Source organism: Dermacentor albipictus, chromosome 3 (genome assembly GCF_038994185.2).
Source record: "Dermacentor albipictus isolate Rhodes 1998 colony chromosome 3, USDA_Dalb.pri_finalv2, whole genome shotgun sequence".
In the NCBI taxonomy this organism is placed as follows: Eukaryota; Metazoa; Arthropoda; class Arachnida; order Ixodida; family Ixodidae; genus Dermacentor; species Dermacentor albipictus.
The window spans coordinates 163,438,487-163,510,575 of record NC_091823.1 but is presented as its reverse complement, the minus strand read 5'-3'; the positions used below and the strand labels follow the sequence as shown (position 1 = coordinate 163,510,575).

The 72,089-nt window shown below is 46.2% G+C and overlaps 1 long non-coding RNA gene across 1 annotated transcript; it reads right to left on the bottom strand.

Annotated features, from left to right (window-relative positions):
* Positions 1–58,674: 58,674 nt before the first annotated feature.
* Positions 58,675–70,854, bottom strand: LOC139057020 (uncharacterized). The gene is made up of 3 exons (XR_011512519.1): positions 70,757–70,854; positions 65,175–65,253; positions 58,675–58,757 (listed from the first exon to the last, which is right to left on the bottom strand). It is a non-coding gene; the product is annotated as an uncharacterized lncRNA (long non-coding RNA).
* Positions 70,855–72,089: the final 1,235 nt, after the last annotated feature.

Here is a 72,089-nt window from a genome sequence, read left to right as displayed (position 1 = left end):
CGTAGGCCCACGGCCGGCGCATTTGCCGTAGAGTTTTTCCCTTTTCTGCTCAGCCTCGCACGCCGCTCACGGTTAGCCTGTTTTGAGGAAATAAATAATATTGTTACGCTCTTAGGTGCATAGTGGGTTCACGAATGTGACGCTCTTAGGTGCATAGTGGGTTCACGCCTCAACAAAAGGCGTTACTTTGAAGCCGGGTAGAGTTCGAAGCGATGGCCTTGGTCAGCTGAGCGCCTGTCGAGATTCAGCCAGCCAGCCACACGTCGTCTTCTTCGTTCACCACTCTTCGGTGCCTCCGCATACTGTTTGTTGAGGCGTGAACCCACTATGCACCTAAGAGCGTCACATTCGTGAACCCACTATGCACCTAAGAGCGTAACATCCACTCTGTTGCGCCCACAAAAGGCGTTACTTTGAAGCCGGGTAGAGTTCGAAGCGATGGCCTTGGTCAGCTGAGCGCCTGTCGAGATTCAGCCAGCCAGCCACACGTCGTCTTCTTCGTTCACCACTCTTCGGTGCCTCCGCATACTGTTTGTTGAGGCGTGAACCCACTATGCACCTAAGAGCGTCACATTCGTGAACCCACTATGCACCTAAGAGCGTAACATCCACTCTGTTGCGCCCACAAAAGGCGTTACTTTGAAGCCGGGTAGAGTTCGAAGCGATGGCCTTGGTCAGCTGAGCGCCTGTCGAGATTCAGCCAGCCAGCCACACGTCGTCTTCTTCGTTCACCACTCTTCGGTGCCTCCGCATACTGTTTGTTGAGGCGTGAACCCACTATGCACCTAAGAGCGTCACATTCGTGAACCCACTATGCACCTAAGAGCGTAACATTTCCCTCCGCGCAGACGAAGCCCGCCGGGCAAGTCATACAGGCTGTCGAGAAATAAAGGGTTTTAAACGGGCGACATGCGAAAGTTCAGTCTTTGCTGACCGTCGGCCATTTGATGTGAGACGTGCTATGCGGTAGGTTAATTCGCTGATGCGCTCCGTAATAACATAGGGTCCAACATAGTGGGCCAGCAGTTTTTCACATAGTCCACGCTTCCTGGTTGGTTTCCAGAGCAACACTAATTCACCAGGGTCATATATCACGTGTCGGCGTCGGCGGTCGCAGCGTGCCTTCGAGCGGTCTTGTGAAACAAGAGTGCGTAAAGAAGCGAGTCGACGGGCTTCTTCAGCAAGACAGACTGTCTCTGATATACAAAGATTATCGTGGCTGGAAAACGGGAAGATAGTGTCTAGTGTATAACGAGGCGGACGAGCGTAAAGAAGAAAGAAGGGACTGTAGCCCGTAACTTCATGCTTTGAGGTGTTAAATGCGTACGTAATGAACGGTAGCACGCTGTCCCAGTTCTTATGATCTGACTCGACATACATGGACAGCATGTTAGTAAGAGTTCTGTTCGTGCGTTCCGTAAGGCCATTTGTTTGGGGATGATACGGGGTGGAATGTCGAAACCTTGAAGCACATAGACGAAGCATCTCTTCGACCACGTCTGCAGTGAACTGTCGCCCACGATCGCTGATGATGACTCTGGGAGGTCCATGTCGGAGGATGACAAAACGCAGCAGAAAAATACACACTTCGGTTGCAGTAGCCGATGGTATTGCAGCTGTTTCACAGTAGCGTGTCAAGTGATCGGCACACACGATAATCCAGCGATTCCCATCGGATGAACGCGGGAAAGGACCGAGGAGGTCGATGCCAACTTGCTCAAAGGGAGTGCTGGGGGGTGGCACTGGATGGAGTTGACCAGGAGGAGCGCTCGTCGGACGCTTATAACGTTGACACTCGCTGCAGCTGGCCACATACTGGGCGGTCGTCTGGCGCATTTTAGGCCAGTAGAACCTTTCTTGAAGGCGGTAGAGAGTTCGCGCAGAGCCCAAATGTCCAGATGTTGGATCGTCATGCATAGCGCGCAAGACGGAGACACGGAGACTCTCCGGGACCACCAGAAGATATCGTGGGCCTGTAGTAGAATAGTTCTTTTTGTAAAGAACCCCATCACGAACACAGAAACGAGTGGATGGTGCTGACTGCCTTGCAGTAATGAGCAGTGGTTCTAAAGTTCTGTCTTTTTGTTGCTCGACCTTGAATGTATTTATATCAGGAAATCCCGGCTCCAGTGATGCAATATAGCAGTCGAAGTTGTCCGCGTCGCAGTCCGTCGTTGGAAGCGGCATGCGCGAGAGGCAGTCAGCGTCGGCGTGTCGGCGGCCGCTTTTATAAGAAACGGTAAAGTTATATTCCTGTAAACGGAGTGTCCAACGCGCAAGCCGGCCCGATGGATCACGGAGATTAACCAGCCAGCAGAGAGAATGATGGTCTGTCACCGCAGTGAAGGGGCGCCCGTACAGGTACGGCCGGAAGCGCTGTACTGCGAAAATAACTGCAAGACATTCTTGCTCTGTAACGGTGTAGTTACGCTCGGACTTACTTAAAGAACGACTCGCATAGGCAACGACGTGTTCTTTGGTGTCGACGCGTTGAATAAGGACAGCGCCGATGCCAATACCGCTAGCGTCCGTATGAACTTCTGTGGGAGCCGCATGGTCGAAGTGTCGGAGAATGGGGTGAGACGTCAGACGAGACTTCAGCTCACGAAAACTAGCTTCACATTCAGGAGTCCATTCAAAGGGAACGCCCTTTTGGAGGAGGCATGTCAGCGGATACGCGATGTTGGCAAATCCACGAATAAACCGGCGGAAGTACGAGCAAAGCCCTAGGAAACTGCGTAGCTCTTTTACATGGCGAGGTTGCTTGAAGGCTTCCACCGTAGCAGTCTTCGCTGGATCAGGTCGTATACCGTCCTTATCCACTAGGTGTCCCAGAACGAGTGTTTGGCGCTCTCCAAAATGGCACTTCTTCGAGTTGAGGACCAAACCCGCTTTGTCCAAGCAGTCTAGCACAAGATCGAGACGTGCGTTGTGCTCACTAAACGTGCGCCCGAAAATCACTACATCATCTAGATAGCACATGCATACTTCCCACTTCAAACCACGCAGGATGTTGTCCATGAAGCGCTCGAAAGTTGCAGGCGCATTACAGAGCCCGAACGGCATCACATTAAATTCAAAAAGTCCATCTGGTGTTACAAATGCCGTTTTCTCCTTGTCTGCCTTGTGCATAGGAATCATCACCTTTCGTCCTAGGAGGCTTTTAAACGCCAGACTCATCACTGAAACGGTTGCTCCCGTGTCCACTAAGGCCATGGATGAAACCCCGTCAATTAATACAAACACCTTGTTCTTAAACACACAAATGGTTGGAGGTATCTCTGTCGACAGCGAAGATTGTCCAGCGACCTCACCTCCAACGGCCGCGCTGGCTAGTTTTCCGGAGGTGGCGACGGGTATCGACGCCGCGGAGAGGGCGATCGGCTTACACGAGGAGCGGGTGGTGGTGTCAAGCTGCGATCGGATGCTAGAGAACGGTTCCGCAGCGGCTCCGGGTGCTGGTAAGGCAAGCTTCCTTAGTATGTGTGCGAGGGCGAGTATGTTTCGCCCAGAGGAGTGCGGTACCGCCTAGACATCGTCGATCGGTCGAACCTCGGTGGTTGGCGGCGATTGCAGTACCTGGCAATGTGACCTAAGTCGCCACAGCTATAGCACACAGGTAAACGACGATCGATGAACTGCCCTTCGAAGCGCTCAGCCGTGGGGGGTCGTGTAGCAGAGCGAAGCGGCTGAGCCTGCTGCACAGGAGGAACGGTCGGTCTGCGTGCAAACCTGCTGGGGCGAGGGTGTTCTGCAGGTCGGTGTTCGGGCGTAAATGTGTCCTCACGTGGCCATGGAGCACCTCTGCGGTTGACGTCAGTGACACATACCGCCGGTTGCCAGGAAGCGCAGGGTGCGGCAGGCGCCATGTGTTGCGGGTAATAAGTGTCAGGTTGTCGCATGACGTCGCGCGCAAGTTCCCGGTGCCGCAGCAGTTCTTCACGCACGATCTGCCGCATAGTAGACGAAATATCGGCAGACGGGCTCTCATCGACGCTGGCAATGGTTGTCACATTCGCCAGGCGTCCAAACTTTGGCACAATGCGACGTGTTTTCAACGTCTCAAACGTACGGCAATGACGCACGACATCTGAGACGGAATCAACGTGTTCCCGACTTATGAGGAAATTGTATACATCTTCTGCAATTCCTTTGAGGAGATGTCCGACTCGGTCTTCCTCGGACATCGGCGGATTTATGATTTTGCACAGCTTGAGGATTTCCTCTATGTCTATCGTGCATGTTTCTCCAGGAGCTTGAGCTCTTTGAGCAAGTGTTCTCTCGGCGCGTTTCTGTTTGGCGTGGGTGTCGCCAAAACACTTCTTAATTTCCTCGACAAAGTGCTCCCACTTTGTTAGGGAGTCTTCGTGGTTTTCATACCACATCAGCGCTGTCTCACTCAGAAAGAGAGCGACATATTCAAGCTGAGTGACAGAATCCCAACGGTTGTAGCGGCTCACCCTTGCGTAGTGCATCAGCCACTCGTCGACGTCTTCGCCCACTTTCCCCGCGAACGAGCGTGGTTCCATGTAGTGCCGCAAAGGTCCAACTGGCGCTGACCTTTGAGAAGGTGAAACTGAAGCTCGCATTTGTCCACCTCCGTCCTGAGCCATAGGGAACGTCGTTGGCAAGAGACCGGCAAGACGACGGCTCCGGCGAAGTTCTGGATGTTGCGACTCCGTGGTACGTCCTGTCATGCCCCGCACCTCCACCACTCTGTTGTGCCCACAAAAGGCGTTACTTTGAAGCCGGGTAGAGTTCGAAGCGATGGCCTTGGTCGGTCGGTCGGTCGGTCGGTCGGTCGGTCGGTCGGTCGGTCGGTCGGTCGGTCGGTCGGTCGGTCGGTCGGTCGGTCGGTCGGTCGGTCGGTCGGTCGGTCGGTCGGTCGGTCGGTCGGTCGGTCGGTCGGTCGGTCGGTCGGTCGGTCGGTCGGTCGGTCGGTCGGTCGGTCGGTCGGTCGGTCGGTCGGTCGGTCGGTCGGTCGGTCGGTCGGTCGGTCGGTCGGTCGGTCGGTCGGTCGGTCGGTCGGTCGGTCGGTCGGTCGGTCGGTCGGTCGGTCGGTCGGTCGGTCGGTCGGTCGGTCGGTCGGTCGGTCGGTCGGTCGGTCGGTCGGTCGGTCGGTCGGTCGGTCGGTCGGTCGGTCGGTCGGTCGGTCGGTCGGTCGGTCGGTCGGTCGGTCGGTCGGTCGGTCGGTCGGTCGGTCGGTCGGTCGGTCGGTCGGTCGGTCGGTCGGTCGGTCGGTCGGTCGGTCGGTCGGTCGGTCGGTCGGTCGGTCGGTCGGTCGGTCGGTCGGTCGGTCGGTCGGTCGGTCGGTCGGTCGGTCGGTCGGTCGGTCGGTCGGTCGGTCGGTCGGTCGGTCGGTCGGTCGGTCGGTCAGTCAGTCAGTCAGTCAGTCAGTCAGTCAGTCAGTCAGTCAGTCAGTCAGTCAGTCAGTCAGTCAGTCAGTCAGTCAGTCAGTCAGTCAGTCAGTCAGTCAGTCAGTCAGTCAGTCAGTCAGTCAGTTTTTATTTGCAGGAAAATCACATCATCCTGCGAGTGGCAGAGACTAAAGGCATGATTGCCTGACGAGGTCTCTGCCCCCGAGGTCTCTGACCTCAGCTGAGCGCCTGTCGAGATTCAGCCGTTGTTGTTGTTGTTGTTGTCCTTAGTGGCCGTGGCACATACCCACAGTGGGGGATTGGCCAAGAATCGGGCGGTTTAATTAGGTGCCTAAAAATAATAATGATAACAAGGGAGTTAACAATTTGGGCGTGTGAGTTTAAAAGTAAACGTTTTGTGTTTGGAGAAAAAAGGAAATAATCAGATCAAAACCGGGTATAAGATAATTATATAATAACAATAATAATCAATAAAAGATAACAAATAAATAAAAAAAAGCTATGGTTGGGAGGGAGAACGATAAATCTAACATGGAAATCGATTGGTTTCAATGAGGTAATTTTGGATCGCCAAGCAAACATTTCTGTTGCTGAACCCAACAATGGAGGCTCCAAAAGACAGGATCACAGGCACTGATAAAGTTAAACCAATAGAGCGAAGCGGGATTTCAAGCAGTCGTTTTCTTATAATAGAAAAACGTCTGCAAGACAACAAGAAATGGTCGATTGTCTCCGCTTCGCCACAGAATGAGCATAATGGTGAGGGGACCAGACCAGACCTGTGGAGGTAGAAGTTCAATGCAGGTATACGGCAGCGCAGCTTCGTGATAGACACTTCAATTTTCCGTGTTCGGCAAAAATCTCTGTTCCAAGGGTGCAGGAGATGTCCGTAATCCGCAGAGTTAGTAATTGCGGAGCCTGACACTGACTGTATAATGATACTCCTGCGAAATCTAGCTGCAATAACATAAGCAGTCAAAGGGCAGCAAGGAAGAATCGGGCCACTTATCGATGCCTTGGCTAGAGAGTCTGCAATTTCATTAATGATTAGTCCTTTATGGCCAGGCACCCAAATCAAACGCACGCTTCTCAAGTAAGCAGGTACCAATGATTGAAATGTCCTCATCACGCGAGAATCACTAGAAGCAGTAAGGGATGAGCACAGTGATAAAAAATCAGTGACTATCACGACTGACGTAATTGATGGTCCTAATTTGCGTAATGCCAGCACCACAGCCATGAATTCGGCTAAAAAAATCGGTATGAAATCTGGCAGTCGAAGAGAAAATGTCCAATCGAGAATCGGGGAAAAAATTCCTACACCTGACTTTTCTTCACATTGTGAAGCATCTGTAGCAATTACAACGTTTGTTTGAAGGTTTTTCAGACGATCTTGCAATATACCGTCTAGAATATGGTGTGGAAGTAATTTTGCGTTATTAGGAAAGATGTCATCAAATTGAATATCCGTGGCAACAGCTCTGTCGGTAATAGGAAGAACATCGCATATGCGCACGCCCAAAGAGTCAAGTAATTTTTGGACAAATATAATTTGCGGATTATGTAGTCGCGGCCAGATGACACCGAAAAACAAAGCAGGTTGTGAAATAAAGATTATTTGGGGATGACGCAGTGGTGATTCGTAAATCCTTAAGAACGTCTGCACCGTCAAAAGCCGGAACCTGCACGGAAGTGACGGAACACGGGATTCTAGATAAAGAATAGAATTTGCAACAAATTTAGGAAGACCTAAACACAGACGTAATGCTTCTCTTTCTAAGAGGATTAGAGGACGGGACATGTAGGCTGGAGCTCCAGAGAAGAGCACGCAACCAAATTCTAGTACAGGACGAACGTACATACGGTATATCATTAGGAGTGTATCTCTTCTCAATCCTATTCGACGACTGCTCAGCCTACGCAATATGCCAATTGCACGGGTACCTTTCCCAGTCAAATGATCTATGTGTGAGCGCCAGTTGAGAGAGGCATTATAAATAATTCCGAGGTATTTAACAGATTCCACCTGTGGTATGTCTTGAAGGTGGTAAGACAATGAAATGTGCACTATGTCACGTATCGGAAATACGAGAACAGCACATTTGCTGGCATTGAGGGTGAAGTCACTAGTATCTAACCACCTCTCCAGATCATAAAGGTAAGTTTGCAGCCGTTGGTATAGCGTGTGGATGTCGTTTGCAGATGCAAAAAACGCAATATCGTCTGCATAAACATAAGTAGTTATTTCTTGATGACAATGTAATGTGCTCATGAGAATATTAAAAAGTACCGGGGAAAGAACTGAGCCTTGCGGTACGCCTCTCGTTTGTTTGTGTCTAGAAGAAGAAACGCCGCTTGCGTAGCAATAGAATTCTCTTTCACCTAAGAATGACCGAATCCACGCTACTATATACCCAGGAACACCACAGGAAGTTAACCGATTGATCAATATTGTGTGCTCCACAGTGTCGTATGCTTTAGCGATATCGAGCGTCACTAAGGCAGCGTATTGCCTATGACGTCGAGCGACTTGTATTCGGCTTTCTAAGTCGACGTGGGCATGCCAGATGGAGCAGCCGGCCCTGAAACCAATCTGACAGGGACTAAGAAGGGAATTATCATTAACAAATTTCATGATGCGACGGTGAAGGAGCCTCTCAATGAATTTTACTACGTTTGATGTAAGCGCAATGGGCCTAATGTTCTCTAATACATACCTTCCTTCTTGTTTCTTAAGCATCAATATTACCTTGGCAAGCTTCCAGTGCAACGGAATCCATGCATATTTAATTGAATAATTCACCAGGTCTAAAAGAACGCTAGGCGATTCCTGTAACAATATTTTTAACATTGCATTTGTGACGCCATCAGGGCCAGGGGCTGAATTCGGTAAACATAGTGAAGTCTCATTTAGTTCATCATTTAGTTCAGCTAAGGAAATTGGAGTAAAGTCATCCCAAGGACCTAATGTAGAATGAATAGCCGGAAGCCTGGCCGTAAATCCATTTTCTAAGCCTTCGGCAATCCCTTCTAGGGAGGCGCTCAGTTCCTGCGGGGTCAAAACAATTGAATCTAATGTTAAGGGTGTTGGTAGCACCTTTCTAGCTCGAAGGAATGAAAATAAAGCACGCTTATTTTTTGAATTAGATAGATAATCGTAATGTCTAATATCGTATTCCTCTTTGGCTCGATTAACAGTACGCTTAAATACACCAGAATAAAACTGATCATTTTTCCAATTGGTCGGGCACTGATTATGCAGAAGCGTTTTCCAAGCGGCCTTTCTTTTTCTATAGTCCCACGTACACTCATTATTCCACCAACGACAAGCGGTGCCTTGAGCCGAAGGGATGACAAATTCAGCTTGCTTCCGGGAATCCTCTAGAATTGAGTAAATGGTTGAAGCGATTTCCTTATCATTGGCATTGGCAAGTTTCGAAACGGCAGAACGCAAGAAAGTCTTAAATTTCGTATGGTCCATAAATGTGCATGCCTTGTAATCTAAAGATGTTATTTCACAATTGATTTCAAATGACACAGGAAGATGATCGCTGTTGGTTGCTGATTCAACCGCTACCCACGACAATACCTTAATGCCAGCGCTACAAAATGTCAAATCTAACACTGAACGGAAGGGTCCTCTAACAAACGTTACTTGTCCTGTGTTCTGACATGAAAGGTGACTATCAATAGACCACTCCCAAAGTCGCTTACCACACAAATCTGTTTTTTGTCCCCACGACACGTGATGTGAATTAAAATCCCCTACAAACAAAATTTCTTTTCTACATGCAGCCACAGCCCTATCAAGTTGACGCGTACATTGCACACCGATGGGGAAATAAGCATTTATAATTGAAAATGGATGGTATCCTGGGAGACATAAATCTATGGCCAAAATTTCACAGTCGCAGTCCATGATTTGAAAAGAAATTTTTGCCTTGTGACAAATTTTACTGGAAACAAGTATCATTAATCCTCCACCTCGCGAGTCTCTATCTAATCGGAAGGACCGAAAACCTTTTAAATGAAAATTTTTCTCTGGTGAAAGCCACGTTTCTTGAAGAAGTAAGATATCTGGATTGAATTGAATAGATAGGCAAGATAAATCTGTTGAAGCTGAAAATATAGAACGACAGTTCCACTGCAGCACTTTCAACTGTCCAATGGTGTTGAACGCACAGCAGCGGCAACTGCCGCCTTTAGAATACTTTCTGTAAGCACAGGAGTTGGTTGACTCTTTTTCGATTTTGGTTTCATAGTTTTTGAAATTGGGGACCCCATACGTTTGGGAGCTCGAGTGTCAAGTTCCATGTCTGTGACAATAACAGTGTCTGAATAAGAGGGCTCATCCTCGCGTGTTTGGACTAGCGCAGTAGTGTCTGTGGAATATTCTTCAACTGTGGAAGGCGTCTCTACCGCATTGCTAGGCGTTCGAGGTGTGGCGTTAGATACTGGGCACTGCATTGGTGTCCTAGTTGGCTGCATTATTTGCATCATGTGACTGGAAATGATTTGCGCTAAGCAGTCAGAGAGACTGGATATCAATTTATCCATCGCTTTAGCCATTGCTTTTTCCACAGCAGAGTCAATTGCTTCTGAGAGGTTAAGATCCATGCTCGGAGTGTTGCGCGCTGTAACACCAGAGTATCCGAAGGCCCTGTCTTTGATAACTGAAATTGCATCTCTTCGGGAGCAACGACGGCGGTCGATTATTTCAAGAATTTGTATTTCTTGAGCGCGAGCTGAGCAGTTCGAATAGTCTGCTGGGTGTTCTCCCCCACAGAGGCAGCACTTTTGAGATTGAGTAGAGCATTCACTTGAAGAATGGCCATCCCCACAGGTGCGGCAACGCAAGCTAGACTTACATCCTCCTGCACTGTGCCCGAATCTCCAACAATTCTTACACTGGATTGGACGTGACGCAAGCGGCTCTACACGGAACACAAGAGGCCACACCTTTATTTCAGATGGACATGATGTGCCCACAAACGTTGCAATAACAGATTCTGTCGGAACCCTCTCGTTATTGGCCAGTCGATTGCAACGGTAGATGGCAATGACGCCTGCTGCGGATAGCTTGTCCAGGGTTTCAGTAGGACTTAATCGGGAGTCTACGCCCCGTACAAGACCCTTGGTGCACGCAAGGTGAGGCGGAATAAAAGCACTCACCGGGGTGGAAGCGAATGAAGTGCATTTCAAGAGGTCTTCTACACAGGTCTGGTCGGGTGAACGACACACTATACCTCCCCGTCCGAACGCTCGTACATCAGTGATGGTCTGGAAGTGGTTAGACGTGGCCTTGAGTGCCTTCTGTACAGCCTGAGGATTCGTGATCCTGATGGAGCCTCCATTGGTAGGCACAAGCGCCACAGGAATGGTGCTGACGCCACTGCGAAAAAATAATTCTATGGGCAATTCATTAGGTGGCAGGGATGCTGACCAGGCGGATCGCGCCTGGCCAGGAGAACTGGTCGACATCAGCTCAAGACGGCTGACGCAAGGAATGCCAATCAACCAGGAACTAAAATACGCTTATTGAGGCACCTTAAACCACCCGATACTCAGCCAAAACACCACTGCAGGTCAACGAAACGGTCGCTCTGTCGAGGCAAGCAGGAACCAGGGACAACCAGGCCCCCGTTTGACGCCAAGAACCCAGAACGAGAGCCAGCCGCACGTCGTCTTCTTCGTTCACCACTCTTCGGTGCCTCCGCATACTGTTTGTTGAGGCGTGAACCCACTATGCACCTAAGAGCGTCACATTCGTGAACCCACTATGCACCTAAGAGCGTAACAATATTATAATAATAATGTTAGTAGATATCATAGTTTCTTCACTGTAATCTATAGGAATCATGCATATTACTTAAGCTAGTCATGCATTTAACCTGTATTAGATGAACATTGTTACGACATGCTTATGGGAGTCATTTCAAACTGGATTGCTCAGCCAGAGAAAGTAGAAATGAATGTCTCAAAGTTTCTTCCAGTTTGGTATTCCTAATCAGATTATATTGGCGAAATTTTATGCCTGCTTGCATTATCTGCAATTGAATATTTAGAGTGGGAAAAGCTGATTCCTTTTCTTGCTGTCGAAAACCTACTTCAATGTCGATAACAAGCAATAATTATTCATTTCGAAAGTGTTAAGCAATGACTATATCTCTAAGCTTGTCAATGCATTTTTGTTCCACGAACACAAATAAGTTTTCTTTCTCCCTCTCATTCAAAGCCATGAAATGAAATTGTTCACTTTCATAAGTATCAGGATGCAAACATTCTGGAGTTTGTCCTGAGCATTTTTCTGCATCCTATGGTGTGCCCGTTTGTATCAAGTTCTGGTGTTGCAATCGCAGTGATCTACCTATATTTTATATTGCGGCAAACGAATTTATTGAACTTTGTTTTCAAATCTACAATGTGGTCATGCAGTAACGACCACATTAATAAGCAAAAGAAGACTGCAGATTCAGCGTACGTGTTGGAATCTATACGAAGTGAAGTTTTTGTCAAGTGGTGAATTAAATACTGCGACATATACAATTTGTCCTATTTTGAACAATCCTACATGTCATCTTTTGCAAGGTTTGCTTATGCACCACATAGGTTACAACCTTAATGTCATGTAATCTTTATGCACTACGCTGTTCACAAACTATACGAAATGCAAACGGCAGTTAATGTAGATGGACACTGTGAGACATAAACACAGTGACGTTTGTTGAGCAACAGATGGTGCGAGGTGTATGCAGATGAATGAATGACATGTGCCTATGTACTTGTTTATTTACATACCTCGCAGGCTGCAAGGTTGGAGGGTTAGGAGATGGTGAATAACAACGTAGTTACAAAAGGAAGAAGGGCGGAACGTTTAAAAAAAACAAGTAACACCAATACAGTGCACCAACTTACCCAATGTGTTTTACTAGAACAACACTATACAATACTTAACAAACAATAACAGAACAACTTACTGCCCATGCGCTCTGTACAGATGGTAAACCAGCGAAGCTGAAATGTGCGGGCTTGGTGTTCATCACCATGGTTTAATTCCGATGGTTTATTCGTCTTCCTATATTATTGGTTATGTCAGTGTTCTTTGATGAGGTTACGCACAAGTAAGGCTTGGGTTTATCGCATTGTTTATTTGGAAAGCCACAGAACACACTTTGCAAGATCACCATCGTGGAAAGTGCAATGAGTGGTTCATTGTGTTAATCCACCGGGTCCATCAAAGTATTTCTTAGTTATGTTACGCATTTGTGTTTTATAATGCGTTAATCATAATATTTAGGACTCGGTTATGCAATGTAGTTACCAAGTGACACACCGGGGCTGCAAATTTTATTTAATTAAATTCAGGGACACATTTTTGAACCTATTGCCAAGTCGGAGAGAGACTGCTGCATGCGCGCTCTGCAGCGAGAGAGAAACGACCTGACTGTTGGTGTAACCAATGGCCCACCACACCTTTACTGGAAGATAGTTATGTCATCATGGTTTTGTCTTAACCTCGGTCCTTATCCCGCTCTGTGTCCCTCCCCTGCAATAATACGTGGATAAATGTATATGTTTTAAATGCATAAGCATCTCTATGTCTATCCAACAAGAAATTCTCCGTCCATGATACAAGAAGAATGCAATGGCTCACACCCCCCTAAACAATGGCACATACCCCTGCTCTGCGGTTTTCGTGATCAGACCACGAGTGTTTCGCCTAGGCATATACAGCTTCACTGTAAAAAGAATGAACACCTTCCTGCTAGAGACAAAGACGGCCATGAGGCGTACTAACACATGAAAGTTTATTAAACATGCCACGTAAATGTTGGTTGACATGCAATAAATGGAAGTTACACAAAAAGCAGAAGCAAAAACTGATGTGTGTCTATACAGATCCCAACAGGAAACGCATACATCTCTGAAAGTGTAACAGAGACAGAATATTCTGACACAATGTTGCCGACACGAGATTCTCCCAGTGTCGTTGCATCTACACCTTCCATAATTTCTCCAGGCAGCCAATCTTGACAGAATGCTAGCTTCTTTTTCTAAAATACACTCTCGACATCTGAGCGTGCTTGTAGAGGAAGAAGCTAGCATTCTGTGCAGATCGGCTGCCTATAGAAATTACGGAAGCTGTAGTTCTAGAAATGCTGTGAGAATATTGTCAGCATAGCCTCCGTTAGAAATGGATGCATTTCCTGTCAGGAAACAGATTAATTTTTGCTTCTCCTTTTTGTGTGTTCGATTTATTGCTTATCAGCCAGCAGTTACTCGGTGTGTACATTAAACTTTTAGTTGTTAGGTTATCTCGGTTTTCTTGTTCCTCCTATGTGTTTGCCGTTTGCGGCCAGGCTATTCTTTATTTTTTTTTTTGGACTGCTACAAGTCACTTTTGAGGCGCTTATGATGCTTTGTGTACCTCATAAAATCTTTCATTTGGCCAATGTAGCAAGAATGTATAATATGAAGCAGTAAGAACAAAGTACGCTAACTTCTAACTAAAAGATTTATTGTGAAAATGCAGTGATTTATAAAGGTTACCGGAAAGTAGTACAGCAATAAAACCTGATAAAACTAGTGCTTGATGAAACGAAACAAAAAATGGAAAATGGAAAAAATACATATAGATATACAAGTCCAGCAAACAAAAACATTGTGATCACCAAGTGCGCATGTGGCTACCTTCCAAGAAACTCGTTTTTTTTTTCCAATGCCATGGAACTGGTAGAGTGTGCCTGCATAAGCAAGCTGTCAATCTGTCTATTGCAATAAGAACAGTGTTTCTTGAAAGTTGCGGGCATGCAGGACTGGCAATTGTAATGATTTTTTCCTGCATTTGGAATTTTCTGTACTTTCTTTCTGCAGCACTTTTATTTATGTTTGGCCGCATCAAGTACCGATTTTTAGCTAGCCTTCGAAGTTGCCTTTTTTTTCTGCTAATTTGTATAAGTCGCCACATTTTTACAATGAACCTTAGTGTAAAGTTAGCTCTTGTCCATCTCTAGTGTAATACTGCTTCATGCTATGCACCCTTCCAGCATTTATGTGCGTGCGTGCGCGCGCGCGCGTGTGTGTGTGTGTGTGTGTGTGTGTGTGTGTGTGTGTGTGTGTGTGTGTGTGTGTGTGTGTGTGTGTGTGTGTGTGTGTGTGTGTGTGCGTGCGTGCGTGCGTGCATGTGCGCGCGCGTGTGCACTCGTGGATCTGGATGTGAAATCAGGCCCTCGCGTAGACGTACCATTCTTCTCCTGTGCAGCCTCATAAATTCGTTAACTAAAGTGCGACAGAAATACGGTGGACAAGAACGAAGTGAACACACAGAGCGCTTCGTTCTTGTCCGTTGTCTGTCTGTTGCGCTTTAGTTAACAATGAATACGCACCAACTTGTCCAGTTTTCAGTTCTTATGTCGGGCTTATAAGCCCGCTTGTTTCCTCAAATATCTGCCTGGCTGTATATCCTGTAATTAAATTTTTGGCCATGTGCTTGCAGGTCGCGTGTCAAACTCCTGATTTCCCCGGCGATCTCGTGTGATGTGCAGGCCGAGACAGCTTCTGGTGAATCCATGTAGGTGTGCAGGGTGTAATCTGCACTATAAGTGCTGCTTTATAAATAATATGGGCGAAACCACACAATGGCCAAACACTCCTTTCCGATAACGCTGCAATTGGTCTCCGCCTTGGTTAACGTGCGACTCGCGTATGCGACGACGTATTCTGGGTGGCCAGGTTGACGCTGTGCCAACACAGCGCCAAGGCCTACACCGCTTGCATCGGTATGGATTTCGGTTGGCGCTTATGGGTCAAAATGGCAAAGAATGGGTGGCGTCGTGAGAAGGCGGCGCAAGGTTGTGAAGGCGTCGTCACACTCTGGAGACCATGATGAGATATCTCGGCCGCCACCAAGGATCTGTGTGAGAGGCAATATAACTGACGCAAAGTTTCGAACGAATCGCCGGAAGTAAGAGCAGAGGCCGATAAAACTGCGTAGCTCTGTCATAGTAGCAGGTTTTGGGAACGCAGTAACAGCACGTAGCTTCTCGGGATCCGAGCGAATGCCCTCCTTTGACACGACATGGCCTAAAATTGTTAGCTGACGAACAGCAAATCGACACTTCTTCAAGTTAAGTTGCAACCCGGCGTTGGTCAAGCAAGTGAGTACGTGCTGGAGGCGGAGCAGGTGGGTTGGGAAATTAGGGGCGAACACCACAATGTCGTCAAGATAGCAAAGACATATTTTCCATTTGAGGCCACGTAGCACATTATCCATCATTCTTTCGAACGTAGCATGCGCGTTGCAAAGTCCGAAAGGCATGACGGTGAATTCATACAAGCCGTCTGTTGTAACAAAGGCAGTTTTCGGGCGATCGGGCTCTGCCATGGGAACCTGCCAGTAGTCTGACCGCAAATCCAGCGAAGAAAAGAACTCGGCTCCCTGCAAACAGTCCAGAGCATCATCGATGCGTGGTAATGGATAGACGTCCTTCAGCATGATCTTGTTCAACCGTCGAAAGTCAACACAGAAGCGGATGGAACCGTCTTTCTTTGTGACGAGGACCACGGGAGAGGCCCATGGGCTCTGGGAAGGTTGAATGACGCCTCGACGGAGCATGTCATCGACCTGGTCTGCAATGACGCGACGTTCCGTAGCGGACACGCGATATGGTCTTTGTCGCAGGGGTGAGTGAGTGCCAGTGTCGATGTAATGTTTGACTGTCGATGCACGGCCAAGGGAGATTTGCGCAACGTCGAAAAAAAGGCGGAAGCGCTGAAGGACTGCGACAAGTTTAGATCGCTGCGAAGGCGTCAGATCTTGGGCGATGAATGGGCTGAACACACCAGTCGATGTTGTGTCTGGTACGGAGAGGGCACTCAGTTCATGGGCGGCAGCAGAAGACACTTCGTCGAGGACGCAGACAATTCGTGTGGAATCGACCGACTCGACGTAACCCAGGCGTTCGCGGCGGAGCAGTGATAGCGGCGATGAAAGGTGATTGTAAATGGGCATCGTGCTCACACCGGCGGCAAGGTCAAGAGCTGCAAAGGGAAAAGGAAGCGCTTTTCGGGTAACAAAGTGATGAGATGGCATGAAGAAGACCGTCCCATCGGATATGGTACTACAGAAGACTGGTACGAATGCTGACGAGCACGGGGGGATACAGGTGTTTTGTGTCACGACAATTTTAGGGGCAGGATGAGCATCGAACGAGGCCAGGTCACCAAGGTGGAAAAATTCAATCTCAGCCTAAGCACAATTGATGATGGCATTGTGGCGTGAGAGAAAATCCCATCCTAGAATAACGGCATGGGAGCACGATGAAAGAACTATGAATTCAATGGTGTACGAACCGTCCTGTTCGATCACACGGGCAGCACAAGCAGCGGTAGGGCGAATGGGTTGAGCACTCGCCGTTCGGAGCGACAATCCAGACAGAGACGTCATCACTTTACGAAGCGAACGGCAAAACCTGGCATCCATAACTGAAATAGCGGCACCGGTATCGACTAAGGCAACTGTAGCGACATCTTCGATAAACACATCAATGACACTGGCAGGTAAAGGCGGAGGACTTCGGCATGTCGACACTTGCGCAGTTCTTGCCTCAGGAACTGCGTCGTCTAGTTTTCCTCTTCGTTAGAGACGGGTCGTAGACGCATAGGGGAAAGCGATCGACGACGTGGGGAGGGTGACCGGAGGCGTTCGAAGCGAGGACGGCGATCAGTCTGGGAGCGAGCTGGTGATGGGTCGAAAGGTCCGTAAGGCGCATTTGAATCAGGTGGCACATAGGGCGCTCGGCGATCGTCATCGAACGCCTGCGAGCGGCGGTGGCAGAACCTTGCGACATGACCGGGACATCTACATGCGAAGCATATAGGGTGATTGTCCGGCGTACGCCACGGGTTAGCGACGGCAGTGGTGGTCCGGGGGGCGGGAGGGGGAGGGCGGTGCACAGGCTCCTGGAAGCGACGCACGGGCACACTGCGAGGGTCCATTGCAGCAACCGTAGCAGAAGTGACTGGTGTAGTCACGACATCCTGCTGGTGAACAGCCGGCAGCGCTTCCGCGACCTCTTCATGGATCACGTTACGGATATGAGACGGCAAAGTGCTGGCAGACTCCTGAGTGACGGACACCAGAGATAGCTGTCGTGCGACTTCTTCGCGGATGAAATCCTTGATTTGCGTTATCAGGGAGGCTTGCTCTGGGCCGGTGGTAAGGCTGCAGAGGGATGCCGCATTTGGTGTGGGATGTCGCCTTGTCAGAGCTCGCTGCTTACGCAATTCATCATAGCTCTGGCGCAAGCTGATGACGTCGCCAAAAGTGCGCGGGTCCTTGGCCAGAAGCATTTGGAACGCGTCACAATCGATTCCCTTCATGACGTGCTTGATCTTTTCCGCTTCCGTCATGGCAGCGTTCACGCGCCTGCAGAAATCGAGAACGTCTTCTATGTAGCTGGTGAATGTCTCGCCCGTGTCCTGTGCGCGTGTACGCAAACGCTGCTCGGCTCGGAGTTTCCTGACGGCGGGTCGGTCAAATACTTTTGTAATGGACGTCTTGAGCACCGACCACGTTCGGATATCCCTTTCATAATTTCTGAACCAGAGACTGGCCACGCCCGCGATGTAGAATGAGACTTAAGCCAGCTTGTCCGAGTCATTCCATTTGTTGTGAACGCTCACCCGTTCGTAGGACGACAGCCACTCTTCAACGTCGCTGTCGTCGGCTCCGCTGAAGATGGGAGGCTCCCGTTGGCGAACGGTGCCAGCGCAAGGGACGGGTGGTGATGGAAGAGTCTGCTGGTCGGCGTCCGGCATGGCAGAGGGTAGCGTCCGAGAACGGAGTTCCAGGACGGTAGAGTGGAACATTACCCCGCACGGCTCCACCACTTATAAAGGAGGCTTATTCGGGTTCGCAGCGACCGCCGGTTCTACGATGCACCGAGCACAGTCCCCGAGCTCGAGCTTCTGCTGCGCGCTTGACGCTGCCGATGCTGCTGACTGCGCGCACGTTCGTCATCTTCCTTAGGATATTTTTTCTCAATGGCTCAAACACCGTGGTTTTTAATTCTGACTTGGGTGCTTGGCTGACTTGAGTGCACTAACACTAACATGCCTTTACCACTAGCGCGCACTAACATGCATGCCTTTAAGGTTTCTGTTGCGACGATAAGTCACCCTTGGCACTACGGGGAATGCTTTTCTCAGGCGCTTGTTACTTGATGATATTTGGTGGTATTTCCGTAGGACGCCCGTGATGCTGGAGAGTGTAATTAGAATAAGGGCTATAAGGGCTGGTGGTGTGGTGTAGTACAGTATCTAGCGGGGCGAGGTCTGGTGTAGGCTGTTTCTTAGGTAATTCCGACTGCCTCGCCAGGACTGACGCGACTTCATGAGCTCTATCGACAGAAACTTGTTGATAATTTCTTCCTGCTAGCGTTGCTTTAAGGTCATTTAGATGGTGAATACAACCGTAAACAACCGGATACAAACTTCGCGGCATAGTCTTCATATTCGTTTTGTTTGTCCGACAAAATGCCTCGCTTTCAGCGTTGCGGGTGATAGCTGTTTTGCAGCGTAGCAGATTGTTGTCTAAATATTGACTCGTAATCCCATGAAGAAGGCAGCAAAACTGTGATTGACGAAAGTAGCGGTTCATTCGGTGAACCTGTGTCCTCACAAACAGGCTACACACACAAAAAAACAAGAATAGCGGCGAACACAGCCGGCGATCGTCGAAAATCTGATCTGCCGATCAAGCGCGTCGGCTTTTATAAACGAGCCATCGAAAGTTCCCGAATAATCGGGGGCGCCCGCGCGTCTTCCAGAAAGTTCTACACAAGTCGCGCCGCACAAGTAATCAGATTACAGAAGCTTCGGTGACAACAGAACCAACGACAACATTGGAGAAACTTACAATACATGCGGCCGCGTACCGCGCTCAGCGATAACATTTGTGAGCCAGTGAAAAGTGCTCATCCAAAACCGATAGACAAGTCCACGTGCCAATGCCTCCCTCTCAAAAAGCATCGCACCAATTCCGCAAACAGGAGAGCGAAACAAAATGTGACACTTATTAAACAAAAGCAACAAAACAATAAAGAAACAAAATCCGAAGTAACACAGTGCAAAAAAAATGAAATTCAAAATTTCAGCTATGCAAAGTGCGAAAGTTCGTTACCGCTGGTAGAACGGCTTAAATCGCACGACATGGATTATTTCAGGTCGTGAGCGGCGCCGCTGTGATTGTGAACTGCTGTCTGGGACGACTTCATAGTCGAGTGCGCCAATGCGTTAGATTGTCTCGTACGACCTTAAATAGCGGCGTAAAATCTTCTCGCTCAGTCCTTGTCGGCGCATTGGAGACCAAACCGAAACACGGTCGCCGGATTGGTACTCGACGTAGCGTCGTCGAAGGTCGTAGTGTCGGCAGCTGGTCCTCTGCTGGTTCTTGATACGCAGGCGGGCGAGCTGTCGGGCATCTTCGGTGCGCTGGCGATAGGTGGCGACGTCAACATTCTTTTCGTCGGTGACGTGCGGCGGCATGGCGTTGAGAGTCGTCGCCGGGTTCGTGCCGTAAACCAGCTTGTACGGCGGGATCTGTGTTGTTTTCTGCAGCGCCGTGTTGTAAGCGAAGACTATGTATGGCAGGACAGCATCGCAAGTCTTGTGTTCGGCGTCGACGTACACTGCTAGCATGTCGGCGAGGGTCTTATTCAGGCGCTTAGACCATCTTTCTGTGGGTGGTACGCAGTTGCCCTCCTGTGGCTTGTGTAGCTGTATTGGAGAATGGCTTCGGTTAGCTCCTCGTTAAAAACCATTCCTCTGTAGGTGATCAGGACTTATGGGGCACCATTTCAAAATACCTTGCTTGCAGTTTCGTGGGTGATGACTGTCGTAGTCTAAATATTGTTGCCTACTCGTAGGCTTACGGTAAAGGGTCGTTCTCAATTTTCCCTTTTCTATGTAGACCATCTTGTCGATGAAGGTGATTTGGCTAGGAGAGTGGTGAGCATTAAATTTAATACTTGAGTGAAAGCGATTGAAATGGCTCATTAGAGCGGGCAACGTTCGTGTGTGTTCCCAATTTATGTATATGTCGTCAATGTAACGCGAATAGGTGTGAGTCTTTAAAGGGTATGATTTTAGCAGGTTTGCTTTAAGCTGTCCCATCCAAATGTTGTCATAAGTGGAAGTGAGTGGTGTTCCCTTGCTAGTGCAAAAAGTTTGTAGATAGTGAGTAGAATCGAATTCGAAATAGTTGAGCATGAGAAGTAACCTAAAAAGTGACAGGTTCCATCTCCCGCCTTTCCCGTATTGTCCCTGTACTACACGGAGCGCCTTAAAAAGCTGCTGGTTGCTAGAAAAGTAATTGCCCTATCATACTGTCACTGATTGGCGACGGCTACATTGTCTCAGGTTGTGCTTTGTGGTGAAGCAATACTGCAATGCTGTGCCATATTTCACTATTTTAAGAAATTCTACATGATTTACAGACACGACACAACTGTATCACGTGGCTGAATGGCTGGTAGTAACTGCGCTAAAAAAAGTATTGATGTTGATGTGCGAATAGGTTCGAAATGGAAGAGGCGCAAATTTGGAATAATGTGCGAAATTCATGTTCAGGCACGTGTAGATTGGTGATGCGGCCCAAGTGAAAATGCATGCTTGAATTCACTTGGAAGGTTGTGCAAAGGACATTTGTTGCTAAAAGATTGATTGATACGCGAAAAAGCACTTCTCTATTTAGGCGAGAAAGCACCGTACACCGCGTCGCTGAGGGCACCGTCCCGTAAGTCCGCTTCAATGCGTCGCGCGCATCTCTGGGGCAACGGAAAGGGGCGGCGGCCGTGTGTGTGGCAAGTTAAATTTGTGTTTTCACGTTGCTGGCGACTTTGGAATAGTGTGGCTGGCTGGCAAAAGAGTTTGGAAGGGCATCAAAAGCTGCCAATTCGTGCTAATTGCTGCTACTTTACTGCGACGTCCCTGCATTCTTGCAGGTACAAGAAGTGCAGCAGAAGTTAGGTTGTGTACCCGGTTTTGGCATTTTCGGGAAGTTGCATTTTTTTTTTTTTTACTGTCATCGCCGACCTACGGTCTTTGCCACTTGAAACAACTCTCGTCTGCCGAACAATTTTTCCGGCTTTCTCTTGAAAGGGCTCGCACCTATGGCGGCCAGCGTTGTATTTACGCCTTCATCTGCTATTTCCAGGTCACTCGGATGAGCACTAGCTGGAGACACCTTAAAAACTTGCAGTATTCGGCGTAGTGTAGCACATTCGCTTGCACTTATCCCACATCCTCTACCAAGAAATGAGTCCCAGCATAGGTTGGAGGTCTACCAAAGTTGTCGTAATAATGCATGTCGCATGCGTGTTTTTCACGTTAATCATGAATGGGTTAGAGTGCCAGTTCGACGCCGTGTGAGCTGTGTGCTGTTACACGAACATTGTGTAGTGATGGCAGCCTACGGTAGAGATGTTTTACGTGAGTTTACACCGCAGTTTACGAAGACTACGATCAGTTTCGCTGAGACCTTGCACGCAAAATAGCTGCTGTTATTTATGCTGCGCTGTCCTGTGGCAATCAGTAGGGCCGATTGAACACGCAGGCGGTTAATCTCCTGAAATGCAGTAAACGGCGCATAAATGTGCGGAAAAACTTCCTGCAGCGTGTTCTTAAAAAAATTATGCACAACGTCATCGGTTTTAGGCTACCTCCCCAAATACTGCTAGCGCAGGTAAATTCGCGAAAATAATTTTCACTTAAAGGTGTAGGGAACCGTTTTACAAATTAAAAAGAAGAAATAATAATTACTTGTCGTACAGCTTACGATGCCGTATATAATTCTATTAGAAGCTTGAGGACAATCGCAATTGAAGACAACGTCATTTTGCTTCATAGGTCTCAATCGTCGAAAAAACAAGCACATCCCGTTAAGACGAAGGCATAAGATATATATACCTTACTAGTTAATTTTTAAACAACGAAATAAAGTCTTTAAAATTTTTGATGCTTACTTTCAGAGGCAGATGCTTCATATGCAGAAACATCGGCACGTGCACTACGACGTCTTTCTTCCAGCATGTCAACCACAATAGGGGAAGCAATGCTATCGTCTTCTTGCCTCTGTTCAAAGCTCGATTCCTTAAATGTACACAGTCAAAGAGTAAAGCCCACATGCTCTCTCGCCATTCGCGCTGCATGTTGTTGGGAATTCGGTTTGGCGGAGGCAAGGAATACAATGTTTGATAGGTTGAGAACGGAGAGTCGACTGGCTTTATCCAACAGTAAAAGCAGCTTTGCCGAGTGGCTGTAGTGGCGCCCCAGTCGGGCAGCCTTTTCTGTTCCAAGAAACAGCGGGTGGGAAATGACCTTTATGGCGAGGCAAACATGACTTCCGGAGCAAGGGGCAATGACCCCCACGGCGGATAACGGGGCCAACGAAGTGACGGACAGTAGCTTCAAGGCCTCCCCCCCCCTAAAAACCCAGAGGCTTAGGTTCGAATGGAGGAAAGAATTAAGAGTTAATGCTCAAGGCAGCAGAGAAAACTGGCCAGAATTTCATTTCACCGTCCATTTTGTTCTACAGCCCTCAAGATCGCCGAACGAGCTGCGTGTGTGGATGGAGTGCATCAGCACCACACGGACTGACAAAGGAGCGCAGTACCGCCGGAGGCACCATTGGACGAGTGACGTCATCTTGGTGGAGCAGACTTAAACAAAGGGGCATAGCCGAGTCGACCACTTTGGCAGCAGAGACAGCTGCTCGGAATTTCTATTCACCGTCAATATTGTTCTACAGGTTGGCGAAACCTTCGTTAGTTCACGAATTCTCCAATAATTTCTGTAGCCGTCGCTGTTGTTGTTGTTGTTGTTGTTGTCCTGAGTGGCCGTGTTGCTGCTGCAATTCCTTGACAATTGTTTTGTTGTCTTATCCGTTGGTCGGGCTACTACACTTGTTTTGCTTTGCCACCTGTTGTGGGGATACCGATGGCACCCCCCACACACAGAGATTCCCGCACTCAAATTCGTAAACTTCGCGCGGAGTTGCGAGAATTTAAGAAAGGCGTGAAGTTCATGAACTTGGAATTTGTAGAAATGAAGAAGAAATTAGGTGCAGCATCTGCAGATAGAGATACCCTCATGAACGAAAATGCAAGCCTTCGCGAAATGAAAATGAAACGAAATTGCTATTGAACAACTTCCCAAAAGAGATACTCAAAGCGAACAGTACTCGCACCGCTAAAATTAGGAGTGAAGGGTCTAGTCGAAAGAGAAAATGAAGATGTGACCGAATTTGTCATCAAAATAGGTGAGGGCATATAGCGAGAAGAAATAGATTTCACTGTGTTCCCACAAGAAATTCCAGCGAGAACAACCTTGTCGTGGAGTTCAAAAACGGGAAAAAAAGGACTACGATTTCGAAAAGGCTTGCAAGGAAATAGTTACAAACTGGAAAGTCAGTGTCACTGCTGAGTCGAAAGTCTTTGTCAAGGAACATTTCTGCACTGCTCTGAAAAGGCTTCTCTGTCTGGCAATCAGCAAAAACCGTGAGCATCATTGGCGTTTCATGTGGACGCGCAGTGGCAAAATCTTCATACGGAAAACTGAAAAAAGCAACGTGATATGCATGGACTGTGATCGGGATCTAAACAAATGTGACTAAGCTGTTAACAGCGCGTAAGGCTTTGGACAGCTCGCACTAGGGCGTATTACAAATTTCGCCTACCCACAGAATTTCTGCAGCCGCTTTGAGTGAATAACACGATTCGCGCCACACATTTCAATGTTCACCACTTTATTTCCGAAGAGGATGAAATAATTATGCTGCTCGGTAAATTTTGATTTCAATTAGACGTGGTCATCTTCAAAACATGGCATGCTACTGACAGCGATAAGTTGTAGCTTGATCGGTAGAACCAGTATCACATTGTCAAAGTCTGTAATGTGGGAAGAAGAGGACGCTGATGATGGCCTTGGAGACGACGAAGAAGCAGCAGCAGCAAACGACTTTATTGGGGTCCTGAGGAGCTTAGCGGGGGCCTGCAGGTCCCTACCCAGCCGCTGGCTAGTCCCATGTCGGAACAGAGAGGCCATGCCTCTCCGCTCGTTCACGGGCCCTCTGGACAGCCAGGAGCTGGACTTCCTGTCTCGGGTCTGTGATGGCCTTCGTCCAGTCTTCTTCTGTATTAAAATCCTGTAACACAGGGCACTGCCAGAGCATGTGATTTAATGAGCTAAATTCAGTGCCGCAATCTGGACAGAGTGGATCGATGTCCGGGTGGAGCTTGTTCGAAAAGCCCCTAGAGGGGTAGGACCCCGTCTGGAGCATGCGAAGCGTGCTAGCTTGTGGCCTGTTAAGCTTATGATGGGGGAAAAGAAAACTCTGCCTATTACCTCTGTAATGAGAGGTGATTTCATGAAAGGTAACCAGTGGATCACTGTGGACGAGCTCTCCCGAACTCACGTGAGACACCATGCCGTCGCGGCATACAAACCTCGCGCACGGTCGTGGGCTATCTCATTGGGGTTCAGGTGACCCGGTAATACGTCTGGTCCCATGTGAGCTGGGAACCAGACTATGTGGTGAACAACGTCAGAGGGGTGTTTGCCGTTTAGAATCCTGGCTGCTTCTTTGGCTATCAATCCCGATGCGAACGCTCTAACGGCTGCTCGGGAGTCCGTGTACACCATAGTGCGTTTTGAGTCCAGTAATCCGAGAGCTATAGCAGCCTGTTCCGCCACATCGACCGAGGAGGTTTTCAGCGAGGCTGCCGAGAGGAGTTCTCCCCTGTCATTGACTATGGCTACGGAGAACTTGTCGGCACTGGCGTGTCGCGCCGCGTCAACAAAGGTCTCCGTTCCGGATATGTTCTTTAAGAAGGTTCTAGCCCGCGCTAACCTTCGACCTTTATTGTGTTGGGGGTGGACATTTCTTGGAAAAGCGTCTACAATAAAGGAGTTCCTTGTCTGAACATCAAGTTGAGTGATATTTTCCTGATTGAAGCTAGGACGGAGGCCTGCCGCATCCAGAAGTCTTCTGCCTGCTTTGGAGTCTGATAATCTAATAATTTGTACTGATCTTTGTGCTTCTATTAATTCCGAAGTTGTGTTGTGTACTCCCAATGTCATGAGTTTCTCTGTGTTAGCCGTGATTGGCACGCCGATCACCTTTTTGATACTTTTGCGCATAAGCGTGTCTAATTTATCCATTTCTGTTTTCGTCCAATTGAGGGCTGCGACTATGTAAATGACATGGCTGATGAGGAAAGCATGGTGAGCCCTAAGGAGTATATCCTCGCCTATGCCACCTTTCTTGTTGGACACTCTCATGATTAATCTAATAATGTTTTCAGTTTTCGTGGTTAGTTGGGCTATAGTCTTAGCGTTGCATCCCTTTGAGTTTATTGAAAGCCCTAGTATTTTGATAGAGTCTACTCTCGGGATGGTGTGCCCATCTCTGGTCTGCCCCAGGCCCCGACGGAGTTACAAACCGGCTCTTAAGAAATTTGCACGACGAAGAAGAGTTTTGTATTTTGTCGCTGCGCTACGCGATTAAAATCCATCTGTGAATAGCCCTGCGCTTCTTCGTTCTTCGTTTCTTCGTTCAAAATATAAAACATGACATGTGCTACAGTTCGTTTAGAATTCCTGTGGCTTTTAAAAAGTTAAATGTATCTTCATATGGCATGAGTGGATCATCGCTCAATAAGAACATGGGATGGAAAGGGATTCTTTTTTCGTAAAAATTTTTAAAATATCTTTGCTCCCATTTTTCTAATCCGGGACATGTTATTAAAATGTGTAGGGCGTATACTAATTCACCGCACTGTTGGCATGTCGGTTGCAGTTTGTTATTTATTAACTATGAGTAAACCTTGTGTGACAGATTCTTAAGTGGCATAATATAGCCTCGTGAAATCTTTGTGTGTGGCGACAACTCCGCCATTTTCGTAAAATAGGTTTTATGCAATGAAGATTGTTGTCTTTTTGCTGATCCCACAGTTTTTGCCAGTGTTGTTCAACTGCTATTTTTAACGTGACATTTTAATGCCGCCAAAGTAGGCCAACATCATGTAGCTCCAAATCTTGGGTACGCACTGCCATAAAATCTGCGCTTTCATTTCCGGGAATTCCTACATGACTAGGAATCCAGAAGAAAGTGACATTTAAAGCTCTCTTTTGACATTTGGTGTATTGATTTTGTATTTGCTTGCGTAGATTATTTCTAGATGGTACCCTAGATGCGAGAGCTTCAAGAGAGCTCAATGAGTCGCTAAATATGACAGATTGATCATCTCCTCTTTTCAATTTGTCTTTAAGAGCTAACGAAATGGCATGAAGTTCTGCAGTAAAAACAGTAGCCTGACTTGGAAGTCTCATCGGTTTTTCAAATTGATGTGATGTGATTGCAGCGCCTACATTATCATTGCTTTTTCATCTATCTGCAAAGTATTTCATGCACAAATTATATTCTGATTTTATCACTTAGTAACGCCTCTCTTGGTGAAGATTGTTTTCTGTCTTTTGTTAACCTAAAGCCGCATTGCGCATGATTCATCTCCCAAGGAGGAAAAGAAGGTTCATCTTGCAAGAATTTATTTCTTGGGTCATAACATATGTCCGCATTCAGCTTTTGGTACCTGATGAAAAAAGGAAGGAATGATTGCCAGTTTGTGCTAAAATGTGTTTCAAAGCGCGGCCTTGTATATAGTTGTCTACAAGGATGCGTTGAACAGGCCAGTACTCTCATTATGTACATGTTTCCAAGAAGTAGTCTTCTGTGTTCCAAAGACAACTCTTTGGTTTTTGCATACAAGCTTTGTATTGAAGACGTACGAAAGGCGCCGGAACACAAGCGTAGTCCAAGATGAAGCACTGTATCAAGAACCTCTAATTCCGACTTTCGAGCTGAGCCGCACACAAAACATCCATAGTCTAATTGTGACCGGGCAACAGCATTGTATATGCGAAGCAGACATATTCTATCTGAACGCCATGATCGGTGGAATAGGAGCTTCATTAAATTTATTGATTTGAGAGGTTTCTGCTTTACATACGCGATGTGCGCTTTGAAGTTGAGCTTCTTGTCAAAGATTAAACCAAGACATCTGTGTTGATTCTTTACTGTGATTTGCTGTCCTTTAATATGTAATGTTGTGTCCGGTGTGAGCCTTCGGTGTTGACTGAAAGGTGCGCACATTGTTTTTTCTGCGCAAAATTTCAAACCTTTTTTTGTTTGCCCATCGCACTATAGAGTTTACGCCCAAATTGAATTGGCGTTCGCAAGTAGCCATATAACAAGAGGAACAACAAAGTTGAATGTCTTCGACGTATAAAGAATACATTAAGGAAGACGGAATAACTGTATTTATCGAGTTGAGCTTCACTAAATATAGTGTAACGCTTAGTACTCCCCCTTGCGGCACTCCATTCTTCTGTATAAAACAGTTGGAGAAGGTTGCTCCAAAAATCACCTGAAAAATTCGGTCTTCCAGATAGCTTTTGATTATACCGCCCTTTTATTCCGTATCTGTGCAAGTCCATTAAAACGCCATATCACCGCGTCGTATCATACTCATTTGATAAGTCAAAGAAAATGGAGACTCAATGTTGCCTTTGGACGAAAGATTCATAGATTCTTGTTTCTAACCGGACTAATTAGTCGATTGTACTGCGATTGGCTCTAAAGCTACAGTGGTACTAATCAAGTAACCCGTTACTTTTCCAAAAGGTGCACAAGCCATTTGTTAACCATTGTTTCAAATGTTTTTCCTTAACAGCTGATTAAGGCAACGGGGTGAAAGTTATTCTGGTGAGAGTGTGCCTTTCCAGGTTTTAGAAGTGGTATAACTATGGCCTTCTTGCATGCTTTTCGAAAATAGCCTTCCGCCTACAACCGGTTGAAGAGGTGAAGGATTGTGTCGTACGTGTTCATACATGATGTACATGTTCGTACATGTTGTCCGGACCTGCTGAATGGCTCTTCCCTAAATATATCGCATCGAAGAGTTCAGTTTTTGTAAAAAGACAGTTATATGGCTCAGTATTATTCAGTGATATACGAAGATTTTCGTTTCTGCAGTGGCCTTTATATTAAGAAACTCAGGAGTGTAGTGAGCGTCACTCGAAATTCCAGTAAAGTTCTCGCCAGGTATATCTCCTTGCCCTTTAAGATCCGCTTCCTCGTCAAATATAGCGAGCGTGAATTCTGTATGAACACCGTCAATTTTTCTCACGTTCTTCCAGACCAATTTACTTGTTGTGTGTCTGTTTATCTAGCGCACATATTTCACCCATGATGTTCTTTTTGCTATCCGTCTTTCCCTTCTAGCCTCACTGCGCTTTTGTTTAAAAAACAATAAATTTTCGAAAGTTGGCTACCTGTTTAGTCGAGACCGTGCACAGTCTTGTTTCCTACGAGCTTTATAAGATAGGTCATTCCACCACGGTTTTGGTCTACGTGGAAGCTTCCCTTGTGAAAGTAATATGGGGTTTTCAGCTGCATCTGAAATTTGTTTCCTTATCGCATCACATAAGTCGTTAATATTTAGTGCGATGACATCGTCAATCCCTATTTCAGAGCTTTCCAAAAAAAAAGAGACCAGTCTGCTTTACCCAGCTTCCATCTCTGTCTTCGTGCTGGCATTGTTGGAGCCGCGTCGATCGGCTCGGGTATTATAGGTTAGTGGTCGCTGCCGCGTGGGTTTTCCCTCACGTCCCAAGTAAAGAACCTCGCAAATGACGGCGTGCCAGAGGATAGGTCAATGCTTGAAGTAGATTGTGTTTTCGCAATAAAATATGTTGGATTTCCATCATTAAAAAGGTACACTTTGCAGTTGTCTAAAAATTCTTTTACCAGTTTCCCCCTCGCGTCAGTGTGGCTACTGCCCCAGATGTTATGAGCATTAAAATCACTCAATAAAAGGAAGACTTCTGGAACTTCTTTCACAAGATTTCTCACTCTTTCTTGTGATATTCTTACCTGGTGGTAACTAAAGGGAGCGTACTGTTATTAGTTTTTCTATCTGAACCTTTACTGCAACAGCTGTTAACTTGGTGTTAAGCTTCACTTCGCGTACTGGGACTCCTGGGCGTTTGTTCTTTCGTCGTCAATCTAACTTCGTCAACCCACTCTTGTCACGCCATGGTCGTCGCACAGTCGTAGTACAATTCTCGTTACGTCGTCCTCACGCTGTCGCATTAATATCATCTTTACTAAAAAACTTCATCACATTCTCGTAATACCGGACTGGAGCCACTGTCTTCGCCGTTACATCGACGTGAGAAGAAAGAGAAAAAAAGAATAAGAAAAAGTCCATCGAGCCCGCGACGTGGGTATTAGCCCTGGACTGACGTTTTCGCGCTGGTCCAGGCGTCCAGAGCGTCTGGCGTCCTGTCACATGTTGTATACGAGTTTCGGTTAAGAGTATCTCGGGTATAGCAGACACGGTGATGTGCTATCCATGCCGCAGACATCGTCAGAACGGTCCGCGTCGAGCCGGGACGGACGGGCGGGTACACGGCCCCGAGTCCACCTGCCACAGCCGGCGCGCAAACGGTATGTTTTTTTAATGTATTTCCGGTCTTCGATATAACATCGCACATAGACATTTCACACACATGTCACAAATGCAAGCCTCTGGCAAAGGAAAAATAAAGAAAAGGCCGAAAAGGGCCGACAATGCCGTCCTTCCACATAGGACTGACGCTGTCAAATTAAAATTCCTTCATGGCTGTCAAAAGTTCGAGCCTCGACAGCAAATCCGGTACACAAGCTTGCATTTTCTGCAGTTCAATAAATAGGGACATACACACTGAAATATCTACGCGCAGGGCGGGCGTCGGCATGGCTATGGTACCCTGCCATGCGAGCCCGCCATATAAAGTGAAGAGCATTCAACATAGAGTGACATGGAACTCCGTCTTCATCTTTAATTGGCAGACAGCTAATCCCTTGGGGGGTCCCCCGGTAACTCTTTTTTCAGCGTTCACTTTAACACGTCCCATAAGAAAACCACCACCCAGCAATGCAAGAAAACATGATCTATGGTCGCCGGCTTCTTGCAGATCAAGCAGTGTGATCCCAACGGCACAAGACAGCCTCGTTCTTCCCCAAACGTCTACACAAGGAGCGTTCCAATGTGGAGCTTTAAAAAGAAGGTTTTTACCGCTGATGGCTGCTGCATGCGTTTCACTCGTTTAAGGACGCCCTGTCCTTGCCCTCCACTGTATATGGCTCTGTATAACGGCAGTGGGAAAACAATGCCGCACGCATCTTTATACAGTATTTTTCTTTTCATTTCACAAAGATAATAGTTTCAAAACGGACTGAAAGAAACCCGCACTGTCGACCACTTCCTTCAAATAACCACGAAGTGTTCCGGTCATGCTTGCCGTACTACCATGTGCTGGCAATGCGCCGCTCAATCTGAGCTGACATACGGTGCGCAGAAAAGGATCACGCACATCACGAAAAAACAATAATGGTTGACAAGTTGTCGAACAAGAAGATGCGCCCCAAGCCCACACCCCGTCCTTCACTCTTCTGAACAAATTTGTTCGGCTACACCTCTCCTATGCTGAACCCCAGATGAAGACAGCAAACACTCTTTGCAGCCTTTGCACACTTTCTCTAGAACAATACAGCTGTTGCATAACGTAATATAACTACGCTATAAAAACATATTACAAATTTTCGCTCTTGCAAAAATAGAAAGGTTGTGCTTGTCCGCTTTCTTTCGTTTCATTAGTTTGGTTCCTCCAGTACTCATCACTGCTCTTGTACCTGTCGAGGGGAACACCCAGATACATCGTCGGAGTTTTCACCCAGTTGACGTTCGCGAAGTAGTCCTGTGACGAAAACCACTCCCCATGCCACAGCCTAAGGGTTTTACCCCAATTTACTGTCCTACCCGTGACGTTACGGAAATGTTTTACTACAGCTATTGTTTAGGTTACACTTCGTTTGCCTGTGCAACACACTGCAACGTCGTCAGCATACGCTAGCAGCTTCACTTCAGTGTCTGCTAATCTAAAACCACGTATATTATCTTTGGAGTAATGGCCACACATATTGCTTCTAGGTAGATAGCAAATAACACAGGACTGAGGGGACAGCCTTGGCGCACAGACTGCATTATGTTAACGGGGGCCCCAGAGATTTATTAACAATTAACCTAGTAATGCAGTTATGGTACGCCAAGGCCATGCCCTCAGTGATGATAGAACCGACATTAACATGATCCAAGATGGTGAACAAAATAACGTGAGTGACGCAATTGAACGCTTTCTCAAGATCAAGCTGCAGGACTGCAATGCCACCACCGGTGACGTCACAGCACTCGAGCACACACCGCATCTTATGGATGTTCGAAAAAATAGATCGCCCTTTCATGGTACAAACTTGATAGTTTGCGACGATTTCTTTGATGACGCCTTGAAGTCTGGTCGCTAAAATCTTCATAACTGTCTTGTAATTCCGGAAAGACCACTCATGCGAAACCCAGTTAGCTTTGTTCCTGCATGACATTCATTCCTATCTTGACCGCAATATCCCAATTGATGCGCTATTTCTAGATTTCGAGAAAGCTTTCGATAAAGTACCCCGTTCCCGCCTTTTGCTTAAAATGTCCTTGTTAAACATTCATCCTAGTTTCTTGAACTGGATTCGAAGCTTTTTGACTGACCGCATGCAATTTGTCTCCGCTAATGGCTTCTCATCATCCTACTCACACATTCTTTCAGGAATACCTCAAGGCACGGTTCTTGGCCCCTCGCTCTTTCTAATATACATTAACGACTTGCCTTCTACAGTAACATCTAGTATCCGCCTTTTCGCGGATGATTGCCTACTCTACCGCCCCATAACTAACGCCGAGGATGCTTACATCCTCCAAAATGACCTGGATAACATACAGCGGTGGTGCACTAAATGGCTAATGTCCCTAAATACTACAAAGACCGTGCAAATTTCTTTTCACCCCCGCCGAAATTATACTCCACCTACTTATAAAATTAACGATACTATTATTTCCACTAACTCTTTTAAGTATCTTGGCATTAACCTTGCTAGTGACTTAACATGGTCTTGCCACATTAACCACATAATAAATTCATCTAATCGAGCAGTTGGGTATCTCCGACGTAACCTGCGCATGACACCTTCTTCCTTAAAATTACTAGCTTATAAAACATTTGTACGACCTAAACTTGAATACGCTTGCGCAATATTTGACCCCCATCAGTCTAACCTTATCTCAGCCCTTGAATCTGTTCAGAATCGTGCCACTCGCTTTATTCTTTCAAACTACTCGCGATACTCTAGCATATCCGCCTTGAAATTGCAACTAAACCTTCCTTCTCTCGCTTCCCGTCGCCGAATTTCACGTCTCTGCCTTTATCACAGGTTTTTCCATTGCTCGCCCCGTGATAGCAACCTCATCCTACCAGTACGTCGAACACCCCGCACAGGCCATCCAAACAGCGTCATCCCGCATCGTTCCCGAACAACTACATTTGCAAAATCATTTTTTTTCCACACAGCTCCCGACTGGAATGACCTTCCCTGTCACTTAGCACAAATACCTGATCCAGTCCATTTGAAAACTGTCAAGAAATATAAAAACCCTGTAATTATTTCTCTCTACTCAGCATTGCTAAAAATCTATGCGTCTAAGCAGCATATCGTCCTATGCTGGGTGCCGGGGCACCGAGAGATAGAGGGAAACGTGTTAGCGGACCAGCTAGCCACATCCGTGAACGCGAACGCTGCAGACACTTCCACGACTATCCCTGTAATGGACCTCAAGCCCTCAATAAGAAAAAAACTAAGAGATTTCTGGCAGCGCTTGTGGGATAAAGAAACAGCAAATAAATTACATGTTATCAAGCCTTATCTTGGCAACTGGCCGCCGGTATCAAAGAACCGTCACACAGAAGTAACACTTTGCAGACTCAGGATAGGACACACATACAGCACACACGCATACCTTTTTCCCAGTGGCGATCCACCCACGTGTGATAAATGTGGTGAGCCACTTACCGTGCTTCACATCCTGATACAATGCAGGGAATTAGACACAAATAGGAAAAAGCATTTTCCATTCCCACATCGGCAGCGAATTTCGCTTCATCCTCAAATGTTCATAGGTATAGAACCTCTTTTTAAATATCAGTCGTTGTTCGGATTTTTAAAAGATGTACGTAGTTTTCATGTTATATCACCAGGAAATCCTTAGCACAGCCTCTTAACTGAGGTTTCTGCTGCGGTAACTGCATTAATAGAAAGCGCCTGCCTCCCAGCCTTTGGGCTCAAAGGCCTTCCGGAGGCATAGGAGCTATTTCCATGTTCTTGCATTTTAGCGTCATGATCACTTATCAAGCGTACCATACCCATAGACAACTACATTGCTCACTATCATAATTTTATACTATATATCATTTCACGCTTCTATGATACGCATTGATTTTAGGCCACTTTACAGCCATGTTACATCCCACCATCGAAACTCACAAAGCAGCGCTTAACAACACATAATTAGTCATGGCGCTCTTTGGCCATCCCTGGCCCTTGCGCCACTAAACAATACACATTCATTCTGATCCAGTCCATTTCAAGACTGCCATCGAGGAAGCCATGTCATCGTCATGATTCTCATGTAACATTCATTGTTAGCCGCTGTTCTTGCGCCCACCCCTCATGTAATGTCCCGCCAGGGACCCTTGAGGTTCAAATAAATAAATAAATAAATAAAAGTAATCAACGTTTGTTAGTGATATGGGCCTATAGGATGATACGAATAACAGTTCGTCTACTTTATCGCTCTTAGGTATTAGAATGGTGCGCGCTTTTCCAAAAGAAGGTGGCAATGATTTCTGCTCGTCCGGTTCATTAAATACTTCTGCTAATAAGGAGAGGAAGAAGACGAAGTGCTTTTCTTGTGGAACACAGTTCGCCCGTCTCCGTGCTTTTCTAGACTTCTCACTGCACTTGTGGGGTCTACCGCCCCCTACGTGTCCTGCCCATGCCCATTTCTTTTTCTTCATTTCAACTAAGATGTCATTACCTCGCGGTTGTTCCCTCATCCAATCTGCTCTTTTGTTATCCCTTAACGTTACACCCATCATTCTTCTTTCCATAGCTCGCTGCGTCGTCCTCAATTTAAGTAGAACTCTTTTCGTAAGCCTCCAGGTTTCTGCCCTGCAGGTCAGTACTAGTAAGACACAGCTCTTGTGCACTTTTCTTTTGAGGGATAATGGCAACCTGCTGTTCATGATCTCAGAATGTCTGCCAAACGCCCCCCATCCCATTCTTATTCTTCTGATAATTTCAGTCTCATGATCCGGATCCGCGGTCACTACCTGCCCTAAGTAGATGTATTCCATTACTACTTCCAGTGCCTCCCAACCTATCGTAAACTGCTGTTCTCTTCCGAGACTGTTAAAGATTATTTTAGTTTTCTGGAGATTAATTTTTAGACTCACCCATCTGCTTTGCCTCTCCAGGTCAGTGAGCACGCATTGCAATCGGTCCCCTGAGTTACTAAGCAAGGCAATATCATCAGCGAATCGCAAGTTACTAAGGTATTTTCCATTAATTCTTATCCCCATTTCTTGCCAATCCAGGTCTCTCAATACCTCCTGTAAATACGCTGTGAATAGCATTGGAGAGATCGTATCTACCTGCCTGACGCCTAACTTACTTCAAATAGTGAATCAACCCACACACGGTTCAAACATCGTCGGCCTAATTCTTACGACGGCTCCTGAAACCATAGGTACCATACTGCACATGGATGGATTTAGCGATCACAAATTCCTTCAAGTTTCCCTTATCATTCCGCCACCTTTCTCCGGTACCAACAGCAAAAAAATTCGCGATCACAGTAAAGCCAACTACAGCAAAATTAACACCGGACTCGAAACCTTCTACAATGGCACATTCCTACCATCCTTCGACAGTCGTCTCATCAAGGATAACTATGTGTTTTACCGAGACATATTGTGAGCGTTAGCAAATAAGTACGTCCCGCTCATAACAGTGAAAAGCGATAAATCGCACCTCTGGTTTACAAGTCCCTCCGACCGCTTAGAAACAAAAGGAAACGTTTATACCGCACAGCAAAACGACATGGCAGGCTTTCCGTATGGAAGGCGTACAAAGACTTTATGATAAACTACTGCTCCACAGCACAATCTGCTAAACAAAAATATTTCTTTAGTGATTGACCATCGCTTCATAAATCTAATTCTAATAAGTTTTGGAAACTTGTATCCCCCGAACACGATCCGCAACAGATATCTTTGCTAGGCGACGATCATGTTCCACTTTCAGGCAGTCATTGTACCTTGGCATTCAGCACATTCTTTTTATCTGTTTTCAACCGGGAAGACCATTCTAACTTTTCATACGCGCCCAAACTTGACTTCGCATATACGGAACCGATCTAAATAACTCCTTAGCGCAGAATACATTTAATTAAGAACCTTCATTTATCCACTTCAGCCACACTGACAATACTAACTCTAAAATTCTTAAAAACGCCATCTCCGTCTCTGCTAACATTTTATACCACCTTTTCAGGAAATCTTTCGCGACAGGTCAACTTCCCTCCGAGTGTAAAATTGGTAAAATAGTGCCTGTGTTAAAAGCCAGTCATAAACATACTCCCTCTAAAGCAGCCATCCAATTTCCTTAACTTGCATCTGCTGGAAACTTCTTAAACACATAATCACTTCTCATGTTTACCGACACTTAGAATCTAATCATTTCTTTTTTAACAACCAACATGGATTCAGGAAAAGTTTCTCTTGTGAAACTAATTAAGTACAGAACTGCATTGCAACATAAACAATAACCTCCAGACTGATTGTATTTTTCATGATTATTCAAATGGTTTTGATCGTGTCACCAATTGCCGCCTGATTTCTAACTACCTGCCTTCCGATTAGACTCGCTAACCTTAGCTTGGCTCCGCAACTTCCTCTCACTCCGCCATAAGTTCACGATTATTAACAATTTCCAATCCCACCTTTCTCAAATAAGTTCGGGCGTACCACAGGGGTGCGTCCTCTCCCCCCTATTGTTTTTAATCTATGTAAACGACTTGCCAGAAAATATTTCTTGCTGGATGCGAATCTTGGCTCACGATTGCTTTATATATGGTTCAATAATCTGTACTGATGACCACTTAACGCTGGAAAACGACCTTTACCGAATTAACAACTGGTGCAAAAACGGCTCATGTCACTAAATATGCAGGAAGTTCGAAGGAGGCTTGTGGGCTTTTATGGGTCCGTCTTTTTCGAAGCTTCCAAGCCTTTTTTGGTCACCTAGTGGTGCAAACTTGATATCATCGGATCCCTGAAGAAGAGAAGATTCAGCTGATACCCGCTTTTGAGGTGGGCCACGCCTTTTTTGGACTTCATTGGAACTTTTGTGCTCACGCCACGCGGGCCGAGAGCTAGCGTCTGATAAACCTAGCGCGGCATGGCAGCAATGCACGTTGAAGGGGAAGTGCTCCCGGCGGACGACCTTACTGAAGACCTGGGATGACGGACAGTGTCCAGCCGAAAATCTAGACCTACGACGATGCCTGGATTGGGTGATGGCGGTTCACCAAGTGAGATGCCTGAACGACGGGGTGCAGGTAAACGGCGCGGAGGCTCGGCAATCAAGAATCGCATTGTGAAGGCGTCGCGCATGCCACCGATGCCACAAGAACACATCAAAATAGTCATTCGCCCACGAGGTGCACTGAATTTGGAGAAAGTTAGCTCTACAGCGGTGGGCAAGGCAATCGTAGAGGCGGCAGGCCTGGGTATTGAGCAGATTAGGGAAGATGTTATTTGCCCTAACTTTATGCAAAATATATTGGTGGCTAGTACGCCACAACAGAGCAACGCTGAATGATATGTGAGACTCAGGTCAATCAGTGTGGCAGACAAGGATTTTGAAGTCAATGCGTATGACACGGCCCCACACACTACGTGTAAGGGGGTCATTCGCAATGGAGACTTTATGGATGGCCCTGCGACACTTGAGCGGAACATTGTTAGCGATCGCAATCCGCTGGCTTTGGCGGTCAAACGAAACAAAAACACAGGAACAGTTATCATTGTTTTCAACGGGTTAAAGGTGCCCAATTTCGTCAGATATGGGCCAACTCTGGTCCGGTGCTTCCTGTATTGAAAGCAGTTGGATGTATGTTATGTGTGTGGCAAGCTTGGACATCGGGCGGATGTCTGCCCAGCGCCCGATTGTATTGAATGCCGAGGATGCGGGGCTCGGAACCCTGAAGAGGATCACAACTGTGTGCCTTGTTGCAAGCTTTGTGGCGGATGACACCTGACCGCGGATAAACAATGCAGACAACGATACCAGCTTCCCTACGTCGTGCGTGTTCGACGACAGGAGAGAGCCAGGGCGGAGCTAACGGCGGAACAAGAGGCAGCCGAGATGGTGCAGCTGGTGAGCGCCCGCCAACGCTCTAAGGGACGCTCGCGCTCTAGGAGCCGCTCCAGGTCGAGGCAGTGGCCATCGTCTGGGACTCCAACAACCAGGAGCCGATCCGTTTCTATGAAGGCGCGGGTGCACTTTCCTGCGGCTGTGGCGGTGGCGGCGCAGCTGGAAGCCAAGCCACCTGGACTGACAAGGTCAAGGGTGCACGCATCAGCGCCGGCCGAGTGCGCGAGCAGCGCCAGGAGCATGTGGATGGTAATAAGGATAGGGATAGGATTGCGCAATTGGGGAGAGAGTTGTAGCTTAAAAGCAGCCATTGACGGGCTGATCAAAGAGATAGCTGAACTTAGGAACGGCTTACCTTCCGGCAACAACGACAGCTTAGGACAGGCTAGGAAACATGATGACTCGGTTGAGGTACCGAGGTCTGTGGAGGTCGCAGAAGAGAACATGGCGGACAAGAGACGCCTGCTCCGAAAAGAGGGCCCTATCCTCGACCGTACGGATTCAGGGCAAAGTCGGTTCCGAGCTTCAAGCAATGATGGCGACATTGCAAGAAAGTGTAAATCATATCATTAGTAGACTGGAGCGGATAGAAGAATGGGAATATATCACGGATCAGAGATTAGGCAAAATTGAAATATATCTAAACGAGACAGTGGTCTCTGTTATGGAGCGGCAGTGCGCTCGGCCGCTAGCCCAGCAGGGTAAGTCGCCGAATGGACTTGAGCTCAAAACTAGTTCACCAAATTTCCGTGGTCAAGATGGCTATATTAAATAGTTCATTTAGTATTTGGCAGCGGAATTGTAGGGGGTTCAATCATAAGAAGGCGTCTCTGCAGCAGTTTGTTAGAACGCATGGTGTCAAACCTCAAGTTATCATGTTACAGGAAACACTGACGTCTAACGTGACCTTAACGGATTTCGAAGCGGAAGTTAAGGATAATGAACAGGGCAGAGGACTCGCTACTATTAATAATAGGAGGTTGGCGTATATTAGACATGATCTTCACATGGCAGATTGCAAGATTGAATATGTTATGCTGGAAGTAATCTTAGGTTGGCAAAGGTCATGTCAGAGGAGCGTTTACCTGCTTAACCTGCACAGTAGCCCCCGGGACACGAAGCAGAGTTTCAAATCTCTCTTGACCAAGGCAACCAATCTGGCTAAGAATGCACCGTTGCCTTTTGGAGGCGACTTCAATGCACCATGTCATGTGCAGAAGTATGTTTATAGCACTATTAAGGGGGAGAGACTATGGCAGCAGGCACTAGACTTGAATTTAACTCTGATTACAGACCCCTCGTATCCCACCAGATGTGGCACGTCGACATGTAGAGATTCGACACCTGATCTCACTTTTGTTCGGGGGGTGGTGGATTCGTCCTGGTCCAATTCTAATATAGATTTTGGTAGCGATCATTACATACTTATGATTACTTTGGTAGTGGCTAATAAAAATGAGCGCACATTCCGGATGGTAGACTGGGATGCATTTAGGAAACGAAGAGTGCAGAGACTCGAAGATGAGGGAAATGAGTTGACCTCGGAGCAGTGCACTAGTCAGATTAAAAGTGACGTTGAGGCGTCCACTAAAGAGGTTCAGACCGATATTGACACGGAACACATGGATAGTCGCCTGGCACATTTGTTGGAAGCCAAGCAGTCGATGTTAGTGAGATGGAAGGGTCAGAGATTGAATAGAAGGCTTAGAAAGCGTATAGCCGTGGTTAATCAGGAAATTGAAGACCATTGTCGGGTACTGTGCAAGCAGCAATGGCATCATGTGTGCAATTCTATTGATGGCCGCATTAAGAGGGGAGGCGCCTGGAGTTTGCTCAGGCATTTATTAGATGAGACAAACACTAAGTCTAATCAGAGGACTGTGATAGGTAAGCTGATCCATCAGGCGTGTCGGGACTCCACGGAGCAAGAGTTGCTGAACGATTTGGTTGAGAGATGCCTTCCGTTCGAGACCTGGCACCATACACCTGACGTGATTCTGGAATATAGCGGGGACGAAAATGCAGCTATGGATGCGGAATTTACTGAAAGTGATATAAGGATGGCGCTGCAGAATCTTAATGGTCAATCGGCGTCAGGGCCGGATGGCATTACGAATAAAATGGTACGGAATTTAGACGATGGGTCAATTGAGTTCCTTACGCGGGAGATCAATTGCCGATGGAAGGAAGGCTCTTTCCCGGAAGAGTGGAAACTTGCAGCTAGTGTTCTGATACCCAAACCAGGCAGGGCCATAGGGCTTGAAAATCTCAGACCCATTTCCCTGACGTCGTGTTTGGGGAAAATCACTGAGCATGCCATTTTAAATAGGCTAACGTGTTATGTTGAGGGCAATGGGGTCTATCCGCACTCGATGATACGATTTCGGCCCGGCCTCTCGACTCAGGATGCTATGATCAGGATTAAGCATCAGATCCTTGACCAGCGGACAAGGGATACTAAGGCACTAATTGTACTTGATGTGGAAAAAGCTTTCGAAAAAATCTGACATTCTTTCATTCTACGGGTGCTATCGGACTTGAATATGGGGTAGCGGCTTTTCCATTTTGTCAAGGCTTTCCTTATGGATAGAAGTACATGTCTCAGGTTTGGGGAGATAAAGTCGGAAGTCTTTAAATTGGGTTGCTGTGGTACTCCGCAGGGATCCGTACTCTCGCCTATGTTATTCAATCTGGCGATGTCGAAGTTGGCTAATAGACTGGACACTGTCCAGGATATTGGCTATTTTATCTACGCGGATGACATTACTATATGGAGTGTCGGTGGTAGTGATGGAGAGCTTGAGGCTAGGCTGCAGCAGGTGGTAACGCTTACGGAGGAGTATCTGGGTCTTATGGGGCTCAAGTGCTACACTAAAAAGTCAGAGTTGCTGATCTTCAAATCTAAGGAGCTAGGTCGTAGGCCGAGGGGTTGGGTACCGGAAGTAGAGCCTTGCATTAGAATTCATAATAGGGAACGGTCGGTGATACCCAAAGTTGAAGCAATCAAGGCCCTGGGTTTTGTACTTGAAGCAAACGGATCGAACATTAGAACCATTCAGCGTATTACCAAGAAGACGGAGGAGGCCATAAGACTTATAAGAAGGATCTCTAATAGGCATAAGGGTTTAGGAGAAGAAGGTGCGATGCGCTTAGTTCGCGCATTTATTATGTGTCATTTCTCGCATGTGGCCCTACGCTAAATTGGAATAGGGGGGAAAAATAAATTGGAAGCATTAATCAGAAAAGCCATCAAGGCTGCGCTTGGTCTGCCTATGACTACGTCAAGCGATATGTTGTTACCACTGGGTTTGCATAATACTTTATATGAAATTGCCGAGGCTCAACGTACTGCACAGAGGGAGCGATTGCTAGGTACACCAGCGGGTAGGTATATATTAGAGTCAATTGAAGAATCGATGGCTGTATCGCACGTTAGGGCGCCCCTACACGAGTTGAACGTGAACCTTAGGGCAAATATCATGGTTCGTCCGTTTCCGCGGAATGTGCACCCCGTGCACAATGTAGGGAGGCGGGTCGCGAGAGCTAGGGCTTTGTTACGAGAGGCAAAAGATCAGGAGGAGCAGTCTGCGTTTGTTGACACCAGATCGATTCATGGTGAAACTGCCTATTCGGTGGTGGTGGGAGATGGCAAAGGGAGCGTTAGAAATGCTGCTTCCATTTATACCAAAGACCCCGGGGTTGCTGAACAGGTAGCTATTGCTCTAGCACTAGTTGATTCAAGAAGAGTTTTGGTGTTTAGTGACTCGCGATCTGCGATTAAAGCCTTCTCGAGAGGACTTGTTGCGGAACCAGCTAACAGACTGCTACAGGGTAGGGATATCACTTCTCAAACAGTTACTTGGTTCCCGGCGCACATGGGGACAGTGGAGGGAGCCCCGCGTAACCTCGAGGTGGCGCACAGGGAGGCACGAGGATTAGTGTGTCTCCCGCTCCTGAGTACAGGGACCAACTGTTAACCTACAACAAAATCACCAAGCACTATTACTTATGGCGCAGGGCATTTCCGCTGCCACATCGTAAATTAAATAGGCCGCAGGGGGTTACATTCAGGCTTCTGCAGACACGAACGTACCCGGTCATCACGAGTAAAATTAATGCGGGCATGCGGGGTTTCAGTCTATTGTAGTAAGTGTGGGGGTTTGCTCAATTTAGAACACATGCTGTGGCACTGCTTGGCGTTCGCCGGTGATGGTTCTCGAGGTGAACAGTGGTGGCAGCGGATGCTGCACAGTGAAGTGCTGGCGGACCAACTAAGGGCTGTCCAGAGGGCCCGTGTGACGGCAGAGGGGCTCGGCCTCTCTGTACCGACGTGGGAGCGGCCCGCATCAGTCCCCGACTGATCCCTCAGGACCTAAATAAAGTTCTTCATACATACATACATACATACATACATACATACATACATACATACATACATACATACATACATACATGCATACATACATACATACATACATACATACATACATACATACATACATACATACATACATACATACATACATACATACATACATACATACTGAATATAGAAAAATGAAAAATAATCTCCTTTAAACGCAAGCAAAACATTTCGAACTACTTCTGCACCATTAATAATTACCCACTGTCGCAGGCATCATCTTATAAGTACCTTCGTATTCATTTCACAGCCAGCCTCACCTGGTTTCACCATAATACCACATGCGCAAAAGCTTCAAAAAAGCTTCACAAAGCTTTTTTTGTCTTGGTGTCGCCCAGTTTTGTTTGTTTTTTCTCTGCTTTTCTTGCTTTTCGTTTCTCCCCGCGTTCCCACTCTCCCGCTCTTGCGCCCTCGTCTTGGGAACGAAGCTCACCGACGTCGGACGACAGCGTTCATTACCTCTGAAGTCTCTCCCTTTAAAACCAACCGCCAGCGACAACACCCGCACGTGACGTCACTGCACTAACAGTTTAAAACTATCATGCCGAAGATGACGAGGCCGCCTTTGACGAAGATAGGTCCTCCTATCGAAACGTTGGCCAGCCTTTCTGAAGCACCTTATCCCAGTTTGCAAACTTTATATCAAAATCAAAGGACATTTACGTGGAAATTTACATAGCTGTCCCACTCAGGTTCGTCAACTAGCTAATCAGACCTTCGTTCACCCACAGCTTGAATTCGCCGCATCTGTCTGGTCCCACTACCACAATTATTTAATTAACGTGCTTGAAGCGGTTCAGAATAGGGCCGCCCGTTTCATTTCACGCAATTATGACAATCATAACAGCATAACGCAAACTAAATTCAACCTTTCTCCTCAACCCCTTAGTGCTCGCCGCGACATTGCCCTTTTATGCCTTTTTCACGAATACGCATACAGCAACAGGCCATTCCCATCACGTCGGTTGCATAATCACTTAAGTTTCACTCGATTATATGGGTCAACTAATGCCTTCAACTCATCTGCTCTTCCTCGCGTCATACGTTAGTGGAATGGTCTTCCAGACAAGATCGCATCCGAATTAGTCCACGATAGTTTCCGTCAACTTCCGCACTCATTCTTATTGCAATAAAAATTTACCACAAGTTTTTCCAATTTAGTTTTACTTCCTTTACCATGTCCTGTATCCCACCCATGTATTTATTTATTTGATATTTTTGCCGCTTTATGACCCCTGCACGTGCTTTCTTCTTTGTTTTTTGTGTTTTTGCCTGAGTGTCCCGGATTGTGCCCGACTGCATTTCTTATATTGAAGAATGTTTATATTCTGCACGCGATTGGGATTGGGCCCTGCGTTTTTTATCATGCTCTACTATTGTGCGTCTTTCAAACAATGCCAACTGTTTCTGCGCCTAGAATCCGCATAATTGGCTGTCTATCTTTGGTTGTAGTTTCCTTCCTTTTTACTGTCGTCATTGTAATTAGTATACTTTGTAGTTCTTGTGTGCAGTTTTGCCATGTGCACCATGCGAGCTAATATATTTTTTTTCATGTTATCCTCTTTCCTGCCCAAACTTATATTGCTGTGATACCACATTATCATCAACTCCTCCGTTTCTTTGTGTTAATTACAAAGTTGAACCGTATGTTTGTACCCTGTCGAGACACTTTGCACTTTTGCTACCCCCTTACTCAATGCCCTGTCAAGGGGGCTCGTAAGCTTAACTTGGTCTCAATCTTCTTTGTGAGTCTCCAAGTCTCTGCCCCATATGTGAGCATAGCGAATTGATTCTAAAGCTCCCTTTGAAACGTTTATGCCTATTAGTTGGAATGTCATGAACTTATGGATAAGGCATGATTCTCTGTATTTTCTTTCTAGTTCCGAACAGAAATCTGACTGTAAGGAGTAAAGCTTAAGTTTATCAAAGTTATGACCTGGTTGGTTGAAATGGCCGGCGGCGCGCAAAAGTCAGCCAACATCATTCTCCCGTAATGAAAGCATGTTGTCGCCCCAGTTGCAAAACCTGCAGGCACATTTAAAGTGACATTAAAACTAAAAGCACCGCAAATAGTTCTACAAGCAAAGATGAGCTGAATAAGAATGAAGAAACGAAAGAAAGAATCAACGACGGAAAGAAAGTAAGAAAGAGCGAAAGAAAGAACGAAATAAAAGACGAAAGAAAGAGCGAAAGAACCTGTAAGTAGTGCATTAGGCGCTGGTAATTGTCATTGAGGAGATCGACCTATAAAGCCATTGATCTACTTCACACTGAGGCTCGTTATGTCTTGCAAGAAGGTGGACCCCTCCAATCGCATAGCTTAATGCATTACCTCGTGGGCAGCAGGCTTTCGCCTTCACGTGTTACAGTAGTGTAGCATGCTGCCGAAGTTTTTATTTATTATTTATTTATTTAATTTTTTATTTTCTATTATACTGGAAATATACGCTCTTCGAAATAATGCCTTCAGCAGTGGTCCTACGGCATCCCAAAATGCTGTGCAGAATTCCACCAGGGACTCCGAAAGGGCCAGAGAAGCCGATCCACCCTTCCCAGATTCCAGCACATGTTTAAATTCGTCCCTCAAGGGCGATGCAAAAGCGCTCGTATTTTGTTAGTTGCGGGGCGGGGTGTCGAGCAAGGGATGAGATGACACATAAGGAAGCCTTTATGGGTAGAGCCTATTGGGACATAGCCCTAAAGGCTGTCATACACGTCGCCCAAGGCCATTTGCAGTGAAACGTAAGAGCAAAGCGAGTGGGTAGACGTTCCTGCAGGACGCACTTGAGCTCGCCATCAGTACCGAAAAACTTCGGGGTGTGCCCGCGGAGCCCGCCTACAGTTCGAAGCTGCGTCTGGCATTGAATACCAGATATTGGACGCGATCGAGGAGTTGCATGTAACACCCGTCGGGTAGGGGCTACGCTGCACTATGCACTGAAGGAATAGCCTTGCTTCCGATGTATGAATTAATTTTAATTTGCCATAATGAAATTTTATCGTAATAAAGTATGGTCTCAATCCTACCCTGGAGGTCCTTATCGTAACGTTGCAGTCTCGATGCAACAGCAAGTAATACTTCGTTTCTTCCATGAAATAGTCACTCGTGTCAAGTGCCCCAAATAATGTGCATAGCAGAAATGTGAAGGCACACATTGGCACGGTTGAAAAAAGTCCTACTGCTTTGGAATCTGGTCCCGGGAAGTAATAGCTATACCTTGTGTCACTACAACCACGACACCACCCGCTCGTAACCCTCTCACTCACCTACGCAATTTCAACCCTGCGTATGTGTTGTAGAATGTACGTTAGTTCTAGACTTATCTCAGTTGTTCACGCAATTGTTCGCCTCCTCTGCAAAGGCTGAGAAGCGCGGTTACCCCGTACGCTCCCTAAACAGGCGGATGTGCAGGATGTCGACAGTCAAGTTTCCATATCCTGGCTTCATGATGTATTACCGTCTAAGAAATGTTATCTCTCAGCGCAGGACGCGCCTATATTTACATGTATCGGAAGTTTCTAGAATGTTATCGATGCTTCTATCCGCTGTCTGCTGTCGCCGAGTCTTGTGTAATGTGATTGCATGTATGTGCGACGCGAATAGTGTGGAACTCTGTGGAAGGCGCGCGGGTCCCAGCGATTACTCTGGAACATTCGACGACTGATGCATAAAAGCCGACGCGCTTGACCCGCTGATACGATTTTCGACGATCGCCGACTGTGTTCGCCGCTATCGTTGTGCTTTAAGTGTAGCCTGTCTTTGTGGGCACAGGTTCGCCCAATAATGGTTAGTTTTGTGTTTCACAGTATTGCTACTGTGTTCTTTAACGTCCCTACTACGTGACAATATGTGATGAAAACAGCATCCTTTATGATTACTCTGTACAAGAAAGACAGCAAACAAAAAGCATTTTGACATTTAGAGGAAGTGAGAGCGCCTCTCATTGTCCTTTAGCAAAGAATGCAGTCCTGGCAGCAGGAAAAAACGTTGGCAACTTTGTGCATGGAGGGGTGTGAGTTTCGGTAGCCGAATGATTACTTTGAGGATTAAGTTTGAGATAAGCATCTTACGACGTTTCCCAACTCTTTTTTCTGCTCTAACTGAAGTTCGGTATCGGACATTATTATTTATATAGAGAATATTTTGTGACATGATGTAAGGTTCGATGTGCCTTGCAACTTTGCCTATGCTAAGAGGCAAGAGTGTTCGTTACACCTTTCGAGACAGACGCATAAAACTCTCACAATAAGTCAATATTTAAAGTTTATGCAAGTTGAGCTAGCCATAAATGATAAGAGAATAACAGAGCGACAATATGAGCAGCGCTGCCTCATGAATATTTAGGTAAAACACAGTGAATTCATAAGGTTTCATGCAATATGAGTGGCAAGCATAGGGCTATACATTGCCTACGTGTAGGTCTAGTAGCAGCAGGTTCGGACAGACTTGTATAATATCATCGCTGCGTCACTTTACCGCAAAAAAAATAGGACGTAGTCGCAAACACTCGGAATATAAAGAAAAAATATGTGTCGTAACTTCCGAACGCGCAATCGACGTTAGGATATTGTGCTCCAACGTCTTTAAGATCCTACTTTTTGAGCGATACGCGATGTGCTCTGTTTTCTTCGCTAGGCTTGCAGCTCGCATAAGCAGTGCTTTCCCAGCGCATGAGACAGGATCGACATAATTGATAAATAGTGCTGCTGTCAACAAACTCTACTTTACGGTCTGACAAACTTTACTTTCCTGAGCGCAGGATTAAGTGCGCTCTGCGTAAGGTAAACAGGAAACGGCAGCAGAATCGAGGCACTAAAAATGCAATCTGCAAGAAACGCCCGGCCGGACCTGTCTTTTCTTACAATGCATCTGTTTGTGCCTCGCTGCTGCAGTCTTTTCCTGTTTTCTTGCTACAAAGCACATTTATATCTCCACTCAGAAAAAGGATGTTAAGTTCCCATTTCAGCCCTGTGTGTCCATGCTGTTGCCCGTGCCTAATGCTCTCAGAAAACATCGATTATAGAGTGCTAACTAGCCCGAAGCTCAACTTTGCATGTTAGCTCAGCTTCTAGCGTATGCGAAAGTTGTAACGTAACTTCTGGTGCACCTATCGTTTGCGGAAGCCTCCAGACAGTGATCCGGCCAGGTTTCATTCCTTCGTGTTCACATTGAAAATTGACCAGCCCCGACTCCTCCCTTTCGGTTTTTCTTTGTACTATAAACACTTGAAGGGGAGACGTCCAACAACTATTCTATGCCACGCGTTCCTAGGAATTATCTGACAAGAAGGTCCAAGTATTCTCATTTCCGAAAGATAGAGGCACATCGGAACAAATGAATGCGCGACATACATTGTATATAAACGATCATTTCGCTGTAGGAACGAACACTCGTGGGATAATTTATTCTCACTACCCATGTTATCCCATCCTATATGAAATGTTTGGGGTCGGTAGTCATTGTACTTTTTTGCCTGGTATAACTTCATCATTGCGTAAACTGCCACCCCAGGCGTCACAGTCATCACTGCAATGAATTATGTGTATGAGAAAATGTCGTTGGCCAGGAAACTCGAGGCGATAGGTGCAAACGCATCCGAATGTGCGCGAACATTGACTGTAACTCGGGAAATAAGCAATCTGAAATATCCACAATTGTCCCCATTCACGGCGCTTGAACGAGCAAGCGTCGCATTGAACAAGTAGAAATAACGACCGCGATAGTGCTAACCACGCTAATTATCGGCTCACTTCCCATGCCTGTGCTGCTTTTCTGTGGGTTGGTGCCGCACATTTTGCCGCTTCCCGATTGAAATACAAGTCACTATGCATACCCTGAAGAACGGAATGCTTGCATTCACGATGCAGTAGTATCAATATATATATTTTTCTGGGTGCCCGTCGCACATTTAAAACCCACAAGAGTGCCGCCGCGAGTCTCCTGACGTGAAAGGAAGCTGGAGAAGATGTTCATAACGTGCTCGAGCCCTCAAAGAATTTGTAGCAATAACTTACGAAGCAGCTTACGAAGCCGCGTTGGCTTAATGGCTATGGCATTGCGCCGCTTAGCACGAGTTCTCGGGTTTGATGTGGGCCACGGCGGCCCATTCCGATGGAGGCGGAAGGCAAGAAGGCTCGTGCAATTAGTAGTGTATGCACATTAAAGAACTCTAGGAGTGGGAAACTTACGTGCACTGTAAAGCATTTGTGTGCGCACTTCAGTGCTCAAGATTCTCAGAAACAATCGTCAGCCCTTCGCTGAGGCGTCCCTCGTGAACCACTGTGGTGTTCCGGGACGGGAAAGTCCACAATTTACTTTGGTTGCGTAGATTCGGGAGCATACGGCACAATTAGCTACGAGCGTACAATCTGCTCAGATACGCCTCCTAGTCTACATAATTCACGAGAGGGGTCAAGAAATTTCGGATAATCTACGTATGCGCGTCTTGCGTCAAGAGAGAGCTTGATAAATGTCATAAATACGGGTGAGAATGGACGCCACCAATAAGGAAAATGATAGTCACACCTAGTTCGCGAACGCAGGTTATACGCGCAAGCGTATGGATGCTGTTCCGGAGTTTCGAAGCTATGCCGTCTTGCCTGTCACACCCGCGTTGTCGCAAGCCGCCTGTGCAACAGTGCGCCACGGCGTTGCAAGCAATGCAAGCAATGGAAGCAGACGATCCGGACGCTGGTTCCCTACAGTCTGCATTGTGCGCCACTTCGGTCGACTGGTAATGGCGGTGGTTTTTACAGCGAAAGCTTTACTGGCCGCGAACTTGCGATTTCGCCGTGGCGGTGCTCTCACGACGCGCGCCTCGCCACGGATATTTATCTCTCTCTTTCTCGCTCCCTAGTCACTACTGCGCATGCCCCACTAGTAGCACCGAGCATAGAGTTAGTAGAACAACTCTAGAGGAAAAGCTGGACCGGAAAAGTGGGAACCTCTAGGGCGCCGCCCTGTTTCTACTGGTCAATGTGGCCAGCGCAGTTGCTATTGAAAGGGCTGAAAACAAGTACAAGTTACCTTATGCTTTGTCATTTAAAAACGCATATTTGATGGCTTTATGAAGGTGATGCTTTCATATTACGTTTACAGAAAGCGCTTGCTAAGTGCGTGACTTATGTAAATGATGATGTACGCATTCATGCAATAAAGGATGATGCGAGTTTCGGTTTCGAATTCCTTTTGTTTGTGTTTTCGTGTGGCTGGTAGTTTCGTTTGGTACAGTTTAGGTTTGACGTGCGATCGCGCAACATCGGTTGACGCGATGGCACCTTCGTGTCTTTTGTGCAAGACCAAAGCCCTGAAAGGCTCTGGCATCTCTCTTCACATGTGAGTAAAGGAGTGCATCTTCTTGTTGAATACCACGCGAGTAGACAGCTGTCGTGATGTATCGCAATCGTTTATATTTGGGAAACATCGCAGTACAGCACTTTTTTGTTACCTGTCGCTTTGTCTGCGAAGTACAAAAAAAAAACACAATGAACGTGCTGAGCGGCGTTTTTATTGGCAGGTTTCCTTTCAGTAATAGGGAATTGCTGAACAGGTGGATCACTGTAGCCGTAGTTGTACTTGCTAATCTTAAAGGAAGTCATCGAATCTGTTCATTGCACTTTGAAGCATCGTGCTTCTATAAAGGCCACAGTAGAAAGACGTTGAAGCCTGATGCTGTGCCGAGTATTTCTGTGCCAGGAAGCAATCAACAAGCGAGTACCTAATACCGATGAGATCGAGAGCATGAACCCATGCATTAACGGCGTAGGCGTTTCATTAACTGTGCAATATTTTCAAATCTTTCTTGCATGACATTTCATATGACATATGTTGTTCTGTCACAAACGTGTGCAGCGAACGATTTGCTTGATCGACTCCGGGCCTGTGGCACCGATGACTTGCAATTGATGCCGAGTCTGTTACATTTGTATCCATACACTGGCACATCATATATCACTACGAGCATCTTCAAATTTTATTTTTTAGACAACATGCACATACATAATACTGACAAACTAAAATACCACTAAATAAGCAGCTGGGGCACAAATTTTGGATGGGTAGACTCGCAGGTAAAATAAATAGATCACGCAGGCAAATCCAGCTCCTTTCCGTTAGATCAGTCTATAAGGGGCATGAAAAAAATATTTTTCTCGCACACCAATTATTTTCCTGTAAAAGCAAGTGGACCCACCACATTAGTGTGTCAATGTATGTGTTTTACATCCTACTAAAATTTTGTTTAATTTACCAAGTGGGATGAATTATCTTGTGGCTCATTCAGTCTAATCGCACTGCACGCTGCATTAATCAATCTTCTGTTGGATCTTTCAAAATGTTGAATGAAGTATATTTCCCTGTTGTTATGGGGTTGACATACAATGACAAGCCCTTCTGTGTGCGCCAAAGGTACAATTTAATATCTAAATTAAAGACATTTGTAGTCGGAAACAATAAGCAAAATGGTGAATGCACAGTATTGGAGGTGTATAGTACAGAAATTACGAGAAGTATCCAATGATTTTGTTTAAAGAAAGAATGGTATTTCAATTAAAATGCAAGACTCTATAATGGAGGTCAAGCAAGTCATTTAGGTAGACTACAATGAGATTATGCGAGTAATGGGAATGTGCACAATGGGTCAGGAAATTTGTTTTTCTGCAAAATGAAAGTTGATGACTGTTGTGACATGGAGTCCATTTAGCGTTATGGGAGCTGTGTGATAAATTCAGAAAGAAACCAAAAATAAGCCACGCATAAAAAGGAATAATTTAATGATGCTCTCTCCACACTAGGGTGAACAAAAATATAGATCACATCTGTACATATCAAACACCTTGTGAAATAATAAAGGAAGAATTCAATATAAAGCTATGGTACGTGCCACATAGATGAGGGAGGCTTTGCACGAATAGTGATGCAGACAAGGATAATTGTCAATATTTTTCGCTAGCACTTCAAGTGCTTCCACCAAGTATAACAGTGCTGCACACAGCCATACCAAGGATCTCACAGCAGCACCTGCAGGTAAAAAGCAAAAATCAGTTAGAGTGCTGGTGTATTCTTGAAAACCTTTAGGCAAGAACAGTGTAAGCATACATCAAAAGTGCATTTATTTCCACAGTTCCCCATTTTAATGCCCTTTTCTTCTCACTTAGACGATACCTACACCTCGCCACCACAGCGGAAAGTCTACCAACAAGGACGCCGCGCCGGCACATGCAGGTAAGAGGCAAGAAGCAATGGCACTGGTGCTGACATTCACCCAATTTCTTTCTTTTGCTTATGCTTAGGCAGCCAGCATGCCCCCAGCTACCACATTGGCTGCGGGTGTGTCACCCATGTCACCAAGGGGGCATTTGAGGGTAAGCCACAGGCAACGAAAACAGTTACTTCTCCATGTAAGCGATGCTCTTTCTCTCAGATGACTCTTACACCTCGCCGCGGCAGCTCCCTTGTAAAAAGTCCACCAACAAGGACGCCGCGCAGGCACATGCAGGTAAGATGCTAGATGCAATGGCAGTGGTGCTGACATTCACCCAATTTATTTCTTTTGCTTATGCTTAGGCTGCCAGCACGCCTCAAGCAAGCTCCTTGGCAGTGGGCTTGTCACTCATATCACCAAGGAAGCGTTTGAGGGTAAGCCACAGGCAATGAAAACAGCCACTTCTCCATGTAAGCGATGCTCTTTCTCTCAGATGACTCCTACACCTCGTCGCGGCAGCTCCCATGTGGAACGTCCCCCAACAAGGACGCCGAGCAGGCACATGCAGGTAAGAGGCAAGAAGCAATGGCACTGGGGCTGACAGTGCTCGCTTTTTTTAATCTATTATGCTGCAACTATATGTGAAAGTTTCACAGAACCTGTAGGTAGGCTGCCGTTGAAAATACTGTAGCTTTATGCAGTACTCTCATTACAACACATTCTCTGGTATAAACTTTTTTAAACAGGGTTGAAGTACCTCAGACAGGCTGGCCAACGTTTCGATAGGTGGACCTATCTTCGTCAAAGGCGGCCTCGTCATCCTCGGCGTGTTAGTTTTAAAGGGTTAGTGCAGTGACGTCACGTGCGGGTGTTGTCGCTGGCGGCTGGTTTTAAAGAGAAAGATTACAAGAGGGAACAGGCGTTGTCGTCCGACGTCTGTGAGCCTCATTCTCAAGACGAAGGGACAAGAGCGTGAGAGTGGGCACGCGGGGAGGAAAGAAAATAAATAGAAGCAGAAAAAAGGGGGAAAAAAGGAAAAAAAACAGGGGGGAGCCAGGGCCGTACCAAGCCACAACAAACGGGGGGGGGGGGGTGAAAGAAAAAGAAAGAGAAAAATGAAATCTTTAAGAAACACGGGGGCTTGGGAGCGTGTTGGGGATGCGAAAGGTTAGGAGGTATTCAGGGGAGTCGTTGGCGGCATGTTTTTGAGGCATTAGAACGGCCGGCCAAGCAATAGGTCGAGTAATTTTGAAATAGTTAAGGTGGCGACGAGGAGTCTGCGGTGCAATGTGTGGGGTGACTGAAAGGCAGCGGCATGGTCTTTCAAGGGGCACTGCCCCACGCGCTTAACGTAGGTGTCGTTACGGCGGCATCCAGAAGGCGATACTCCGGGTTGAGGCGCCGAAAAAGGCATATTGACTTCGGAACGTGTTGTCGAGGGGGTTTCAAAAAAAAAGACTAAAAAAGGGGGCAGGGGGAAGGGGGGGGGGGGCGAAATCGGTATAGCAAACAGGAGGGTGACGCGTCCAGAAGCGGGCGCCGGCAAGTGTACATGGAAGAAGGGGATCGTACACTTGGTGTAGACGTAAAATCCTGAAAGAGTACATTAAATTGAGTAGTAGGCAGGAAATTTTTTTATGCGAAGCATATTACGACGGCTCAACCCAGCTCCTCAGGCGCGGCGGTGACCATGAAATCACGTGACACCGTGACGTCACGACAGAGGAGAAGTGGCTTTGGCTCAACTCTTGCAAGACGGGCTGGGTGGGAATCGAACCAGGGTCTCCGGAGTGTGGGACGGAGACGCTACCACTGAGCCACGAGTACAACGCTTCAAAGCGGTACAAAAGCGCCTCTAGTGAATGCGGTGTTGCCTTAGAAACGCGCTGTTTCTAAGGCGTGCGTCTCTTGCTCAGGCGCACATTTCGTTGCCGCGCCGAACGCTGCTTTGCTCGACGCTCACCGCGTCCAATGCGGGGCGCGTAGTCGCTGCCCTGTAGCCCATTGTCTTACACCCCTTGGCGGGTCGACGGGAACGCTGTCGCGTTCCACTCTTGAAGGCGAAGAAGTAATGCATGAGTTGTTTCTTCGTCTAGCCGAACCAAATATAGCCAAGCAACAGCAGTTCACCAGGCTAAACAGTGGTTCAACAACTAAAATAAAGGCTAGTATGCTTCGCATCCTGGGCTTAACCTTACCTAAGCCACAGCCATTTTTTTTCCCTCTTTTTTTCTCTTTCTCCCCCTCTCCCCTTTTTTTTCCTCCGAAATGAAAGAGTAGGTGAGGTTAAGAATTAAAGTTGGCTGGTGGCCTAATGTGTTTTGTGTATTGGTTGATGATATGAGAGTTTCAGATTTAAGTTACAGCTTTTAAAGATTCTAAGTTGCCGCGTGCCAAATTAATTCCTGTCGGGTGTAGGCAATTAAACTTGTGTATGAGGTATGATTCCGTGTACTTCCTTTCGCGAGGGGAACGGAAATTTGTTTGTAGTATATAGAGCCTTGCTTTGTCAAACATATGTCCATGTTCATTAAAGTGGCTGGCTACTGCTTTGTGTAAATTGTGTTTTGTGTCCGCGCGGTGACCATTGAGTCTTGTATTGATTTGTTGTCCGGTCTCACCTATGTATTGTTTGCTACAAGCGGCGCATTCTAGACAGTAGACTACATTGCTTGATGTGCAGGTGAAAGCCGAAGTTACCTTGTGTGTGTAATTCGACGCTGTACTTTTTACTGTAGTAGTGGATTGAATGTGTTTGCATGTAGAGCACCTGGGGCGAACACAGGGATTGGTTCCCAACTTCTTCTTTTTCTGTAGTTTGGCGTGCACAAGAACATCTTTAAAATTAGTGTTGCGTCTGTAGGCTACTCTGGGAGGGTCGGGAAAAATCTTAAGTTTCTGGTTGCTGGTGAGAATCGGGTAGTATTTACTTAGGATGTTATTCACGTTTGGGAGTGCGTTTGAGAATTTAGTAGTAAGAGGCGTTGTTGTTCTTGTGATCTTCGGGCGGGGCTTGAGGACCTCGGCTCGATCAAGTTTGGTTGCAGCGATGTAAGCTGTTTGAAGGTCACTGTTTGGGTGGTTCCTGTTTGATAGCGTTTCTTTAAGGTGATCGAGTCTATCTATGTAGTCTTGGTTTTCAACGCAAATGCGACGTAGTCGTGTGGCTTGGCCTTTAAAGATGCCTTGTTTGCAATGTCTGGGATGGTGGCTGGATGGTGACATCTAAGCGACCTAAAAACATAACTGCGTCGGAGAGTCATATCATTTCAAATCTGAGCTGCCGGAATGACATTGTTATTAAGGAAGCAGATAAGGGTGGAAGTATAGTTATTTGGCCAATAGAAAAATACAAGCACGAGGCTTACAGACAACTAAACAACCCAGAACATTACCGCAAACTAGATAACGATCCGACATTGTCCTATACAGTGACAATTACCAACAGGCTGAAATCACTTTTGGCTGATGAATTGATAACACCATCAGAATACAAATTTCTTAAACCAAGCAACAAAACTGCCGGACGTTTTTACCTCCTTCCGAAAATTCATAAAATTCCATCCGCTGAACTATACACTGCTATTATCCCAGGCCGTCCGATAGTATCAAACAACAACACCCCGACAGAGAGCATCTCCACATTCCTTAACCACTACCTTGGTAACTTGCCGAAAACACTTCCGTCATTTGTACAAGATACGCCCCACCTGCTGAGAATTATAGAAGACATTAATACTAAAGGCACACTACCCCACAACACAATTCTCGCAACACTAGACGTCACGGCGCTGTACACCAACATTCCAATCCCTGATGGTTTATCTTCGATAAAACAAACGCTGTCTAAACACAGTGCACAACACTCTACTGAAGTTTACCTGTCTCTCCTTGAATTAGTTCTCACACATAACTACTTAGAATTTGAAGAGAGTTACTACCTACAGATACATGGTACAAGCATGGGTACGCCTTTTGCACCAACCTACGCGAACATATTTATGGGGACTCTAGAAACAGATTTCCTATCGCGCTGCACTACCAAGCCCCACACATACCTACGATACATAGACGACATACTCATAATCTGGGGACATGGCCAAGACAGTCTAGATAAATATGTATCCTTTCTAAATTCTGTTCACCCAACAATAAAATTCACATCAGAATCCTCAACTGAGCGCATAAACTTTCTGGACACAACAATATACATTGACAATGGTGAACTAAAGACAACGCTGTATAGGAAACCTTTCGACAAACAACAGTACCTAGCATATACCAGCCACCATCCCAGACATTGCAAACAAGGCATCTTTAAAGGCCAAGCCACACGACTACGTCGCATTTGCGTTGAAAACCAAGACTACATAGATAGACTCGATCACCTTAAAGAAACGCTATCAAACAGGAACCACCCAAACAGTGACCTTCAAACAGCTTACATCGCTGCAACCAAACTTGATCGAGCCGAGGTCCTCAAGCCCCGCCCGAAGATCACAAGAACAACAACGCCTCTTCTTACTACTAAATTCTCAAACGCACTCCCAAACGTGAATAACATCCTAAGTAAATACTACCCGATTCTCACCAGCAACCAGAAACTTAAGAAGATTTTTCCCGACCCTCCCAGAGTAGCCTACAGACGCAACACTAATTTTAAAGATGATCTTGTGCACGCCAAACTACAGAAAAAGAAGAAGTTGGGAACCAATCCCTGTGGTCGCCCCAGGTGCTCTACATGCAAACACATTCAATCCACTACTACAGTAAAAAGTACAGCGTCGAATTACACACACAAGGTAACTTCGGCTTTCACCTGCACATCAAGCAATGTAGTCTACTGTCTAGAATGCGCCGCTTGTAGCAAACAATACATAGGTGAGACCGGACAACAAATCAATACAAGACTCAATGGTCACCGCGCGGACACAAAACACAATTTACCCAAAGCAGTAGCCAGCCACATTAATGAACATGGACATATGTTTGACAAAGCAAGGCTCTATATACTACAAACAAATTTCCGTTCCCCTCGCGAAAGGAAGTACACGGAATCATACCTCATACACAAGTTTAATTGCCTACACCCGACAGGAATTAATTTGGCACGCGGCAACTTAGAATCTTTAAAAGCTGTAACTTAAATCTGAAACTCTCATATCATCAACCAATACACAAAACACATTAGGCCACCAGCCAACTTTAATTCTTAACCTCACCTACTCTTTCATTTCGGAGGAAAAAAAGGGGAGAGGGGGAGAAAGAGAAAAAAAGAGGAAAAAAAATTTTCTGCCTACTACTCAATTTAATGTACTCTTTCAGGATTTTACGTCTACACCAAGTGTACGATCCCCTTCTTCCATGTACACTTGCCCGCGCCCGCTTCTGCACGCGTCACCCTCCTGTTTGCTATACCGATTTCGCCCCCCCTTCCCCCTGCCCCCTTTTTTAGTCTTTTTTTTTGAAACCCCCTCGACAACACATTCCGAAGTCAATATGCCTTTTTCGGCGCCTCAACCCGGAGTATCGCCTTCTGGATGCCGCCGTAACGACACCTACGTTAAGCGCGTGGGACAGTGCCCCTTGAAAGACCATGCCGCTGCCTTTCAGTCACCCCACACATTGCACCGCAGACTCCTCGTCGCCACCTTAACTATTTCAAAATTACTCGACCCATTGCTTGACCGGCCGTTCTAATGCCTCAAAAACATGCCGCCAACGACTCCCCTGAATACCTCCTAACCTTTCGCATCCCCAACACGCTCCCAAGCCCCCGTATTTCTTAAAGATTTCATTTTTCTCTTTCTTTTTCTTTCACCCCCCCCCTTTGTTGTGTCTTGGTACGGCCCTGGCTCCCCCCTGCTTTTTTTTCCTTTTTTTCCCCCTTTTTTCTGCTTCTATTTCTTTTCTTTCCTCCCCGCGTGCCCACTCTCACGCTCTTGTCCCTTCGTCTTGAGAATGAGGCTCACAGACGTCGGACGACAACGCCTGTTCCCTCTTGTAATCTCTCTCTTTAAAACCAGCCGCCAGCGACAACACCCGCACGTGACGTCACTGCACTAACCCTTTAAAACTAACACGCCGAGGATGACCAGGCCGCCTTTGACGAAGATAGGTCCACCTATCGAAACGTTGGCCAGCCTGTCTGAGGTACTTCAACCCTGTTTAAAAAAGTTTATACCACAGTGTGCCATTCCATCTGCCAGCCCCTTTCTTGTTTTTGGACTTCTCTGGTATGTAGTATTTATCCTTGCAACAGCAATTTAGCTTGTAATATTAGCTGTATAGTGCAAACACAATGTTAGATGTCCTACATTCCAAATGTTGCACCTATACCTATACTGGTGAAACCTCTTTCATTACAGACAGCAGCACCTTCCCAGCACCTCGAAGGGAGTGATGATCACATGTATTCCACTTTGCAATCACCAAGGACAAAGCTTTTGGACACAAGCAAGACACTGTCTGAAACAAGACGAAAGCTGAAAAGAACAAAACATAACCTTAAAAAGAAGAGACAGAAAATAGCAACCCTTAAGGGACTTATCAGTGAGATGAAAGAAAAGCAGCTGCTCTCTCCTGAAGGGGAGCTGGTACTGGAGTCATTTGGCGAGCTACCGAAGGAACTAATTAAAATTGGAGTACCAGCATCAGCCGAGCACGAAGTCGAAGGCGCTACAGTGAAAAACTTCGCAAGTTTGCAATTACGTTGTACTACCATTCACCCAGTGCCTACAATTACGTCTCAAGCATATTCTGCATGCCTAGCAAACAGACAATCCGCACATGGCTGAGAGTAGTTGATGCTTGGCCAGGGTTTACCCACGAAGTCCTTGAGCACTTGAAGATATCCTTCGAAGAAAAGAGTGGAAGGGAGAAACTCTGCTGTGTGATGGTAGATGGCATGAGCATAAGAAAAAAGTGTGATGTTGAAACTGCAAGTGGCCGGCTGATAGGCTACGTTGACTTGGGCAATTGCCAGACCCCGATGGATACAGATGACACAAGCCTAGCTGGAGACGCACTTGTTTTGATGGCAATGGGAGTTGCTTCCCCATGGTAAATGCCATTTGCTTACTTTCTTAATAACGGACTCAGTGGAGAAGTGCTAAAGAACATTATTATTGAGGCCATTGTTCAGCTCACCGAATGTCCACTCGATGTAGTTGCCATCGTTTGTGATTCCCTTGCTGCAAATGTTGCAATGGCAAAACTGCTGGGCTGCCGTGTCCATGAGACGAGCAGCAACTCCTTCAAGACATCCTTCACCCACCCTGTGGAGCCATCAAAAGAAGTGTCAATTGTATTTGATGCAGCACATGGCCTCAAACTGCTCAGAAATCTTCTTGGAGACAAGAAAGTTCTGCAAAGCGCCAAATACGGGGTATGCGCATAATGTATCTGGTGAACTATTGTGAAGTCTAACATATAAATTCTATTTTACAGAAAATTGAATGGGCCCGCTACATTGAAAAACTTCAAGACCTTCAAGAAGCCGAAGGCCTTCGAGCAGCCAACAAGCTCAGAAGGGCCCATATTGAATATTATCAGCAGATAATGAAAGTCCGGCTGGCTGCACAAACATTCAGTTGGTCGGTCAGCAGAAGCCTGGAGCTGGCACGGCAACTAAACTTGCAGCAGTTTAAGGGGTCTGAGGGAACATCAAAGTTTGTTGCTCATGTCGATCGGTGAGTCATAATGAAAGCCTATGCTACGTTCAACTAACAATCTGCCTTTTCTAGATTATTTGACATCCTGAACTGGATGGATGTGTGTTGTTTAGTGGCGCAAGGGCCAGGTATGGCCAAATAGCGCCATGACTGATAATGCTGTGTTAAGCGCTGATTTGTGAGTGGCGATGGTGGAATGTAACATGGCTGTAAAGTGGCCTAAAATCAATCAGTGACATGGAAGCGTAAAATAGTATATAGCATAAAATTATGATAGTGATACATGTAGTGGTCTCTGGATATAGTACGCGTGATAAGTGATCATGGAGCTAAAATGCGAGAATATGTAAATAGCACTAATGCCTCCGGGGGCCTTTGAGTACAAAGGCTGAGAGGCAGGTGCTTTCTTTTATTGCATCTACCGCAGCAGAAACCTCTGTTAGAGGCTGTGCTACGGATTTCCTGGGGCTATAATATGGAAACTATCTACATCTTTTAAAAATCTAAACAGGGATTCATGTTTGAAGAAAGGTTCTATGCCTACAATCATTTGAGGATGAAGTGGAATTTGTTGCCGGTGAGGTAATGGAAAATGCTTTTTCCTATTTGCATCTAATTCTGTGCATTGCATCAGGATGTGAAGCACGGTAAGTGTCTCACCACACTTATCACACATGGTTGGATCACCACCTGACAAGAGGTATGCGTGTGTACTGTATGTATGTCCTATTCTAAGTCTGCAAAGTATTACTTCCGTGTGGCGGTTCTTTGATACCGGCGGCCAGTTGCCAAGATATGGCTTGATAACATGGAGTTTATTTTCTGTTTCTTTATCCCACAACCGCTGCCAGAAAGCCCTGAGCGCTTTCCTTATGGAGGGCTTAAGGTCCATTACAGGGACAGTCATGGAAATGTCTGCAGCGTTCGCGTTGATGGATGTGGCTAGCTGGTCAGCCAACACGTTTCCTTCAATCTCGCGGTGCCCCGGCACCCAGCATACCACGATTTGCTGCTTGGAAGCATAGGTGGTTAGTAATGCTGAGTAAAGAGATACAATGATAGGGTTTTTATATTTTTTGACAGTTTTCAAAGCGTTTACAACGCTCAATGAATCTGTGTATATAATTGCCTTTGGGATATTACTTTCTTTAATGTGTTTAACGGCAGCCAATATGGCGTAGGCCTCTGCTGTAAAGATACTTATGCTCGTGTGCAAAACACCGGTATCCAAAAAGGATGGACCGACTGCTGCGTAAGATACGCCAGAATTACACTTTGATGCGTCTGTAAAGAATTCAGGACATGAGTATTTGTGTTGTAATTCCAGGAAGTACATTCGTATATACGCGACAGGAGCGCGTTTTGTAACAGCTATGAAGGATATATCACACTCTATTGGTTGCCACTGCCACGGTGGGGGCCGTATAGCAGGGGACATAGGATGGTATTCAAGCAGGGGAAAACTTGTTTCTTCAGCCATGTCTCTAACACGCATGGAGAAAGGCTGTGCCACTCTGGGCCGGTTGCGGAAAAGTTGGCAACTGGAGAAATCGTTTGCGGTGTAATACGCGGGATGCTGACTGTTTCCGTTCACTCTAAGAAAATACATGAAAGACGAGTATGTTCTCTGCAGTTGAAGTGACCATTCATCTGATTCAACGTACAGACTTTCCACTGGGCTTGTTCTAAAGGCACCTGTGGACAGGCGAATTCCTAAGTGGTGGACAGGGTCCAACATCTTTAGAGCAGTTGGAGTAGCCGACTGGTAGACTATGGCTCCGTAGTCTAGTCGTGTGCGTATGAGGCTTTTATACAAATTCATGAGACATTTTCTATCACTGCCCCAGGTTGTGCGTGAGAGAACCTTTAAGATATTCATTGTTTTCATGCATTTGTTTTTAAGATACTTTATGTGCTGTATAAAAGTTAATTTCGCGTCTAAAATTATGCCTAGAAATTTATGTTCCCTGTTTACAGGCAGACGCTCATCATGCAACACAATTTCAGGATCAGGGCGCAGGCCTCTTTTTCTAGAGAAAACAACACAGGTGCTTTTTTGTGGGTTCAGTCTGAACCCGTTTTCATCAGCCCATTTGGAGACCTTGTTAAGGCCAAGCTGGACCTGTCGCTCACAGATTGCGAGAGAACTTGATTGAAATCCTATCTGCACATCGTCAACATATGTTGAATAAAAGGTGTTATGTGGTATGTGTAGACGGAGAGAATTCATTTTTACTATAAAGAGCGTGCAGCTGAGCACCCCGCCCTGCGGCACTCCAGTCTCCTGTACGAATTTCCGTGACAAAACATTGCCCACACGAACACGGAATGTCCGATTTGATAGATAACTTTCGATTACATTGAACATATTTCCGTGGATACCTAAGTGTGAGAGGTCTCTCAATATCCCGAACCGCCACGTAGTATCATAAGCTTTCTCCATATCAAGGAATACAGATAAGAAAAACTGCTTATGCACAAAAGCTTCACGGATACGTGCCTCTATACGTATAAGATGGTCACTGGTAGATCGACCCTCCCGAAACCCGCACTGGTATGGATCGAGCAAATTGTTTGATTCGAGGAAGTGCAGTAGGCGACAGTTAATCATTTTTTCGAAAACTTTGCAGAGGCAACTTGTTAGTGCTATGGGTCTGTAGCTTGACACAGAGGAATGATCCTTTCCTTGCTTTAGAATTGGGATTACAATAGCCTCCTTCCAAACAGAGGGGATCTCGCCTGAAAACCATATAATGTTGTAAAGGTAAAGGAGGGTTTTTTGTGTTTCGGAGGGTAGTTGTTTCAACATCTCATATATTATGCGGTCTGAACCTGGGGCGGATGTATTACAACAGTTCAGTGCTGCCTGCAGTTCTGCTATAGAGAATGGTTCGTTGTACGCCACACTTTTAGCACATTTTCTTTGTAACTTTTGCTGTTCTATTCGCGTTTTGTTCGTTAGGAATGTTTCGGTGTAGTGTGAGGAGCTGGATATGTGTTCAAAGTGTGTGCCAGGAAAGTTGGCTTGATCTTCCAGGCTTTCTCCGTGACTATTTACTAAAGGCAGGGAATACGTTTGTTGTCCATTAACCTTTTTCACTCTATTCCATACTTTTGTCTCATCTGTGTACGAGTTGATGCTTGATATAAACTTCGCCCAACTCTCTCGTCTTGCTTGTCGGCGCGTTCTCCTTGCCTGGGATTTTACATGTTTAAAGTTTTCCAGGTTTTCAGCTGTGGGAGAATCGCGAAATATCGCCCACGCTTTGTTCTGGTTCCTCCGTGCTTGCCTGCATGCATCGTTCCACCAGGGAACACGCCGCTTGGAACCCACGCCGCTCGTTTGTGTAATACATTTACAGGCGGCATCCAGTATAAAAGCTGTAAAATATGCAACAGCATCATCTATGGTTATACCAGACATCTCAGTCCACGTCATGTAAGTAAGAGTTCGGTACCGTTCCCAATCGGCTGAGTCAATCTTCCACCGAGGGACCAGCGGGGCAGGTTGATCTTGTTTCGGCGTGGTTAGGATTATTGGGAAGTCGTCACTCCCATACGGCTTGTTAAGCACATTCCATTTAAAATAGGGTAAAAGCGTCGGCGATAAAATGCTAAGATCTATGGCAGAGTATGACTTGTTGGACAGGTTAAAATATGTGGGCTCCTTCGTGTTCAAGAGACATGTTCCAGAGGAAAAAAGCACCTGTTCAATGACGCGACCTCGCGCATCACAGCGTGAATCGCCCCACAAAGTACTGTGTGCATTAAAATCACCAAGAATAAAATAGGGGTCCGGGAGCTCATCTATTAATGACTCTAAGTCGCATCTGTGAATGTGATGATGTGGTGGTATATACAGAGAACAGATTGTAATGAGTTTATTTAAAAGTATGGCTCGAACGGCCACGGCCTCAAGGGCCGTTTGGAGCTTTAGATGCTGACACGCTATACTTTTGTCAGCAATAATAGCTACACCGCCAGATGCTGCGACAGCATCCTCGCGGTCTTTGCGAAACGTAACGTGCTTTCGGAGAAAGTTTGTGTGTGTAGATTTTAAGTGTGTCTCCTGTAAACACAGCACTTTTGGATTGTGTTTATGGATAAGTTCTTGAACATCATCAAGATTCCTAAGTAGACCTCTGACATTCCATTGAATGATTTGTGTATCCATATTTTAAATTTAATTGGTGCTGTGTTTACGGAAACGGAAGGGATGTCTTAGATTACAGAGCCTTTCGAGGCCCTGTAACCGGGGTTTTGCTCTTTTTGAAGCGTTCGAGGGAACCTCGCCGCTCCTTAGGCGCCTGGGGCGCCTTGAGGTTAGGTGTAGTGTCCATTGCCTCTTGTGAGGCGCCGGACACCTGCTCTTGCGAGCGAGAAGTTTTCCGAGAGGGTCCCGCCTTGGAGGGCAAGACCCCTGGGCCCACCAGCCCGGAGGTCGATGGGGCTCCCTGGGAGATTTGGCTGCGCCGGCCATTGCCAGCACTGGGAGGGACCTGGGAGGTTGAGGCAGCCTCGGCTGCGCCCACCTTCGGGGTCGATGGCCCCTTTTCCTCGGTTGGCGGAGCAGCGCTAGCTGCAACCACCGTGGGGGCAATTGGCGCAACTGCCGACTCACTGCGTGTGGGTCGGACAGTCGCCGGAGGCCGTTGTGACGCTGCCCCCTGACGCGCCACTTCGGCAAAGCTTTTCTTTGGCAGGTATGCAACCCGCCTGCGTGCCTCCTTGAATGATATATTCTCTTTTACTTTTATAGTTACTATTTCTTTTTCCTTCTTCCAGGAGGGGCACGACCGCGAGTACGCGGCGTGATCCCCGTCACAGTTTACACAGTGGAAAGCATTCTCACAAGCTTCAGAGGAGTGTTCGTGCGCACTGCATTTCGCACAAGTTTGGCGGCCTCGGCAGCTCTGCGAACTGTGGCCAAAACGCTGGCACTTGAAACATCGGAGGGGATTTGGCACGTATGGTCTTACACGGAGCTTGATGTACCCGGCCTCGATTGACTCGGGCAAAACACTTGAATTGAAGGTGAGTATTAAGTGTTTGGTCGCTAGTTCTTTACCATCTCGCCTTATCTTAATTCTTTTGACATTTGTAACATTCTGTTCGCTGAAGCCCTCCAAGAGCTCAGCCTCAGTGAGCTCCAGCAAATCATCGTCCGAGACAACGCCGCGGGAGGTATTCATCGTGCGGTGCGGGGTTACTACTACTTGGGTCTCCCCAAATGATACTAGCTGTGGCAGCTTCTCAAATTGCTTCTGGTCGCGGAGCTCCAAGAGGAGGTCACCGCTAGCCATCCTCGACACCTTATATCCTGGGCCAAAAACTTCGGTAAGGGACTTAGATACTAGGAACGGGGAGATTGTTCGTACTTGTTTAGCTGGTTTTTCTGCGTGGATTACATGAAAGCGAGGAAAATTGTGGATTTGGCGTCCGAAAAACTAAAAGACCTCTTCGGTGCGCCCTCGTTTCTGAGGGCGATCAGGGAGTCTAGGAAAAGCGTTTTCCATAAGTACAATTGGGTTTTCGGCCGCGATGCCGACCACCCACCATGGAGCCCAACAGGGGAACGTGACAGGAGCTCCTGCTATAGAAACCCTGCCAACGCCAGCCGTACATCGCTGCTATAACCAAATACAGCATAACCAAGGCTGGCCAGCTACACAAGGTTAACCCTTGCCGCCCGGAAACTAGGAAGTGAGGAGAAGTGATGAGAAGACAGGAAAGATGAAAAAGACGGGAGAGAAAGACGAAGATTGGAGAGGAGGACAGGAAAAGGCGACTGCCGATTTCCCCCGGGTGGGTCAGTCCGGGGGTGCCGTCTATGTGGACATCCTGAACTCCCAGAGACCAAGAGCATTGGCGTTCAAAGCTCCACTTCGAGCAACAGCAATTCACCACCAGAAAAAAAACTATGCTAGATCTTTCCACCCATCTGATGGAATTGCGACTACCATCTGGAGACCTAGCCTGTACATCTGGGAAACGAATGTCAATGATCAGTTTGGCATTCACCTTAAAGAGTGTAGCTGAACTTGCAGAGAGGCTTTTCAAGTCGGCACTGTGTAGGTAAGTCTGCAACTTCCACTTTTCCCTGAAGTAAATGGTCAGTGCACAATCAGACATATGTTAGGGAATGAAATGTCACAAATGTACACTATATATGCAGCAAGAATAAAGCACAGTTAACTAAATTTGGCTACTCAAGTCATTGCACTTGGTGACGCCACACCTGCAACCGTAGGATTGATATGGTGCACCTGTTACAGCAAATTGTTAGGGATGGACGATTGATCAAATGAACTTTAATTGCAATTAATCAGTCAAGTTCACACAACCAAAATCAGGCAAGCGCTGGCATTGACGTCCTCTCACACAACAGCAAGGAAAGATGCTTGCCCCCACGACATATTAGTCATACAGCTAGCCCTTCATCACTGGCATCTGCTGCCTAGCACAACAGCATAAGAAAAAAATTGAATAGAACAGCTGTGAGATATAGCCCCTGTTGTTGCTGCAACATAAGTTATAATTTCCAGGTTATATTCATGCTATAAAGCATAGGTCACGTATGTAAACTGTGACAATTAAGTACCCATGGAAATTAAATTACTTTCAACGTGCAATAAAATTGTGATATTCTCTTTCTTGCAGCTACATTTGCACATACTGCCCGAGCCAAGATCGCCTGGAAATTTTTTTCAGTTGTGTGCACCATCGAGGAGGGTGGAACAACAATCCTTCTGCCATGCTGTTTCGATATGCTTATCGCAGCCTCCTCATTCATGCCGATGTAGCGCCAGTGAAAACGGGAAATGTCGCTCCAGATCTTGAGGGCCTCATCACAGTGCCACATCAGAGGATGCAGCGGAGCCGGGATGAGGAGAGTGACGAATCACTTTCACCAGAGGAATCTATTATTCTTGAGGTAGCTGACCATGACTATGGAAACCTCAGCTATGGCCTTACAAATTTCAGTAGTGAGGTTGTGCAGTATGCTGGAGGCTTCATTGTGAGAGCAGTGAAAGCATTGTGAGAGCATTTTGAGCATTGTGAAAGCAGTGGCAAAGCGTGTAACATGCTCTGCTTGCACTGATTTACTTGTCAAGGACATCATTAGTGTACTTATTTTCATTAAAAATAATGAGGGATTGATCATGCCGTCTGCTCTGGTGCACCATGTCCTTCACACTGCTGAACATGTCTTTCGTGATAATTTGGCCAATGTTCGAAAAATGGCAATACAGCGGCTGGTCCTACTATCATTCCGCTAGTTTTGTGAGAGGCATGAAAGAACCTTATCAAGCATTGAACGTTACAGAGACAACCCTGAACATGTAATTGGATTGATTAAACTTATGCTAAGGACATACTGCATACTTCGCCTCAGAGAGCAGGCAAAAAGGGTGACAGAACACTCAAGGGGCACTTATGTGCAAGCACTGCTCACAAAGCAAATACTGTTCCAGCACCAGTAGATGCTATGCTCAGGTACTACTAATAGTAACTTCAATGCAACTATAATCCGTTTTATACATAGCAGATAAAATTCTGGAAGCTGCGCAGGTAGTGCAGCCATTGAAGTCTCGCTCGGCACGTTTTAAAGTGCAGTAGCTCTGGATCTGCAATACTTTTCTAAAGAATATTCTTCTTCATGTGCTAAAATTGCAACTTGTAGACATAAATTCATGCCAAATTATGTATTATTTGTGAACCCTCTGTAGACATTTTCTAAGATATTTACGTAAGCGTCCTGTACTCCTTGATTACGCAATGCCTTGACGACTGCCGGTATCTCTACTGAATTAAATGCCTTTTCGTGATCTATGAAAGCCCCATTGAGAGGCTGATTGCACTCTACAGATTGCTCGATTACCTCATTGATGAGATGGATGTGATCCATTGTAGAATATCCCTTCCTGAAACCAGCCTGTTCCCTTGGTTCACTGTAATCCAGTGTTGCCCTTATGCTATAGATTTTCTTGCCGAATATTTTGTATAATACAGGAAGTAGGCTAATGGGCCTACTATTTTTCAATTCTTTAACTCCATTTCAGCTTATGACAACTGCAAATGCAGGAAGCCTGCGTCTGTCTCCTTATGATAATTATTTCATGCAAGAGATAACCCAGCAAGAGGAAAATAAAAATTGAAGATGCCGCTAATTTTTTGCGTAATTTAAAAAGTAACTTTTTATCACTGCTGCCCCTTTTTAAAGCATTACAGTCCTCATTGAAACACTTGGCATATGACAATCTAATGGTTGCTGCTGGTTTTTCGAGTAAGTCAGACTGAGAAAAATGGGGGAAAAACATTACGGAGCAACTTGAAGGAACGTCTGTAAATGTGCGTGTGAATAAAATCTATATATAATGAAACACTGTGGTATAAACTTTTTTAAACAGGGTTGAAGTACCTCAGACAGGCTGGCCAGGCTGGCCAGCCTGTCTGAGGTACTTCAACCCTGTTTAAAAAAGTTTATACCACGGTGTGCCATTCCATCTGCCAGCCCCTTTCTTGTTTTTGGACATATATAATGAAAGTGTGAGAAAGCACCAGTGTAAAATTTTAAGATAATGTGCATTGACTTCATAACTTAGAACCTATAAATTTCGCTTCGAAAAGGGGAAAAGAAGAACATGCAGTTGTATTTGCTTGCGAAAAGTACTGCACTTGCAATATAAAAAAGTACAAAATGAGCATGCTATTTTTCAGACTTACTGATGTGTATTATATAATTTCATTGTGCCTGATTTTTTACACTATATATGCTTTATGCAAGTGACCAGCACACCTTCGACGTGATTTTTAGAGCAAGATCTAGGCTCTTAGTATTTGAATCCACTATGCTTTTATTCAGCTTTTCTCAGCGGAATGGGGAAAAAGAGCTTAGATTACAAATAAAGAAAGGATGGCTACTCACTTCGATATCCCTTATCATCTACAAAATTATGTTGTCTGTGCACTTTTAGGGAAGCACTAAACCTTGTGGAGCAAGAAAAACAGCAACGTAAACAAACAATATTATTGAAGAACTTTTAAGAAATCCATAGCGTCCATGCTGAAAGTTGAGCTTGTTGGTCCTGTAACATGGAAAGCACTTCAGTGCATAAGTCGCGAATGCAGAAGGAGACAAAGGATACCATCCAGCCATATACTAATAAAAAATATGTGGTTTTATATGTCACTCATTTTTCTTCTCGCCTGGTTCATGGTTATTAGCTTATTAGGCTGTGCAAGTGTGACCTCTTTCAGGATCAAGCTAATAGAGGGAATAGTGACATATGCAAATCCCGTTGTTGAGAAGAAGTGTGCTCTAACTTTTTCCTACATTACTTTGTCAGTGTGGTATGAGAAAACTGTGAATCCAACAGATGTGCAGTGAGAACCATGGTGATGATTACAGAAAGTATGCCATTCCGATAGTAGATGGCATTATTGTTGTGCTCTCAGAACGTAATGTATACACGCCTGCTCATCAGCCAAAATGCACTTTTTTTGCAAGTTGGGGAACTCCAATAAAATACACCCTCCGCAGAGGCAACAGGAAGCCCCTGTTCTCTCATACCAACGACATAGGTGGTGCAGCAAGCAACCGAATGAAAAGAAATAGGACAATGCGTTCCTTTTTGCCCACCTGTGCCTTGCCCTTATATTCTGCCTTGGTTTCTATGTACAAGGCATACGACTTGCTTTTCTAGGCGGTATAATACATGCCATTCAAGCTGCCCTCTCATGAAGCATTCTTGAAGCATTGAAATGGCATTGCTGGTCTGGGTAATGTATTCACTGCAGTCACACAAATTATAAACTCCCATTTAGCTTGGTGCATATTGGTTCAACCGATAATACTCAACAAATATGGTCACAAAGATATTCTGTAAAAGAAATCTTTTAACAACTAAGCGAAAGTTTGCATAATGTTAACACAAAACAGACTACGGTGAATGGAATGAGAAAAATTGTGTGCAACAGTTCTTTTTTACAGCGACTAATCTCATTGATTATAAATATACTGTATTTCATATATCTTTACTTTTTCAACGAGATGTTGGCTAGGAACTACTTCGTATTATCATATGCTTAGTCATTCATTTTTGCATAATGTTATATAAAGCAAGTTGATTCTTTTATTTGTTCTACTTCTTATCTAGTATATTAAATTCGAACATACACTGAGCAATTTCGAATTATTATTATCATCTGTAGTGTTGCTGTAGTATATTTGCATATTGTTCTACAACGTAAATGATACGATACAAGTTATTCTGCAGTTGTGCTATACCACGGCCCAGCTGAAGTGCAAGCACCATATGTTTGGTTGGCTAACAGATTCTTGTTGTACACATGCTGATAATAAACTTGATAATAATCCTGATGGTAAATGGGACATTGATAGATTGCTTTTTTTAAGATATAAGGTACATATAGAGAATATATGTTATACTTTGCAGCGCAGAGCATATTTTCGAGCTTCCCTCTGTGTTTTTCACCTTTCATTATGTATATGTGGCATAGCCCTCAATGTCGCAATTTATGTTGTAACAGCTGCATTACGCACTGAATTAAGCTTGTGATGTCCACATGTACAAAAGACCAATGCTTTCCGGAGAAATAAAGAAATTATGGTTTACCTACATTTCTCAGTGTCACAGGGAAAAAAAGTCGATCTCGTCATGGAATCGTGTTCATTATGCTAATGTGCATGGCAGTTATTTTTTATTGACAAGGTGACAATTTTAACAGTTCGATCCATCATGGGAAGGGATTATATGCACATATATATAAAAAGAACAGGGGGGGGGGGGGTCGCATAGACGCGGCATGAACAAACGTAACAAACGAAAACGTCCTTTTGACCCATTCGTTTAAGGTACCGCAAGGAACGTATTAAGCGTACAGTTCATACATCTGACTGGCATTATTTGAGCAATATCAGGGTCGATATATAACCAAGCAGCATGAACTACACATACGCGGCCTGCTGACGCGAGCTATATATGCCATATCACTCGCATTCGCGACTTCACCCGATGCCCACCATCCTTGTGCTGGTTCATTCTGCTCACTGCACCGATACAAAAGAAAGATAATGGGCGCAGCTGTCTTTGAAGCACTTCGACCTTGCGAGACACCGCTGCGCGAGCCAAGGGGTTATGACATCGGCTGTCCGCGCATACAGCCAATTATGTATGCGAACATTTCCTGGCACGCTCAGGCCTCGGTGGCCCCAACCTGCGGACCGCACTGCTTCAGCTTCGATCCACCCCACTGCCCCTGGGGGCGCCCTAGTGATTCTGCGTGGCCTGTTTTAATCGCAGGTGTTCTCCGTTTGTCGGTTACATGTGCCCCGGGGTCAGTACTTGCGAAGAAACCGATCTGTCGTCACGAGGGGAGAGGAACCCGTAACAAAAAAAGCGCTCCGCGACTTCTGCAATATACCGCCCCCGCGGGTACGGAACGCCAACGCGGAATCTGCCGACCGTGCACGGCTTCGAGCTCGTAACCCCGTCGAGTGAAACGTGCGACAGCGAACAGGGAGGCCTTAACAGCTATACGGCATTTTCAGTGTTGCGTGATCATTGAAAGCCACATACCGCCAAGACTTTGAACAGAATCATCCTTTGGTTGCATAACTGCCAGGTGCAGGACCAAGGTCAACTACACCACCACACCCACTCGCGTTCTCTCTGCGCTGCAAGCTATCCGTTGCCAGATAAAAACTGACTACTGTCGCCAAGTCTAGCAAGCGTCTCAGGGGCTGGCAACCGCGGCGCGTAGCAACATGGCTGCGCTCTTTCGCTTCCCGATTTCAATGCATGGGCCCTATGGGTAGCTTGTCCTCTAGACTCAGTCTAGTAACCCTATGGCACCGAGCCACAGGTGTTCCGCTGCTGAGCAGCGCCGCGCCTTTCCGTGCCGCCGTTTGGGATGACGTCATATCGCGCTTTCTCGTCGTTGTGCTCGCCTGCGCCAGCTGCGTCGCAAGCCTGATAACATGTCGGAGGATTGAAAAGGAGAGCTCGCGTACGCCGCAACCACAGTTGAGCTGGCAGTATGGACGACGACAATTCTGATAAGCAGGAGGAAGCCTGGAATCGCCATCGGAACGAGATGAAGAGGAAACGAATCGCCCAGGAAACAGACGAACAGCGCGCCCAACGACTGGCTAAACGCAGCAACATAGCTAGACAACCAGACTAACCTGGACTTGCAATGAAGATTAACCAAGGTTAACTATGCTATGCCTTAGCTTTCGCTACGTATATCCTGGCATAACCTAGCCAAGCCACTGCCAATTTTTTTTTTCAGTTTCGCTATGAAAAACATCGACTTTTCCGAGCGCTTTCTGAAGCGCCTATTCGCATTTCAAGCGTAAAACTTTCCACAGATCCTACTGTACGTCTAAATTGTCTCAAACGGGGCTTTTTACGCAGTCCATAATTTCGTTGCACTTGGCCTTCAGTAAATATATTTTCTGAAAAAGTGTTTTGAAATGTCACGCTGCCTTATTATCTACGTTTTCCAATGTCTCGAATAAAATCTGCGGTACACATTCTTCATATTTAGAACAAATAAAGCGCATTTTCATGTACAACACGTCCCAAAATTTTGGCGCTACCTGCGCAATTAGTATATCTAAAAAAATCATAAACCCTCCGAGATCCGCCCACTGTCCTGGTGAACAAAAGGGGGCACCTCGTTTCTGCTTGGTGAATATAAGAGCCAGCTATAGGTAATCGTTAATGCTCAAGCGACGTTTAAAGTCGGCGGGTTTATTGCAGCTTTTGCAATAAACTACGTATGCAAGCACTGCGGAGTATTACGAGTGTTTTGCCAGCGCGCTGAATTTAGCCCATTTCATTGAGACAAAAACAAATGCCACCGAGATTAAATTTAACGAAAGTGCGTGGAAGGATATGACAAATT